Source organism: Glycine max, chromosome 19 (assembly GCF_000004515.6).
Source record: "Glycine max cultivar Williams 82 chromosome 19, Glycine_max_v4.0, whole genome shotgun sequence".
NCBI classification, from domain to species: Eukaryota; Viridiplantae; Streptophyta; class Magnoliopsida; order Fabales; family Fabaceae; genus Glycine; species Glycine max.
In genome coordinates this window covers 39,217,142-39,281,054 of record NC_038255.2, presented here as the reverse complement: position 1 = coordinate 39,281,054, position 63,913 = coordinate 39,217,142, and the positions used below count along the sequence as shown (strand labels likewise).

At 30.8% G+C, this 63,913-nt stretch overlaps 3 protein-coding genes across 3 annotated transcripts; 1 reads left to right on the top strand and 2 right to left on the bottom strand.

The window, feature by feature from the left end:
* The first annotated feature begins 3,870 nt into the window (after window positions 1-3,870).
* LOC100803090 (general transcription factor IIH subunit 2) lies at window positions 3,871-7,980 on the top strand. The gene is made up of 5 exons (XM_003554068.5): window positions 3,871-4,070; window positions 4,498-4,781; window positions 5,261-5,722; window positions 5,927-6,302; window positions 7,428-7,980. The coding sequence occupies exons 2-5, from the start codon at window positions 4,503-4,505 to the stop codon at window positions 7,571-7,573; spliced, it is 1,263 nt and encodes a 420-aa protein (XP_003554116.1). The 5' UTR covers window positions 3,871-4,070; window positions 4,498-4,502; the 3' UTR covers window positions 7,574-7,980.
* A 13,265-nt stretch (window positions 7,981-21,245) lies between these two features.
* Window positions 21,246-23,427, bottom strand: LOC100802566 (transcription factor bHLH106). Its single transcript, XM_003554067.5, has 2 exons — window positions 22,947-23,427; window positions 21,246-22,328 (listed from the first exon to the last, which is right to left on the bottom strand). The coding sequence occupies exons 1-2, from the start codon at window positions 23,259-23,261 to the stop codon at window positions 21,888-21,890; spliced, it is 756 nt and encodes a 251-aa protein (XP_003554115.1). The 5' UTR covers window positions 23,262-23,427; the 3' UTR covers window positions 21,246-21,887.
* Window positions 23,428-35,360: 11,933 nt separating this feature from the next.
* On the bottom strand, window positions 35,361-38,287 carry LOC100802041 (auxin efflux transporter family protein). The gene is made up of 6 exons (NM_001398401.1): window positions 37,063-38,287; window positions 36,160-36,430; window positions 35,992-36,077; window positions 35,738-35,895; window positions 35,548-35,624; window positions 35,361-35,427 (listed from the first exon to the last, which is right to left on the bottom strand). The coding sequence occupies exons 1-6, from the start codon at window positions 38,183-38,185 to the stop codon at window positions 35,361-35,363; spliced, it is 1,782 nt and encodes a 593-aa protein (NP_001385330.1). The 5' UTR covers window positions 38,186-38,287.
* Window positions 38,288-63,913: the final 25,626 nt, after the last annotated feature.

Genomic DNA, 63,913 nt, shown 5'->3' with positions numbered 1-63,913 from the left:
ATCTCGTCCGCTACGTGGTAGAGATTATTTATAAAAAAAAATAAAATTAATCCTTAATTTTTTTTATTTTTTTTTAGTTTGGCACACAAACTCCTCCACTTTGATGCTCAGATTCTTTAAATATTTTCTTCTATCCTTTTCTTGTTTGTCTTGTTCTACATAAATTACTACTACAAAATAGCGTGGACCCAGGAACCCAATGTGGAGGCCCAATATAATACCAATAATTGGGCCCATATACGATTCTTAGCTTTGCGTAGCTTCCGTGTTTTAGTTTCGGTTATTCGTTTCTTTGTCTGCACAAAAGTGGGGGTTTGACTTTTGCAAAACACAATAGAACAATAAAGCCAAAGTGAAGGTTAAAATTGCTTTGTTGCTTAATATGAACATCTATGATGCAAATATTTATGGGAACAAAGAAAATTTAAGTCCTAAACAATTTCATAGGTGTGTGAAAACAGGTGGCACAAGTTTGTGTATCTTGATGAAATTATGCGTAAATTGGAAGAGGGAAAAAACTTAAATGAAGTTTATTTTGATTTCCTACAAATTTTCTCTTTCGGAGTCAATCATGTTATTAAACCTTAAATGTGGATATCTCTCTAAGTGAGAATTCAAATCTTAATTCCCTATGTTATGAGAAACTAGTCCTTTCGGCTAAACTCAACCCTCATTGTTAGTTTGAATAAAGATATTATAAATATTAGATGATTTGTCTCTCTTTTGGGTGGATTACATTTCATTGAGATTATAATTGTAACATTTCTATACACATTTTCTTTCCCTCCCACACTAAACACTTTCTCCATCTTCTCAGATAAGAAAATTGTCAAAATTGAATGATTCAATCTTGTATCAAATGGATTTGAAAGCACAACTTCATCTAAGCATTAAATCATTAATACTCTAAACCAAAATTATGGTCGAAATGCTATCGTTAGACCGCGATGAATCCACAAGTTCTGCAACAATCTCGTAAGTCCATTTTTTTATATTAAGATTGGTCCATGGTGCACAACTTAATAAGATATTCCGTTCTAGACTTTGTATTTCTGAATATTTTCATGAGTGAAGATTTTATTTGCTCTCCTCATCGTGAATATTTTGTGAGATTCTATTAGTTCTGGCTGTTATCCTTACTTTCGACTTAAATTATTTGATTGTAAGCTTTAATGGACATGTGTAGGTCAAATTTATCATACATCCAACTCCTAATAATGATGGAAAATTCATTGACTATGAAGATGAGTTTCATCATACAACTCAAATAAGCATTTTCTTTACGCGCAAAACCTTTTTAACTATCTATAGCTAAAATACAAGCGTAATGAAAAGTACTATAATAATAATAAATAAATAAAAGACCAAAAGATATTTATCCATGTTAAAATGAAATGTTGCTTTTTTTTTTTTATCAGCAAAAGAAAAATATATATTAATAGAGAAAAAAGATACAAGGGTACACAATATGTGTGTTTTACCTCTAATTTAATTCCTCTACCCCTCCTCAAAAGAGGTCCCATACCAATAAAAGCTGAAAAATCTTTCCTACACCCCTAGTATACCTCTATATGTACTCCCTTTCTAGCTACAAACCTGTGCCAAAACACAAAAAGAACCCTTAATGGGAACCAAAATCCAATCCATCCCCACGACCACAATGCATATGATAAAATGGGAACGCATGCAGAGAATTATTTTTTCAATCTTTTGGGAAGGGAAGGTTAATAGAATTTGATAGTTCTACCTTCATGGTGTTAGCCTTGCACATTTATAATCTCTGTTATTTCGCATTTATACTGATAGGAAGAAGTAGATATAGCATAAGCCCACGAAGGAAGGCCCAAGAGGAGCACCACTGCAAGCACCAGACCACTAAGGGACAGCAGAAGGCCCTCCTACCTGATTTAATTGATGGTATGGTCCTAACCAGTCAATCCAATTCAATACAAAGCATTAAATTGATACATTTTAAAAGAAAATCAAATTAAATCTTTTTGAGAATTTACGGATTAAATTGAATATTTTAAAATAATATAAGAATCAAATTAATAATTAAGTTATAAATATAATTTAACCCGAAGATATAGGTAGCAGCATTTTCATATCCTTTCTTTGTACGGGCCTTTCTGGTATCCCTTGTCTCCTTTACTATATACTAATGTAAAAAAAACATTACGAATTTAAAATAGAATGTTACAGTGATTTGTAATAATTGAGGATAAAAATGTATAAAAGAAAGATGACACCAAATAAGACTATTATCTTTATAATAATTATAGATTCTTAGTCTTATCTTTGTGGATAAAGAGAAAGATATTGCTATTGGTGAAATCATCTTTGTATGTTTTAATTGTATAAGTGTATAATAAATTTGTATTTTTGTTAGGTATTTGTTTTTTTTTCATTCCCCAATTATATAATAAAAATATAATTTTGTTGTATAATTTTTATCACTCCAAATAAAACAATAAAATTATTATTTCAATTTGTAACTTTATTTTTATTCTTATTATATAACAGAATCATACTTTTATTATAATATTTTCCAAAACAAAAAAATCACAAAAATATAATTTTGTTGTGATTTTCAACTCTAAACACCACATAATCAATCTTCCGTTGTGTATAAAAAAAGGGGAAAAGGCTGGGGAAAGAAAAAAGAGTGGTGAGAAGAATGGGGAAAGAGAAAAGGAGAAAAGGATGAGAAAAATGAGACAATTTTGTTTATTTTCATTAGTTTTCAAAAAAGTGATAGAAATAATAAAAAAAAAAATAGTGAGAATGTCAACTTCCTAAAAGAAAACAATGACTGACAATGTATATTCCTTCCCCTCCACAAGGCAGATACGACAGCGTATAATATATCGACATGTTCGACTAGTGTACTCTAACACGACAATATTAATTTGGGTTTAATATTTTAATGTTATTTTTAATAAATAATTATTGGTAATTTACTTTAAGAAATATTGAAATTTAATTTAGAATTAAAAGTATTAAAAATGGTAGATCGACCAGATACTGTAACATATTAAGGGTTAAGGTTTAATTTGTTTAAATTTAAAAATAATAATTAACATGGACCATATGTAAAATAGGCCCAGCAACAAGACAGCAATGAACTGCACACCAGTAGTGATAATCTACTCAACGCTTATTTCATTTTAGGAGGAATGCTAAGAAGAGTGTTTGCACTGCGATTTGATCAATTTTGGTTTTAAATTAATATGAACCAAGTAAAAAAAAAAGAAGATATAATCTGATTTAAATTATTTACGAAATTTCAATCAAATTAAATTAATTTTTTACTATTTGATTTGATTCGATTTTATGATTTGAAAATTCTGTTAATAAATATTAAAAAAATTGTTATTAATTAAATAAAATTTAAATAATAATTAATTCAATAATCAATCGTATAAATAAACAAAAAAATTTCCAACAATTAAATTTAAAGTAAAACAATAATTATTTTCAAATTAAATAATATTAGAACAATAACAATTCAACTTAAAGTAACCGTTCAACTTAACAAAATGGATTCAATTTGGTTTTGTTGGATTTTTACCTGGGAAACTATGAACTCAATCGAACCTCAAAAGTCTGAAAAATAAAAAACTAAATCAATAATTATTATGTTCAATTTGGTTTGATTCTACACATTTTACTAACCACACATTCTTTAATACACATAATTTACTATTTATTGAAAATTATTTATTAAAAATTATGAAATTAGGGAAAAAGTCATTAAATAAATTATAAAACCCATCAAAATTTATGGTTTTTGATAAAATTCGGTCATTAATAATAATAAAAAAAAAACACGTGAAATAGTGCATTGTCAACTTTTCTCTTCATTATGGTTATACAGAGTAAGTAGCCCTATTTAAATGGTACAAAAAAAAAAAAAAAAAAAACTAAAATCCACTCATCAAAGAGAAGCCCAGGCGGCGGTGCCACAATCGCTAACAGCGGCGACCCTGGGCGACTGTGAGGGTGCGAACAAGAAGAGCTCTTAGGTTTTCAAAACCATTAATCGTTGCTGCTTATTTGATTTGTTTGAGGTAATTTCTTACACTACGCATCCCCTTCGATCACTTTTATTCTTTAGATTCATTTCCTTTTCAATGCCCTTGCTAGTTTCCCACTTCAACAATAGCATCTTCAATGCCATCTATATCGTATAAATCTCCTTGCTTCTCTTACCATCAACAACATCACGCTGCTTCTATCTTCAATTTTAGTTATTTTTACATAATTTTTTAATTCCTCATATTTTTTCTATACAAGTTGGATATGTCGGTCTTATTCGGATTGTAACCTAATAATTCAGTTATCTTGTTTTTTTGCTAGCCTCTTTATTGTGTAATTGTGTCTGAATGATTCGTTTCTGCATGCGTGTTTTTTGTGTTCTAAGATTGAAGTGTATTCTTGATTTTCCTGCTACTAGTGCTGCCCCTGGTTTGTTAACTGTTGCTTCTTTTGGTTTAGCAATTATGAACAATGTTGCTGAAAGACCGCTTAACGGAGACGTAGAGGATGATGATGAGGATGATGGTGGAGGCCTTGAAGCCTGGGAGAGAACTTATGCTGAGGATAGATCATGGGAGGCTTTGCAAGAGGATGAATCTGGACTTCTTCGCCCCATAGATACTACTGCCATTTACCATGCCCAATATCGCAGGCGCCTTCGTACCCTTGCTGCCACAGCAGCTACTGCACGGATTCAGAAGGGGCTTATACGATACCTGTACATTGTTGTTGACCTGTCCAAGGTATAATTTCATTATAGGTTTCTGAGTTTCATGGCATGGAGCAATGCTTTGATTACTGAAAATTGGATTTCAATTTGAAGATGTGTGTGGTGCTCATGATAGAAACACTTTGTGAATAAAATTGTAAAAGTTGAATTTACTCAGTTTTCATGGGTGACGTTTCTTCCAATATCTATAGTGCCTGCCTTGGACATAAGCTTGAAATACCTTTATTTTTTGAATTAGTAGCCTTTTCCTTTATATACAAGCATTGAATAAAACTTAACTAGATTGTTCATAAGTGTATCACAGTCACACCAGTGTTTCCATGTTGAGTTGTTTTTATGCCTGAAAAGACATTAGGAAACTGTTTATGGCCCCATAAGTAGCTTATTCAAATTTTAGTTGAGGTATTGTAGAACGTTGCAGTTACATGACACATGTATATCCTTTTAATCTCTTGTCCTTGTATATAACTCAGTTTCTGTTATCATGTGAAGGCAGCTTCAGAGAGAGACTTTCGACCTAGTAGGATGGCCGTGATGGGGAAACAGGTTGAGGCATTTATCAGGGAATTCTTTGATCAGAATCCACTTAGTCATGTTGGTCTGGTGACTATAAAAGATGGGATTGCTCATTGCATAACAGAACTTGGTGGCAGTCCTGAGTCTCACATTAAAGCTTTGATGGGTAAACTGGAATGCTCAGGTGATGCCTCCTTACAAAACGCACTGGAGCTTGTTCTTGGATATCTAAATCAAATCCCATCATATGGTCATCGAGAAGTTCTGATCTTATATTCAGCTCTCAGTACATGTGATCCTGGTGATCTCATGGAAACCATCCAGAAATGCAAAAAGAGTAAAATAAGGTGCTCAGTCATTGGTCTTGCAGCTGAAATGTTTGTTTGCAAACATCTCTGCCAGGAAACTGGAGGGACTTATTCTGTTGCACTAGATGAGGTTTGTTTGTTGATTTTGATGGAACCCATGTAGATGTAGACAACAAATACAAATAATCCTCTATAAAAGTGATTTGAGTTTTTATAGTCAAGCAGCCTTAATTTAAGCAAGTACTTAAAATATTGTTGATCACCTTAGATTTTGTTTGCATTTTTCAAATGTTTGTATTTTGTATATTCATATATTTATATACATCTCATGCAGTCCCACTTTAAAGAGTTGATCCTAGAGCATGCACCTCCACCTCCAGCAATAGCAGAGTATGCTACTGCTAATTTAATTAAGATGGGTTTCCCACAACGATCAGCTGAGGGTTCTGTCGCAATATGCACATGTCATGAAGAGGCCAAGACCGGAGGGGGATACACTTGTCCAAGATGCAAAGTTCGTGTCTGTGAGCTTCCCACTGAATGTCGTGTGTGTGGATTGACCCTTATTTCTTCACCCCATTTGGCAAGGTCATATCATCATCTATTTCCTATAGTGATGTTTGATGAGGTCACTCCATCATCTCAAAATGATTCAAACCACAGTTTTCCCAATACTTGTTTTGGTTGTCAACAAAGTCTTCTTAGTCAGGGTAAGTTTCTTTCTACATTTCCAACTTGTTCAATTTTATCATGTTGGCCAACATATATATGTCAAATATAGAAATAATCGTAAAGATAAAGAAATCTGTAATTTCACGAGTTATTCACTGAGATTTTATCTTCCATATTTTATAGAAGTTAATAAATTGTTAATGGAAGTTGTTTTAGGTCTCGTTCTGTCCAACCTGGTTTGTTTATGTATTATTATCTCTTAAATAAAAAGGGTCTCACCATATTAAAAGAAAGTAGCAATAGACTTTTTGAGAGTAGGAATTGGCTTTCAATTCAATCTATATTACATATCCAAGCTTGAAAATTCAATACTACTTCCATTGTGCAGCCTAAGAAGACAGAGAAAATATCTTATCTGTCATAAACATCCCTGTTCTGACTGTGGTTGCTTCAATTTTGTAAATGGCAGTCCAACTATTTATTCTGCAATATGCTCCTGATACAGTGTGTCTTTATACTAGTATAATTCTATCAACTATGGTATCATGTTCATGATAAAAAAAAAAAAAACTTCGTACTCCATTGCCCAGAGGTTCTTCGCTATGCGAAGGTATGGAGGAGGGATGTTGTACGCAGCCTTACCCTTGCATATGCAAAGAGGCTGTTTCCGGATTCATGATAATAGGCAAAAATTTCAACCAGACATAAAGGCCTTAGATTTCTTGTCATCATGATGATGCATCTATGGTTTCAAGCTAGAGTTGATTAAGTTATGCAATAGACCCCTATTTTTAAAAAAAGCGCCTATCGCTGCTTAAGGAAAGTGTGGACAATGTTGGGTTCTAATAACAATGTGTATGCTTAGAGCATGCTAATTACAACTACCAAAGAATTTGAATTTTTTTAAGGAAGATGGTTTTAAGTGGTTGTGGTCATATTTCTTGAATATGACAAAAACTGATGACTTCTTTTGGTTAAGGGTATTTATACTCTCTGTGATATTGATTAGTTTACTTACATAAGCCCACTGCTAAAAATCTTCAGTTGTACAGTTAATGCTGTAAATTCCTTGGCATTTCTCTTTTCTTCTAAAATAGTATTGCATATAGAATATGTTGTTGCTCAAAATTTTCCTAAACCCCCTCCATTAACTTGGGACACAGGAAACAAGCCTGGACTTTCTGTTATTTGCCCAAAATGCAAGCAACAATTCTGCCTCGATTGTGACATCTACGTTCATGAGAGCTTACATAACTGCCCAGGCTGTGAGAGTTCCAGGCACTCTAAGTCTGTAACTGCTTCCCAATGATTGCCAATCTTCTGCCTGTGACTTAAAATTTCCATAAAAATGGCGTTCTACATTGTCTCCTTCATATTGCTATACTGCATCCACCCACTGGACCCATGAATAAGTTCCGGTGCCAAGTGACTGACTAACATTATCATCTGCTCATTGATCACAATATTTTGGTGCTTGATCAGTAAATGCTTTGCAGGACAGACAACAGAAGTGATATTACTTATACAAGGGTGAGATTAAACCAACAACTTCTGATCATTTTCCTTCTTTTGTTTTTTTGCTGGAAATTAAGGCACATGTAAAATGTCTCCATTGTGTTTTTTTCAATCAGTGGGCTGACACCATTCTTGCTGGCGATAAATATTGATCATTAAATTATTTGTATGAGATATTTACGCGTGTTTTGCTTTTAACAATCGCAGTTGTGAACTTCTGACTTCAGCTAACATATTTCATTACTGTGGCAGGATCGTAGATAATGTGTGTAAAAATACTTTCATACACTTGTGGTAGGAACTAGGAAGTAGAGTTGAGCTGAATATTTGATTTTAAAAGAAAGTTATACTTTCTCATTTGGGGGTGGGGGGTAGCACTCATGACTTCTTTAAGCTTTATTTCGTTTATTTTAACGAGTATTATAGTAAAAAAAAAAAAAGGATATAAACTCAATAGGCACTTATAACACGTTTTCCAAATCCCCCCCAAATGTTAAAGTGGCTTCTAAAATAACACTAAATAAGAGGCTTCTGTAATATTGTATAATGCATGCACCACGGGTGATGAAAACCCCAAATTGATCATAAATTCAGCAGCATCTCACCCTTGATTTTTTTTAGGTATTTTTTTGAAAGAAAATGTAGAAATCAAAAGAAAAATATGGATTGAGAAAATAAATGGTAGAACGTCACAATCCTAAGATTGATAAGTTGAGATGAAGTTATTACTTTGAATTGGGATTCAAAGATAAGAACCAAGAGCATTCATAAGAACCTGTTGAGAGTTTTCTCTTACAGTTATTTCAAAATGAATTGATAATTGTAAAATTTGAGTTAAATTGATAGTCATTTTTTGTTAATAATGATAATAATTTTTTTACTTTATTATTGTTTTTAATGAAATAATAAAGAAATTAACATATGTGTAATTTTTATTAGCAGAAGTCAAAAGAAGAAGAATTGAAGTGCTTTAGAGAAAAATTGATGAAAAATGAGGAAGAAAAAACATTGAAGAAGAGTTGGAAGAATTGGACAGCTCGCTCAACATGTAACTCTCGCTTAGCAGGCAAAATTAGACTCAGCGTGAAGTCTCACTTAGCACGCAATCTAACTCAACGTGCTGGTCAGGCTTAGCGCGAGAAGGCCCACAAGGAAAGCCCAAGGCGTGCTTAGCGCGTAGATGCGCACTTAACGCGAAGTTAGCGTGAAAAGTAAGCTACCTCATGCTTATAAGGAGTAGGAAACAGAAGAAAAAAACACACCGAATCTCATAACTCTTTAGTGAAAAAATTCAAAGTCTGAGCCTCTCCCTTAGGGGAAACCCTTTTTCCTTAACCATTTTTCATTTTCTTGCTATTAGTCATTGAGTCCCTTCTTCCATTCTTATTAGCTCTTGAAGTGTAAAGTCTCTCATGACTATGAGAGGCTAAACTCTTTTTTGTGTTGAGAGCCTCGAGGTCAAACTCTTAATATAATTCTTCTCTATTATCTATTTAATGTAATTCTGTTTCTATTATTCTTCTATGCTATTATGGTCTGATCACCCATATAATAATTAAAGGGTAATGCATTAAAAATGATTATTTTCTAAAGAATTAGGGAAGGATATATGAATAAATTCATTGCTAAAAATAGATTGACATTTATTTTGCCCAAGAATTTTTGCATCTCTTATCTTAATGCGATCTTTTATTTTATCTCTGCAAAAAAATTTGGGAGAAAATGATAAATAAACTAGGCCCTTCGTGCGGGAAACCAAAGATAGGATAATTCATTAGATGCGGATGGAAACAAAGATTTCATTAATTAGAGAAAATCTATTACATTATATTATAAGTAGTTTTGACATACTAAACCTCCAACATAATTGCATTTTGTCTTCATCTTGTCTTCATCTTTTTGCATTTAAACTATTATTTATTTTTCTTGTTATATTTCTTCTTTTCTTTTACTTCCAATTTTCACACTTACAATTCATTTTCTCTTCTACTTCTCTTGTTGCTTAATAATTGGATTTGCATCACTTAGATACAACCAAAATCCTTGTGAATTTGACACTTTGACTTTCACTTTAATCTTTATTATTTGTGATAAAATTGATACACTTACAAGTTAACATGAATTAAGAATAACTATAACGTAAACATTTACCCTACTATACTATAAAGTTAAAGACTACCAAGATCCATTACTAAAGATCCAATAATAAAATAAAAATATTGAAAGTCAAATAAATAAAAAGCCTTAAGTCCAATATAAATGATAAGTTCCAACAAAAGTCAAAATACAAAATGTCTAATATATTTGACTTTTGGTATTTTCATTTCCCTTTATTACTAATATACTTTCCTTTTAAAAAGATTTCCAAAATTGCCCAGAAAATGCACTCCCCTTTGCACTCAATCTCCTCATGTGGGAATTGTTTTTAAGTCAATCACATATATTCTAGAAATTTATCAAGAGATCATAACAATCTTTCTTTGCACAACCACAAGAATCTCTCAACCCAACAGCATCCCAATATTTCTTTTTTTAATTAACGTGCTGTTACAATTTTAAAGTGTTCTAATTTTCATATGCATTAAAATCAAGAAAACCATTGAACCCAAACACCCAGGTGCGTTTGCTTTCGGAAATATATTCAAATACCGAATTGGTTTCTTTTTTATTCATCTCAGCACTAGCATCCAAGACCGTGCGCATATTCACCATGCATAAACAATTTCTCTTTCTCACAAAGATGTGAATTTTTTTACTCTAACCCGGACTCTTTTTTCATATCACAGCGAAAGGCACGTACAATCACATAGGGAAGGGAAAAAGAAAACTATTCTACAAATTCCACATCACAATTCAAATTTAAAGCACAATGGGAAAGGAGATGCAACCCAAATATCAATTGTCACTGCATCAAGGAACACGGCATAGTAGGAAACCATTTTCAAGCAAGGAAGATTTCTTTTTCACAACAAGTGCAAATACAGAATTACATATAAATCAAAGTTAACACTTGAAATCTCAGAGTTAGAAGTTAGAACTTCCTCCCCCACCTCCATTTTCAAGAAATTTTGTTGATAGTAGAACAACAAAGTTAGAAAAGCATTCTTTCACTGAGAAAGATCCATGGAGAGAGAAACGAAAGGGAGTGTATTTTTGGGTATTTTAGGAAGAAAAATTAAAAAGGGAAGTGTATTAGTAATAAAGGAGAGTGGAAATAGCACTAGCCATATATTATTAAATGTGAGATGCTGAATTTATGATTCGATTTGGGGTTTTCATCAAGGGGAAAGACCAAGTAAGGCTGTATGAATCCATTTGATTTAAATGGCATCATAACCTAATCTGCTTAAATTTAAGAATTGATATATCTTTATTTGCTCACTTTAGAAACTCATTTTAGAGAATCTTTTTCCTTGGATGTAATATGCCAACTGGTTATATTTCATTTTAAAGTTAATTTTATGCACATAGTATCTTATGTTTGGGATTCAATTAGAAAGAATTTGGTGAGAAGAGAAAATTGCAGTGATGATTATCTTGTGGAATAAGGAGAATGTGGAGGGAATAGGATTATCAAAAGAGTGACCTTGTTTCCTGTTTTCTCTGGTTGGTTTGGGCATTGGAGATAGCAGTGAAAAGGCCCATATATAGGCAACAAAATTGGACTGTAGTTGAGTCTACTACTCAGTTACTCTTGACTCAAGTTTTAGGCAACACAATTAAAATAGTTTTTTATTTTGTTAAATACCTTCACAGCTCTGATGAGATAAAAAAAAACTATGATGAGATAAAAAAAAACTCCTTTCCTTCATAATTGGGTCATGGATTATTTAAATTGTGTTCGAATTGATTTGATTTTTATTTCTCACTGTTCACTATTTTTAAAGTTTTATAAATAAATGGTGAAAATGAGTTTTTTTCACTTTTAATTAATAGTTAAATTCGAGTAAAAAGTAAGGGGAGTTTGGTTTGACAATTTTCTGTTTTTATTTTTACAAATAGAAAATGGTGATGGGCGTTTGGTTGAATTTTTGAAAGTGAAAATATTTTCTCAAACTAACCAAAGACTGGAAACAATAAAATCTCATTTTCAGTTGAAACTAAGAATCTCATTTTGGGTAAAATGAAAACGTGATGGTAAGGAATGTAATTTTAAACAAATATAAAAAAAAACTCCTTTCCGTCATAATTGGGTCATGGATTATTTAAATTGTATTCGAATTAATTTGATTTTTATTTCTCACTGTTCACTATTTTTAAAGTTTTATAAATAAATGGTGAAAATGAGTTTTTTTCACTTTTAATTAATAGTTAAATTCAAGTAAAAAGTAAGGGGGGTTTGGTTTGACAATTTTCTGTTTTTATTTTCACAAATAGAAAATGGTGATGGGCGTTTGGTTGAATTTTTGAAAGTGAAAATATTTTCTCAAACTAACAAAAAACTGGAAATAATAAAATCTCATTTTCAGTTGAAACTAAGAATCTCATTTTGGATAAAATGAAAACGTGATGGTAAGGAATGTAATTTTAAACAAATATAAAAATATATTTTCTTTTGAAAATGAATTTTCAATATTTTTATTTCTTGAGAACAGAAAACAAGAAATCAAACCAAACATATTTTCATAATTCTAATTTTTTAAAAATAAAAATAATTTTCAAAAAATAAAAATAAAAAATGAAAATGCAAACCAAACACATCTTAGAATTGTGAATGACTAATGTACTATTTTTTAAAAAGTATTATTTCAGTCTGTTTGGTTCTGCGCCTACCCTCACAAACTTCTGGCAGTTTTTTACGTGACTTTTGGAAGCTACAAGAAGTAACTTTTGTGATAAACGTGACTTCACTGACTTGACTTAAATTTTAACCAAACAAGCACTTTGTCTAGCCTAAAATAGTGTTTAAACATGGCAAGATTATGCATCTCTTGGTGAATTAATTTTTGGACAACTTGCAGTTATACAACCTTGTAAACCTAAAACCCTATATAAGTTTAATGGTTGTACTATCACTGTCAAAAAAATTGTACACTAACCATCAATAAGAAATCATTGCTGATATATTGTAAAAGTAAAAAATTTATCATACATCATAATTTGTAATTAAAATTGTTTATAAATTTTTATAAATAAATGGTGAAAATGAGTGTTTTTTTTTTTACAATTTTGCACCAATGTAACTCAAATAATACTCATTGAAATAAGACTCACATGATTTAATCTTGACACTAGAATCTAAATAAACTTATGCGCATTAAAATTAGAGTAAATTGAGTTATACGTTTTTTTCGTTACAAAATTGGCGTTTAAGAATTAAATTTACATTTTATAACATTAAAAACCAAATTAACAAATGGCACTAAATTTTAGAGACTAATTAAATGTTTTCCTTAAATAGCAGAGTTGATCAAGGACCCTAATATTCATTGTTAGAGAAATTGTATAGAGGCATAAGAGGATTCAAGTATGAGTTCTAAATTACAGCCAAATGAACTAAGGAAACAATGGAAAGACTTCACATGCTAACTTAGGATGGTGAGACTTTTATATACAATTCTGCATATTGAATTTTATATAGAAGGGTGGAAGAGTTAAAATATAGTGGCAGGAATGATTGCATTACCATAGGAGGAGCAAGCATACATATGTGCTTTTGTGTGAGAGATAAAAAGATAGGTATGCATATGTTAGTGCAGAGACATGTTATATGTATACATGTGAGATAGTGGTGGTGGAGAATGAGAATAGAGGCAATTTATTAAAAACGGATAATCACAGTCTGCATCAAACGAGAAAGTATATGCAAATTATGCATGTCCCCGACAAATCACCCGATGCTCAATGCATTTTGTCTACACTTTGGGTGAAACTTGTTCATGTTATTTAAAGTTTAAACCACTGTAGTAGTATATTATTATTATTATGATGATGATGAGAAGTGATTAAAATTCTCTTCTCATGACCCCACTTGAATACATAAACTAAATTAAAGTCTTGCTAATCATTGTTCGGTAAAGAAGTAAAGTTTTATTGAAAATTATATAAGAATGTATTAAAAATTATGAAAAATGTATTTTTTATGCATCTTAACAAAAATCACATAACACTGATTAATATTTGTCATTAAGGATTAGGACACTCGTAAGGGTTTGACATTAAATTAAGCTTCATTACTTCAAACTCCTCATACATACTACTACAACTAGCAAAACATATATTTTTCTTTATCTTTCTATGATTTTTGCTATGTTCCAGTCCCCACTAGTGCTGCCTTTTGTCAGCCACCTTTATGCACGCTTCTAGCTACCTCGCGTGTTCTTTCTGTGTTTATGTATAAATATATCAGAGAGAGAGAGAGGGATTCTAGGGTACTATAAGAGCAGGAGAAAGTAAATGTATGTCACATAGGTTATAGTATACTATTAAATATAAAAGTGAGACACAACACAATAATGATTTACAAAGCCGATATGGCACACGCTTGACCTGAAAAATCTATATCTCTATGACTCTGTGCGTACACATGTGGACGATGGAGAAGGCTAGCTATTGATCTTTTCTGTTTAGTGATTGCTTTGCTTTGCATTCATTTCCCACCAGCCAAAGTTCATTCACTTGCTAGCTGCTGCTAAGTTTATGACAGTATAAAAGTCTTCATTCTTTATAATGAGACACAGGCTTTTCTTTCTGTCTTTGTTTAGCTTTTAGTGTCGAGTCACTGAGTCAGTTCTAACTAGAATTTGTAAGCTAAGTTTACCACACGGGAAAAAATTATAACCTAAATGGATATCAATGAAAGAAAATAGACTATTCACTTGTCATTCAAATATATACAAAATAATGATGATAAGTTTATTGAATTTTATAATAATTAATATAAAAAACATATATAAATAGCATAATCATTAAATTTTATCAATAAAGTTATGTCAATTCAATAAGTATTACTATGGTGATAAGTCTAAAGTTAAAATAGAAGGTATGATGAATTGATTTTGAATTTTAATTTGTCAATGCATGAATTGCATCATATATAACATAAAAACTATGTGATTTACTAACTTTGTGGAGTAGTCTTATATTATTAATTAGGGTTACTTAAGTTTTTATTTCTTAAATTTTTTAAAACCCATTTTTTAGTAATTAAACAAAAGTTTGAAGGGTTGAGGTCTCTCAACTTTTTTGAAATTTGATTTGGAGTTCTAAATAAAAGTTTGACTGGTCAAATTTTTTAAACTTTTTTCTCATTAAGGTTTTTAGTCCTAAATTTTTTTAAAATTTAATTTTTCAGTTCCTAAAACCTCATTAAATAAATAAAAATAATGATTTTAAATTTCTCTTTAGAGATTGAAAATTGAAATTTTTAAAAAATTAAGGATCTTAACAAATCAAATAAAAATTTAGAAATTAAAAATCATAATGAAAAAAAGTTAAAGATTCTTGACCAATCAAACTTTTATTTAGAACTAAAAATCAAATTTAAAAAAAAAAATAAAACTAAAAATTTAATTAATCCTGTTATTTAATAGTTGAAACGTAACATATACGTATATATAATAAAATATGAACCTATTTTTTTAGTGCAAAGACGGAGCTATTTAAATACATTTCTTTTAAAATTTTAATAGACGGATATGACCTTTTTTTAAACCCTTAATTGATATATCTTATTTTAACTATGTACTATCATTACTTGTTTTTGTTCAATTGAGATTAAGGCATTGATTTTTGCAGTCTTATAGTACTTTATGTATCATCTTTGTTACGTGGTTAGGGAACATCGACTTTAATGTTACTGTCTAGTTAATCATATGTAGTGTTTAACAAGTCATTTCATTTTGATTATTAGATTAGCTTATAAAATTATGAATCAAATCTGAATAAAAAATTATTAACCAAATTAATTAGAAATATTTGATAAACAAATTTATACTATTTAATTCTTTTTAACTATCAATTTCATGATAAAATTTTTCATTGTCTCCTATAATTAATATTATACTATTTTTAAAAATTATTACACTATTTATTTTATTTATATTTTTTAATTTTTAATCAAATATTTTATATTTGAGCAAAAAGTGATAAGAGCTCAAAATTAACTAAAATTCTTAAAATTATAATTTTTAAAGATATTTTTTCTTCAAAATAAAACCTATATGAAAGTCATATAAACATATTCTTTTAGATGTTTTTACATTTATCAACCAATTCAATAACTATTTAATTTTATCAAACTAACACTAAATTCAATATACTATTCTAATAATCAATTTATTAAGAAATATGTTCTCAGTTTTGCTAAAACAATTATATATGTATAACCTAATTAATAAACTATAGGTAATTTTTCCTTTTGTTTAAATAAAATTTTATTTTGGCTTTTTCCGTGACGTTGTGATCGAGAAAGATGAGGATATGGATTATAATGATTATAAATTCATTCCATTCAACTGGTAAATGAGAAAGTACCCTTTAACCATGGCTTTCATTTGCTGGTCATGACCTGGCATTCACACCATTCGTACAAATTTTCATATTGATAACATCATAAAAATAAAACATGTTAGATCCCAAGATTAAGTTTGAAAACTCCATCAAGTAAACAAATTAAAATAACATTTTAAATTTACATATATACAAATTAACATGGTTGGTAATTAAACAATTGTTTCAAAGAAATATTTTTTAATAATTTCACACGTGTAAAAAATGATACAATTTCCTTCTCCCTCATCACAAGTCCTTTTCTCCCTTTCTTCTTTGGTCTTCAAAGTTAGGGCACTATACCTCTCATCTGTCGTTGCAAGACGAGGAAAGTTACAACCTGTGTTTTACCTTTTGTCTCACTATCTCTCTTTTTGCTTGCCATTAATTAATAAACGTAGTGAAAAAGAAGGGGGGAAACCATTTGGTTCTGCATGCACTTTAATTTACAGGCACAACGCATAATTTTTCCCAGCCCAAAATCATGAAAACCCCATTTACCATTGGTGGGGACATGGCTTGTAAGTTGGAACTTTTTCTTTTGTTGGTGGATAATATTGTGTACTTTAATAGGGGTTTCTTGATTTGCAATTTTCTATGATAATCTTCCTCTTTCGTCAACCTTGTCTTCAATTTCAATATTTTTTTTTAAAAAAAAATGCACTATTAAAGTACATCTAGTTTAACTCAGTGTGGTTTAGAAGTTTATTACATCTAGTTTAACTCTAATAAGGTGTTCTGTTTGAAATTAGCAACGCAGCAATCTTGCAATGAGGTATGTCCTTGATGCTTCTTCTGTTTTTCTGTTCTTAGCTGTAGAAAATAATCTAGCATTTAGCAACTAATTAATTACGTATGGTGAAACATTAAATATCGACACTTTTCGCAACAAAGATTTTAATCTTAATTTATTATATTGTGAGGAATTAGTTCTTTCTATTAGATTCAAACCCTTGTTGGTTGCATTATGTTGTGTCATATTAGAAGCAACAAAATGTTACTTCTCTAATAATGTGATATCGGACACATACAATTAGAATATAAAAGGAATAGAATTTTGTTACTCATGATCTTATTTGATTCAAATAGGATCTTCTCTAATGATAATTATTTATGATTTTTATAAAATAAAAGAAAAAGAATTTGATTCAAAATTAAATCTAAAGTGTTTTAAGAAGTTATAACATTAACCGAATAGTTAAGAGAAAAAAACAGAAGATGTGAATTTAAATTTTTCTCACTAACAAAAATTAATAAACTAACAATTAATATTCATCTTTAAAAAAAATCTAAAGTGATTTGAAGAATCTAAGAGGTGTAGAATGATAAACAAGTAAATATAAATAGAAAAATGAAAACTTGGGCAAATGACTTATACTATTCAATAAATTCCCAAGCAATTCAAATAATTGATTTTTAAAAAAAATTCCCAAGTCAAAACTTTATATAGTATCTACCAGTACTTTTGTTTCTTCCAGTTAATGTTAATACCAAATCTCCTATCTCACTATAGCCTTTATTTACCTCTATAGTAATAATAGGAAGGCCCTCAAATAATGAAGCTCACATCCTTTTCTCAAAAAAAAAAAAAAAAAAATAGAAAAAGAGATTTAGGTAGCACTCATGAATGAAAGCTACAATTGATTTCAATTACCCTTTTTTTAGTAGATAAAATTTAGAAGAAGAAGAAGAAAAATTGGGAGATGCTAGAAACGTTGGGTGTGGATTTTAGGGTGCTATAAAAACCAAGTTTAGGACCCAAAAAAGGCAACACCCATTCTTTAAGAAAAAAGTAATATCACACTTGATTCATTTAAGATTTAGACCTTGGGAGAGGATCCTTAAAGTTTCAATGTAGCCATATCATCATCCATCTTTATCTTCTTCTCTATTTCAGTTTTTCATCGTGTTTTGTTCGGTTCCCTCAGGTCAAGGATAGATAAACTTTATGGAAACCTTTTGCAATTAAGCTCTCTTTTATTCAATATAAGTTGTATTCATGAGATTGATCAGTGATCTTCTCTTTTCTTAATGCTTTCTACTAAGTGGCAATTGGTGAAATGATTCAGATTTGTGTTTATAATGAAGAATCTTGTAAATGTGACTGTTACTTATTTTAATTGCCTAGTATTAAGACGGTCAATAAATAGAACTTCTTGATCCATATGGTTCTTTTAGATTTCTAAACTTAATGCTTTGGTCAATCTTGGTGGAGCTAAGAAATCAAAACACTAGGATTATTTTAAAGGTACGAGTTATACACCAAGGCATGGGACATAACTTAAGAAATTAACTTAGTTAATTTGAACTTATTTATTGAATAAATAAAAAATAAAAACAGAAGAAAATTTGGATAAAAGCATGCAGGACATTTTGCTTAATAGCTAATCGTGAGATTTAGCAACAACAACAAAAAAATAAAATCATTTTATGTTGATCCTTAATCAATGTAAATCCCAAATCATTCCTCTACTTGTCTATTTATAAACCCATTGTGCCCCGAGAAAAAGAAAAGAAAAGAAAAGAAACAGATAATGCAATGGTCAAGCTAGCTTTACGTATATTTGCAGATTTCTAAGTACATGCCGCGAACATTGCAATGCAGCACACTGCTAGTGAACTTTTTCACCGCCACAAGACATTGATTTGATATATTGCTAAAGATTTAATGGCCGTGCAAGACAGCAAGAGAATGTAAGTTTTCCAAAAGGGATCGAATCATTTTTAATAAGTTTTCTTCTCTTTACTTGTTTTAAAAAATTGATTCATATCAAAAATTGTATTTTTTTTGTTACTTAATAATGCATAAATAACTTCATTCATTTTTAAAATAAGCATATTATTCATCCAACACGTTTTTATAATGTTTTTTTTATTTCTTTTTATCATATTTTATTTCACATCTTTCTTTCTTTCCCTCTTAATTATCTCTCTTTATTATAAAATTTCTGCATAGATATAGTTTTTCTTTTAAAAATATAAAAAAAAGTAAGTAGTAGAATTGTAAAATCTTTTCAATGAGTCAGATTCATATCTACATCAATTTATAATTATTGGAAAATATTCAAGTCTCACATCGGTTCTAGAGTGCAGTTTATATATATGTTGGACAACTTCACTTAATACCAATTGATTTTGAAATGAAATCTAATATGATATCAGAGTTTGTTCTGATCCTGGACCTCGTCTTCGCTTCCGTTGCGACCACCTATCATTTGTTGTTCACGCACCAAGTCCAAGAAGTATTGTGCGTGAGAGAGTGTATTGAAAAATCTAACAATAATATTGTTGTATTGATAATGGTGTCCAACTAAAGTCGTCTCTCAATAATTTAAATTGTAACATTTGTTATGAATTTGAGAAATATTATTAATAATTTTATAATATATTTCTTTTAATACACTTTTTTATCCGTCAAAATTTATTTAAAACTATAAAATTATGAGTAAAATTTATTAAAAAAAATGAGATCTGAACGCATTTTTTTTATTTGCAACAATTTTTAAAAGTTAATAGTAAAAAAATATTAGAAAGAAGTTGTCATGCATGTGTTACTAGCTAGCATTTGGTTGTCAATTAAATACTACTATAGATTGACCCACAAGTGGTCAAGTAATTTTTTCTTTAAATAAGGTGTTGAGCTGAAAGAGCTTTCTGCTCTTCATAAATGGACCCATCCCTTTAGATTTAGATATGTCGACTGAAATTTTAGATATGGAGAATCTCGAACAAAAGAAAAAAAAAAAAACCTTCAGAATAGTTAATTTCACCCATTCATTATTCAAAAAATGGATGAAATTTCCTAACCATGTATGTGTAGGAGCTTGGCACAAGGAATGAAGTATATACATGTACACCTATGGCTTAATTAAGGATATATAGATTAATAGATTATCGGTAAAGTAGTATCACAACTCAGACCTTTTACTAAGTTTCTTTTTGACATTCTCAACTTCTCAAATCTTGACCAAACCAACTATTATTAGATAAATTACCAGATAGTTAATAAGCTGCACTTGCAAGCGATAAAATATAACATATTAATTAGATATTTATCTATATATAGAATCATTTGTATGAGCTGAGTTAATAAACAAAATTGACAACAAACTTCAAAACACAGTACAATCTCTGCACTGACATATCTGAAGCCCCGGGCAAGACTCAATTCTTCGTCAGTTTTTTGTTTTCTTTTGGTGCGAACAAATATATTCCCTCCCTTTAAATGACCAGAGAAATTATGCACTCAAATTAATTAAAAAGCCTATTTACCAGAACTACCTTCTGAGTTCTGATTCTTTGTAATAAGCTTGCTCTCTTTCTCCGACCGGTCACAACACCTTTTTTCCTTTTTCTCCCCCCAAAAGCAAGATTTGGGAACCCAACACAACACATTATTCTTCCAGTTCCGGGGACCGAAAGCCCAGTCCAATATTTACAACCCCTTGTCATTTCACTGTCACACACATAAGCAACTATTGTTGTAATTATTTTCATGGTTTAATATAGTTGATAGATAATTTTATTTTCTAATAAGCCTGTTTGAATATAAAACTAAAAAAGTGTTTTTGACTACCGAATAAAATTTTATATTTTCAATGGAGAATTCTCAAAAGTACTTCGATCCAAATAGGCTTAAGAGTTTGATTCCTATGATTTATTTATATTGAAAAAAATCTATTAAAAAAAGTTAATCTTTGAAATGAATCTTATTATCTAATTAAAGAATTAATTAGTCCTTGACATTTGAGTGAGAAATATCTTGTTCACCCAAAAAGCTAGTACTGTCTGTAACTAATACCTCAACATCCATTACAGCAACAAACCCGAGCAAGAGTCCAACCCAAAACACACTTCCCAACAACCATTCCATCTTTTCCCACCCAGTTCCTTCTTTAGAATCAGTGTAAGCTCAGTAAAAGGAAAAACAAACCACATACAATCACAAATACAACACACACATCAGAGAAAGAAAGTGCATGAAAGAGAAAACGAATATGCCATTTTCTACAGCTTGGAAACTCACAGAAGCATTGCTTTTACAGAACAGACAGAGACTCCTTTCCCCCGCTGTCAAAAGCCACAACTTGCACAGCACGTAATTAAACAAAACTCCATTCCCTTCCCCATTACCCTCCAGCAAGATTCTCACCCCTCCTGTTTCTCCTACTTACATGCAACTCCAAGTTCACATGCAAAGATTCCAAACATCACACAAACCCTAGCTACCTAACTAACGCACTCACTCACTACCATAAGAACAATCTAAACAAATGTAAGAGAAAATAAGCTATGCAATAATCATGTAAAACAGTTTTACACTCTCATTCAATCACAAATAATTACGTCTAATAAGTTTGTTTAACTTTAAAATAATACTCATAATAATTTTTGATTGATTGAGAGAGTAAAAATTGATTTATGATTAGTTGAGAGTGCAAAAATGTTTATATTTGAACTGATAATGCATAGTCCTTAAACTCATGATCTGTCTTAATTTCTTTTTACATTACAAAAAACCTGCAAACACATAAACCATTTCGAATTAACCAACAATATTAGGAGTGATACTAGTAAGGCATGCATTTGCATGTGTAGCTATGGAAACAGTATCCGGTTCAAGACATCAGTCTTCGGTCTAAGCCACGGCGTCGTTTCGACCTGTCGCCGGAACTGGATCGGTCCAGAATGGACCTGAGCGAGTTCTGAAGGAAATGGATGGATTCAATGCTGTGTTCTTTGTCAGCAGCGACCACGAGAACGTTGCGTGTTCTTCCTCCGAGAGTGGCCATTTCTGCTTTGAGGGTTTTGAGGTGAAGCGAATTGAGGATTTCTATGAGGTCGGGGATGAGGTCGGAGCGGTCCTCGCAGCACAGCGAGGCCTTGAAGATGAGCCTTCCGTCGCCGCCACCGGAGGCGTAGTCGCCTCCGGTGGTGGAGAGCACCGTGATCTCGTCGGTCTCCGACGGAACGGTTTCAAGCTCGGTAATCTCCGAGGTTTGCTGCTTCAACTCCTTCACCCGCTGGACAACCTTCGCCAGAAGCGAAGCCTTGTCTGTCTGAAACCAAAAATAAAACAACAACCATGTGAAATTAATACTACTATATATTGTAATATAATGTATGGTATTATTAATATAACTTATCTTTGTAAAAGCAAACTCACTTTCCCAAATTCAATTATGCGTGAATGTCTTTACCAATCAAGCTGGGGGTTTCTTTATGGAAACATGAAATGAATACGAATCCGAATCTCGTTTAAAACTTTGGATTTTATGAGTTATTCCTAGAAATTAATCTAGCTAGCTCATTCTGCTGTATGTACATATTCCATGACAATTAAAGTCTATAGTCAACTAGAAGACACACATTTAACTTTGTTGGTCAAAAAGTATGCAACCTTTGAGATCAAAAGAAGGAATCACTCTTTTTCATTCAAAAACAACTGGCTAGTAAGAAAAGGAGACAATTGCTCAAAACCAAAGTAAGAATTAATTAATAATGAAACAAATATTGCACACATACATATGCATGAGTGTGCAACTTTGTACTTTTTTATTTCAATCTAGGATACTTAAATTCCTAACTTAGAATTACATATGTTACAATTAAATTCTTAACTATAATAATTATAAGAGATAAAGTTATCTAACAATTAGGTCCTCATGTGTGTATACCTTGGAATTACAAGGGAGAAGAGTGCGAAGGTGGTCGAGGTGGGAGTTGATTCTCTCCCTCCTTCTCTTCTCAGCCTCCTTGTGGTTCTTCATGGCAGCAAGGGCTCTATCATGGTGGGAGGGTGTTTCGGTAATTTGGGAGAGGTGGAAGGGGTAGTAATTAGTATTATTGGAGGAATTAGTAGAGAGGGGGTGGTGCATGGTGTGAGTGTGAGGTGCAGCATGGAAGAAGGGGGTGTTGGTGGTGGTGGTGGTGGTGGTGGTGTTGGGAAGGAATTGGAGGAGGTGAGAGTTGTCCATGGCAAAGTGGTGCATGATGATAGGGTAGGTGTGAGGGGGGGAGGCTAATAAGAAGGAAACCTAAGGGGGACTGAAAGAGTGTGGTACAGTTTCAGTTTTTGTGGTCATGAACGTGAAGTGATGCTTATGATTGTGCTTTTTGACTGACCCAAAAACCATTCCACTGTGCATACTCAAATCAAATCCTTCTCCTTCCTACTTCCTATTACTGCCTTTCGGTGCCCATTTCCTTTTTTTTGCAATTAAACTATTGTTTTCGAAAATTAGAATACAGTTATTTATTGTATAACTAGTTGTATGTATGTGATTATTGGCTGGGTTCTCCCTCTCTCCCTTTTCTTAATGAAAAACTTAGGGAGAGGAAATAGTGCCTTAATGATATGTACTTATTTAACCTTTCAATTTGCAAGCATTAAAAAGAAAAAAAAAACTTTTTAATTTACAAGAAAAAATTAATAATATTTGATTTATACGTCATGAAATGAATAATGTTTAGTTAGGGACATATTATCCTAATTCATCTACTAATTAATCATTATATGTCACTTAGTGAGTCATGATTTCTCATAAGATACTTACAAAAGAAGTTTGATTTTTTTTTTAATTATTATTAGTAAGTATTGAATTTAAGTATAAAAAATTTATAACAACTCATTGTTGGACTAAAAGGTGTTTGAAAGATATTGTTTGGTGGAGCTCGTCTAGTTGCAAGAGGAACATCTAGTCCTCTTAATTAGTTGTTAGATGATTTAGATAACAAATTATGTTTTGCAATCTTTTTTTTTTTTTTGTAACGTTAGTTTTTACTCTACATATGGGAGTTAAAATGATTCCTTGAAAGTTTTTCTGACCCATTCATTGTATCATGTTTTCGTGAGTAATAACATACACGTATGTTACTCTCTTCTTTTCCTTTCATAATTTTCTTCCTTATATTCTCGGTTTTAATCACAACACATATGCATTACTCAATTAATTGCGCTTTATAGAAAAATATATATTAAAAAAGTTAATTTCTTAAACAAAATTTAGCAACCGAATAAATTAGTCTTTGATCCAGTCGAAAATACCTACCCACCCACAAAAAAAACCTGGAAAACATTTTAATATCAATTGTCTTGTACATAAATGATAAAATCTGTCTTTGATTATATTGATATGGTAATCACTTTACTTCTCTGACTCCCGTCCCACCCTCTTCTCCAGTTTACACGTGTCTGTGACTCTGTAGGGTCCACTTTAAACGATCCATACATTTTGTATTCACACACGAAAATAAATATTCTTGTATTCAAGTTTAAAATAACATTTGAATTTTGTATTTATTTCAGTCTCATTTATATTAAATAAGTAAAAGTTATTTGATGTTTATATTCATATTTATGTAAAAATTAAAATTTATTTAAAAGTAATGAAAACTTCACTAGTTAATGACGCAACTTTAATGTTCACATAAGGCCTGAAAGGTAAAATATACAATTGTAAATTAAGATCTAAGATTATTTCTGTAAAAAAAAAATCTAAGGTTATTTTTACTTAATTTAATATTAATAATTTATATATTATATATTACAAATATTTATTTTTTATAAATTTTAGTTACACTAAAAACATATTTATCTTGTATATAACACACGTTAAGTACTAGATATGAAGAAAAAAAATAGTTAAGGGAAGTTTTGTCGTCGTTCATTATCTTACTCAACTCTAACTCAAATAAAGTGAGTTAAAAACAAATATTTCTATGATTCAGGTTTGCACAACTTTCTGGTACTCACCATTGAAGGTTAAACACAAATATATTTAATATATGATTTAATTAAAAATATATAAAAATAATTTATTACTTATAAAAAAAATAAAAGGTAAAGTGGGTTCGCTGCCGTAGGTTTTCACTGTCCCCAACAAGAATAATATTTGGATTGAATTTTCCATCTTTATCTCTCCTAAATATGACTTGACCTTGGTGAGGGTGTGAAGCAGGAGAACCAAACTCGTTCTCGACCCATCTTATTGTCATTTCTAAAAGCATGGAGTAATAGTCTCTTTTAACACACTTTTTATTATCAATTAAAATTTATTATTAAAAAACACAAAAATATAGAAACTGGAAAAAGCTCATTAGGTATTGAGATCCATAATTCATCATGAATCCTAATAAATATAAGTTAATAAATGAAGAATATGTTTGAAAGGATATGTTAAGAAATAAAAATCTGATAGTTTCGAATTGTGTATATTCCAATCTCATCTCGTCTATATCAAGGATGGTCAACTTTTATCTCTATATAGACCATTTTTCTACCAAAGAATGGCAATGACATAGAAGCATCAAAGATTTCTCAATATCATAATGAAATATCGCAGGAACAATTAATTATCCACATATATCCGTACAGCTCCACAACCCTAGCTTCTTACTGTTATTGGATGCCATTAGCTTACATTGTTGTCCCTTAATCTCTATTTAACCCCCAGGCTTAATGGGTTTCATTTCCCTAAAATAAATTGAAGCTTTGGAAGAAAAAAAAAAGAGAGTTTAAAATCAGTTTTGGTTAAAAAAAAATATTTTCAAAACTGCTTAAATAAAAAAACAGTTTTGAAAATGATTTTGAACAGTTTAGAATTAAAATTGGACATCTAAAAATGCTGGATTTAAATTCTGTTCTCGTTTAAGAATTAGTTTTAAAATTGATTGTTAATTAAAACTATTTTTTATAAAATCAATATACTTTAAACTTGGTTTGATTAAAATCAATTTACTTTTGAAAAAATAACGTGATTTGACTTTAAAGTTCAATTCAAATAATTAGCTCTAAAAATATATTTCATTCGCTTTTTCATAAATTCAAATTAAATCCCATCCACTTCATGCTACCAGTTGCCAAAATCAGAAGTTTGTCTTCTAGGACAGTTCTTCTGCATTGACTATTATATTTAAATAGGAAAAAATATTTAGACACCTAAATACTTTTTACAGATAGAGATAGAGAAAGAAAGAAAAAAGATAGAAAAATATAAGTATGGTAAGTAATATGATATGATAGGAAAAAAAGATAATAAAAAGAAATGAAATATATTAGTGGAATGTTTAATTCAAAACAAAAGTGTTCAAATATTATTATCTTTTCTAATATTTATACTTGGACATCCAAAATTTTATTCAACACCTTGAAATAAAGAGAAAAAATAAATAAAAGTATAAGTATGATAAATGATATTATAATAAGTTATAAGAAAAAAGAAATATAAAAATAAAAATTAATGATCAACTTTCCAAATATCATTCCTATGCATTACATGCCATGCAACAAGGAGATGTATCTCAGAGTCTGATGATAGAGCGTTTTCCACTCTGGGGTCTGATTTTTCAAAAACAATGTAACATTCAAAATTTTCATTTGCTTATTATATGACAAGCATAAGTGTTACATATTTGGCCTCCTTATTTTTTAACTCTAAATTAACAGCAAATACTTTCTAATTTTTCACTTTACATGTTTTTTTACTTCAGAGAAATTTAATCCTTCTACCATTAAATTAACTTTTTACAGTCAATTTCAAACGCTGCATTCTCTCATTATTATAGGATATTTTCAAAGCCTTAATCCTTTTTTTTTCTAGAGTTAATCGTCATCTATTTGCTTGAATACACTCATAAGTCATGATATGTCACTATACCGCTTATGTTGAGGAGTGAAGGGAAAAACAATATAACATTTATATAAAAAAAAAATTCAAACCAAATAATAATGTTTTTAGTCATTGATGCTTTTTAATTTATTGATATGTATACACGCAGTATGGAGCATGTTCAAATAAGAAGAAGAAAAACCCTTAAAATATAATGGATTTTTTTATTTTTCTCGTAATTGATTAGGGGTATTTATTTATTTTGAATTGCATGTACAAATTATTAAAAGCAAAATCCCTAGTGAATCAAGATATTTTTGGAGACCCTCCACGTTTTTTCTTTTTGGTAGAAAGAGACCCTCCACTGACAATGGATGATTGTAATGCCATTTTAGCCTTTTAGGGTCCATATTCCCATATTGGCTGGTGGGCTTGTAATCCATTGACGACCCTGTTCTTGTGCCTCATATTTGGGAAAGAGCCATATTAAAGACCTTAAAATACAGTGAAAAAACATTATCATTAGCATTAGAAGTTTATATTACAAATTTACAAATTGCACCTATAATCTAATTTATTAAGTCAATTTTTTTAATTACATTAACCGTTCTTTTAGTTCAAGTTAATCACTTAATTTTCGTTACATAGATCAAACGAAGGGGAGAGGGGGAGAGGAGCTGCACAGGTAGTTTAGGCTTTTTAATTCGAGCAATCTATATACCATATAGATAAGTGATTACAAATGAAACACTTATATCTAATTTTTTTAAAGGCCACTTATTGAACATCACATTTTGATTAAAATCTTAGGGGGTGTTTGGTTTGGTTATTTTATGTTTTCATTTTTACTGAAAACAGAAAATGGTGATGAAAATGTATTTGATTGGATTTCTGAAAACATTTTCAGTGAAAATGAAAATAGGAAACAACCAGAAAATAAAAAAAATAAATTATCATTTTTAGTGTTTTCAGTTGAGAACAGAAACCTCATTTCGGATAAAATGAAATTATAGTGATGTAATTTTAAACAAATTTAAAAATGCAAAAAGATAAGAAGTTAATATATCATAAATTTTCAGTATTTTTATTTCATGAAAACAGAAAACAAGAAGTCAAATCAAACATGTTTTTAGAATTCTAATCTTTTAAAAATGAAAACAGTTTTCAGAAAATAAAATAGAAAATAAAAATGTAAATCAAACACATCCTTAAAGATTTAATTTTTGGGATTTTCTTCTTATTTGTATGATGCACAATTTTTTTAATTTTATTCCATGTGAAGCTTTTTTAACCAAAATTTGATATAACCATAAATGGAGCAAACAAATTAGTTAAACAAATATGGGTTATAAAATTAGCTTTGTCTTTCTAAGAGTGAAGCTCTTTTTTCAAACAAAGATAAACTTTGAGCATTCTTTTTGTAGAGAGAGAAGACACGAACAAACAAAGGGCAAGTTTTCAAACTCGCCATCCCAAAATCCCATTGCATCCATCCCCTTACCCTTTGACCAAATTGAAAAAGAAAAAAAAAAGTCCATAAACACGACCCTTTATGTCCACAAGTGAGAGGGGATCCAACTCACTAGACGAACATTTTGAAAAATTGAATTCATAAGATATTTATATAAAATAAGTCATACATATAGTTTTCTTTTAAAACAAAATATTTTCTTAATTATTCCATGATTCGAAAAGTGAATTCTCTAAAATACAATCATATGCTAAAATAGAGATCTTTTGTGACATTTTATTCAAACACGTGAATCTTGAAATCAACCCAGAATTCAAACCCTAACCCACCTCCATAAAAATGTGTAGGTTTAATACTTAAATTACTTTCTGGAACTACATCATAAATTTTTAAAATAACAAACCAAAATTAAAAAATATTTATAATACATGCTATCTGAACAAATTATATTAATCCAACTGTAATTATTCAAATGAAAATTCTCATAGTTTACTAGTATTATTTTAAAAATTATATTATATTTTTTATCAATAAATATTTGTTGTTAATGAGAGATTAGAACCCATGAATTGATGCCCTCTGTTTCTTCTCCCTTCCACATCAAATCAATTTTATAATATCTAAAATATATTAGTATATTATATTAAACGTAGTAAAGTATAAATTATTTTTTCTCCTCCAAATTAGATGTTTGTTTTTGTCTAAATTATAAGTGTTTTTTTATTAGAAACAATTCTGCAAAACTTCAAATTAAAGTGGAACAACTCTAATAACTGATTGATGCATGATAGTTCTCCAAAAAGTTGAGTTAATTCAAAATGTGCCATGGTGGTGCAAGTCTAATTAATTTCGTGCCACATAGAATCCTGAGTACCGATAGACTTAGGTACATTAGTCGGTCAAATCCACGAGATTCGACGGTGCCTCTGTGTGTGTTTTTTAAGCTTTTTCCACTCGTTGCAGAGAAATTATTTCACACAGTAACCAAATTGTGTTCCTTTATAAACTGTTCGTACGTTCAAATTAAAGTTACTCTTGAATTTTCAAGAACCTAAAACTTTTCGGTTCTGTCCAATCATCAATGCATTTCATTATTGTTCATAAATCATAATCCATCTCTCTTTTGTCAACATTGTGAACTTGAGATGATCTACTCCACTTAAGCTCTAAACCAATTATTTACACTTTGATAGCAACATTTTCATTAGTGTCTGCCTCATTATCGTTTACTTTCATTCTTGATTATTTTAATACCAAAACATGCGTCTTCTTTTCACCGGTATATATGTATGCACGTACTGTATAATTTATTTTATAAAAACTTATATTATCTTTTTATAACTCAATTTTTTTTTTATATTTCTCTCTATACGTCATTTATTTATTGTATATTTTTTCTTTCTTCTCTTCATCATTGTGTTTTTTTAACAAAAAATTAAGTAAATTGGATTCACCCAGGTCATAGGCGTGAAAGCTTAATAAGTACTTATATAAATATTTATAAATTTAAATTAAACTTATATTCTTATGAGATATGAGTGTATGGATCTATTTTTTATTAATTGGATCAATATTTATCGTATTAAAAAGTTATATATGCATATGAATTTTGTGCAATAAATAAAGAGATAACATCCAAGAAGAGATTATATGAAGTAAAATGATTGATATGATGAAAAAGTTATTATAAAACAATGTTATATGAATTTATTTCATAAATTTTCTCTTTGGAACCTTATTTCTTATATGTTTCTTCATGGTCTTTACATTATACTAGTTTCCCCTTTGACTTTACAGCTCCTTCCAAGCATTTTCTAATCACTAGAATAGCATTGGCTGGTTGTGCTTCATCCAACATGCCAATCAATCAGTTCCACCTATCATTCAACAAAGTAACTTCATTACAAACAAAACATTAATTATGAATAGGAGGAAAAAAAGGGCCTAATATAAATCTGAGTATTGATTTTAAGTGGCACACGCATGTGCTGCACATTCTCTGAAACATCACTAAAATATGAGGAAAATAAAACTGGTTTCATCATTATATTCACAGGCTTGTAATAGTTTATTGAGTTTTTCTCACTTGAGCTAATCAAAAGAGAGGGCAAAAAAGTTAATGGCCCTTTTATATAACCTGCACGACAGACAATACCTGCTTTGATTGAGATTGGTGTCATACACACATAAAAGCACTTTTTAGTTAATCACTTTCAGCTATCATTGACTAAATTTAGGGGCGTGGAGAGGAATTACACAATTGAATATTGCTGTTCTCACACCATCTCATTCACATATATATGTTATGATCCTTGTGACTTGGTTCATGAATTCAGATTTCTTTAACAGAAAATGCGGCCTTTCAGAAGGACTGAAATGATTCAACATCATGAAAGTGGCTTTAGTGAGATGTAGGTATTATTACTGAAGAGCAAAGTTGAGGCAGTAGCAGAAGACCATAAAGAATTTTGGGGCATGTAGGTTCATGAAATTAAACGGCACGGATATTATTATATAGAAAAAGTTGAGCACAAATTTAAAGACTTTTCAGCATAAACTTTTTTAAATTATGGGATGTTAAACTGCAAGTACATATTTAACTAGACTATGATTATTGTTGCAGAAATATAATATTGATTTGATGGTTGGAAAGGAAAATTTAAGGGTGAAAAGACATGGAGTAACACTGTAACAGATAGAAGTTACATATTTGAATTCTTCTAATTAAATTTGTAATAAAATTAATATTTATTGATAAAAAAATTTTGAAGTAATGTATGGATTCTTCTAACGTGGCTTTTTTTTTTTTAATAAATTCAATTTGATGATATATGTTTGATTTCCCTTGAAATATATTAGCACATTTATATTTGGTCTAAAACTAAATTTTAGTTTAAAGAAACATCAAGTTTGCTTTCGAAAGTTCGATTAAACTTATGTTTATAATCTTTAATCCAAATCCAAACATTTATGTGTTCAAATATGATTTAGGTGTCAATCAAGAAGCTATTCGTTGTTACTTATACGATAATAACCATTTTGGTGTGATTTTTCCATCCATACAATATTTACGAAACACACTATAAGATATTTTAATATATAGTTTAACTAATTTAACATACTCAATAATTTAACAGTGATCAATCACAACTCAATTTGCATCCACTTCATAAATCAGCTAGTAGGAATAGTTCTATTTTAACTTGTAATCTTAATTCAGATGATATTAAACTGAACATAAAAAAAGTTTATGTCTCTTAATAATTCAATCTAACTCTCGAGTTTGAACGGGATGAGTCAAGCCAAAATTTTAGGACTTTTAATAATTCAATCTAATTCAAGTTTGAACATCAAGTATAACTATTTCTTTTTTTCTTTTAATTTTACTCTTTTTGACATGAACCATAGTATAGATATTAGGCCTCATCACTTTCATGAGGTTTGTTAATGTGTGTTTATGGATAACAATATTATGAAATATTAAATATATACGGTATGAGTATCCGATTAGATTGAATATTTAGTAGTATCATTTATTATGTCTTTAAAATATTGAAGCATAAAACATGATTCTTATATGTATTTGGTACTTGGTCTAGTCGAATGCCTAAGTAATTTTGTCACCTTGACACTATAGGTGATCCTTATAGAAGTACTTAAGTACTTGACTTGTTCAAATACTTGAATACTTCCTTCACCTTGACACCAAAGCTAATTCCTATAAAAGTACTTGGGTATTTGGTCTGGCTGAATACCTAAATATTTCATTCACCTTAACTCCAAAGGTAATCCTTATAGAAGTACTTAGGTACTCGATCTAACCGAATACCTTAATACTTTCCTCACCTTAACATCGAAGGTAATCCCTATAAAAACACTCGGGTACTCGGCCTAGTCAGATACTTGAGCACTCTCGCATTATCACCAAAGAATGTCTTAATAACCACCATTAGAGGTTTGTCTTAGCCTTTAATAGCTACAAGAATATAAGGTAAGACACTTTATTTTCATTTAATACTCTCATTTATTATTTTTGATTGAGACCTTATGTGAGCGTTAAAGTGTCTTTTGCAAATATCACATCTCCCCAGTCGGATACTATATTATAAAAAGAGATCCTCAAGAAGAAGACATAAGGAAGAAAGTTATTTATCTACTCTCGTGTAGGTACAAAATATATGTAAGTGACTTCATTTTCAAAAAATGGGTGTGTGTATTTTTTTTTCCTTGTGTCAAAGACAAATGGATGTTCTTCAACCCACTGTGTAGATTAATTTTGCTCATAATACATGATTGTCGCTCACTCAAGAAAATTTTAATTTTGCTCGTAGTACATGATTGTCACTGACTCAAAAAAATTTTGCATTGAACATGATGGAGTCTTACACCATTGTATCAATCTTTTATGTTAAAGTGGGTGTGTATATCGATATACTGAAAAAAAAATGTAAAATATAAATTAACAATCACGTTAATTCAAAAAAAAAAATTAAAAAATTGTGGCTTAAGTTATAATATAAACATATATTTTATGGACCAAAATGATACTAAGAACTAGGGATTTATTTGACATTTCAATAACTTGTTTCCCATTGTTTTTAGTTTCATGGACTAATGTGATGGTACCTTTCAGTTGTTGAGAGTAAAGTAAATATTTACTTAAATGTCTTCAATTCTTCACTTTTCAATTGCGCTTACGAAGGTGGGCCTTTTCCCCCTTAGAAACTACTGTCCTAAATTGAGGTTATATATTACAAAAATAACTCATAAAACCGTCAAATATAAGAAAACCACAATATGTTATATTTGTATGATTTTGTTATATTTGACAAATTCATGATGTTGTTTCAATTATGCAGAATCATTTGGTTAAAAATATTTTCTGCTGACTGTTTTTTTTTTTTTTGCTGGCGTCGTATATGGGTTGGTACCCCTTGTTCCTTCGTCTATGAAAACCCTTTTCTGGCTGATTAAATTTTAAACAAGTTGCATTAAAAAGTAAAACCGAAATTTACCTTCTAAATGAAGGCCTACATAAAATTTACTTCTAATAAAATACGCTAAATTAATTTTTCTACATTTTTTGAGAATTTTTAAATATTATAATTAAATTCCTAAACTTTTAAATCATTTATAATTCAATCCTTTAACATTTTCATTAAAATTTCGTAAATCTAATCAAGTTTTTAACAATAGTTTAAAGATTAGATTGCTAGTCTTTTTTAAAACAAATTATTTGATTGTTTGTTTGATTATTCAGTTAGTTTTTAAATCGTTTTAAATTTTTTAATTAGGTTTGTTTGATTTTTTTAAAAGCTAATTTGTAATAACACTAACATATTTTGATTTTATTTTGAAAACTTAGAAATACTAATTTTTAAAATAGTTTTTTTCAAAGCATAAAATAGTTTTAAAAAATAAATCAAATATGTCGCAAGTCCTTGCATTTAACAGAACTTTAATAGAAATGTGATTATAGACCCGATTAAACATAATTTATAATCATGGGGCTTAATTACAAACTTTTAAGTATAGGAAACTTTTCAAAAATCTCTAAAATATATGCTAAAAATCCGTTGAACATATATTATGTAAACTTACAGCTGTTTACAGGTTACGATAGTGTTATTTGTGTATTTATTATTTTAGTTAATAAACTTATAAACATTAAATCAACCGTAGCAAATAATGTACAATTCAGTCTAGCTCTAACTATTATATCAGGATGTATCCATTTGTAGCAAATAAATAAAGACGCACTTAAAATGGTAAAATCCTTAAAGAGAGGAAAGGTGTATATCGCATTAATCATTAGCACAGCTTTGGACCCTTTTTGGAAATAATTCCACAACGTTTCCAGAAAGGCAAAAATAATCCATCTTTCAGTACTCCCTCCCCTCTTGTTATAAATGTCCTCTATAAACACTTATGATCCATAACACATGATTTTGCAAAATTTAAGAAACATTTTTCATATCACCCACCGAAGATTATTGAACTTTTTCTAATTTCCTTATAACAAGTTTTTTATAAAATGAATGCATCAAACTATGATTGGATTAAAAGGAGCCCGTAAGACACACAAACAAGAATCCAGTAAGAGTATTTATGAAGGGATCACTAAACCATATTGCAATAAGTGCAAAAAGTTGATAAAGGTATCCATTTTTTTTCAAGTAAAGATGACCCTATCAGGGTGCAGAAGCATGTGATGTGCTATGCCTATGCATACCAATCTTTAGCAAGCTTGTGATTTGCAGCTAGGCTTTAAGTAGTATAGTAGCAATTGCAAACAACAGGACCATAATAGCAACCTTAGCCATAGCCCTGCACTAGCTTCAATTTCCAACATTACTCAATAAATTAAAACTAAATATATGTCGATGACAACTTGTGTCATTCAAAAAGATGTTAAATGCTTTAAAAAAAAAAAAAAAAAACAGCACCAAAGAGACAAGCCAGCAAAAGTTCCTGTTTGGTTTGCCACTTTTTTTGCCCTAGAAAAACCACTTGTGTTTGTTGATATATATTCTTATACTTTGCATAGGATAGAGATTGAGATTCCCGATCGGCCTCATGCTCTTTTTGGCCTATAAAAAGTAGAAGTACTTGTGAAAAGAAAGAGAAAGGTGTCGACAACTACAAACAAGCTTCACTTTCTCTTCTTTTTTTCCATTAAACGAAGCAAAATATAAGAGAGTGGGGTTCACAGTAAAAAAAGGCTAAAACCACCAAAATAAAAGTTTCCTAGTAGCTAGCTATAGCCCTAAAATATACTACTATCTCCTTGCTTCCATTTCAACTCTCACCATTGTTTTTGTGTTTGGAGATTAATTACAAGGTCACACTCCCCCCCTCTCACTAACTTCATTTCGAAATTCTACCATTGTTAGAAGATGCCAAAAAAATTAACCTATAAATATAACAAAAGGGTAGTTTGATCCACACTGCAATTAGTCTTTTTTTTTAATCTTCATGACTTGATTCCTTTTTCGCTTCCTCAACATGCTTCAAAGCCCAAGCAAAATGTAGTAAACTAGCGTAATAGGAAGAGCAATTAGCATCCCAAATATAACCCTGCCACAAAATAAACACGTTAGAAGGAACATGATAATTCACTATATGGAAATTTCCTATAACCAGTCCATTTTCTATGATAAAATAGCAAAAGCAAATGAAGAATAGAGGAATACAAACCCGGTGCTTAGTATGTCAGGATGAACGTTGTATTCCTTAGCAAACACAAAAGGGACAATCCCTTGAGGCAGAGCAGCCTAAAAATACATACAATAAATATACATCAAAATAACTATCAAGTGATAAAACTACAAAAATAACTAGAGGTAAAATTACATAAAAGGAAAAAATGTTTTGAGACCCTTTTTACCTGTACAATAGCAATGTGCAATAGAACTCCCCTGAGCCCTACAACGATTGAAGCAACAGCCATGACTGCAGGACCAGTAAGAAAACGAACTGCCATAGCAAAGGAAGCAACCGAGTTTCCACATGCAATAATCTTTGGCTGCAATGCCATGAATAACCCTACAAAAGCCACCAAGGAATCCAAAATCTTAAGACCTTAACATAACCAAACAAGACAATAAAGCCAAACTACTCAATCTATTTTATTAAATATACCAAGGCTAAACATTGCCATCCCAAGACCAGCATCAGATAAAATTGATATCGATTTAGCAACAATTGCTGGCATAACAACATTCCACCTGCAACACAACACAAAAACATTAACACCTTGTACATACCTAAAACCATTGAACTAACAAATAGGAAACATTGATTGCATACTTGAATGAGATCAAAGACCAAGTGAGACCAAAGAGGCTGGAGTATGTGTTGGGGTTCCTAATCAGCTTCCTCCAAACCATGATCAAAATGAGCCTTGTCATAACACTTGTGGGTGGCATGGAAGTAGGTTTGGATTCACCTTGTGCTTTGGGGTGAAGCTCAGCCGTGGAACTCGAACCAAGCTTTGAAAGCACTGGCCCTTCCTTGTCAACCCCATTAGCAATGGTTCTGTTCCCGAAGCTAAACTCATCGTGACCAAACTCATCATAATCTGACCAACAACGTGGAAAACAAAACACTCCCAATCAAAACAAGAGAAAATGATAAGTTACCAACAAAACATCACCATTATTGGATCCAGAAAAGACCATATAGTAGCAACAAAACTATTGTAATCGAGAAAAGACAACACGAGGAAATTCCAAGTCAGTCCAAACAAACCCCACTCCTACTTTAACACATACAACAATCTTTAAAGAGACAAAAAAAAACACTCGCAACAAAACTAGGAAAGTCACATTTGAACAAGATTACAGGCCAGTTTAGTACAGTCAAAAGAAAACAAATATCACGTTCATCAAAATTATAAACTTCCCCATAACTTTCACATCGCAAACGTGTGATTTTTTTAGTTTCTTTAACAGGTTTTTAAAGCACACCCAAATAGAAAAAAATTAAAAATTGAATTGAAAATAAATGAAAGTTTTATACTTTATAATTTTAAAAGGTCAAATTTTCTCTTGTCCCAATCAAACAGAGAAACACATCATTATTTGTATTTTCTTACCCTTTTAACTAAACATCAAACAAGTCCACACACTTTGAATAAACATAAACATCAAACAAATAAACAACTTGTGTTTGAAAAAAAAAAAAAGTCAAAAAGGGATGAAAAGGCAAAACCTTTCTGGTGAGCCACCCCACAAACGGGAAGCTGGTCACTCCCGTAATCCCCACCACCTCTAAAGGCATGGATACCACCCTCCGACACCGGCGAAGCACTGGAACTCCACACGAACATGTGCAGATCCTTCCCTCCTCCACCACCACCACCACCACTCTCACCACCCTTCTTCTTCGCCACCGGAGAAAAAATCCCCGCATTCGCAGGCCCAGGGTACCCACCATTCACCCTCATACCCCCACCACTCTCCTCATCAAACCCCCCGAAATTACTCTGCCTCGGACTCACACTCACGTTGTTGTTCCTCCCACCACCACCATTCACAATGGAGTAAAAATCCGTGTGGTTAAAACTCGAGCCTCTGGGCGTGGGGTTCCTGGAGCTCTGCAGCGAGTAAATCTCCGCATTGGTCAAGTTGGAAGGCCTCGGAGTCAACGACACCGAGTTCAGGCCACCGTGCGAGCGCCTAGAAAAAATCTCCGACCGCGAACTCGCCGACTTTCTCACCGTGACGTGAAGCTTCCCATCATCACCAACCTCCGCCTCCGTCTGAAGCGGCTCCTTCCCATCCAACGAAATAATATCCGAATCAACCTTGAAGGAGATAATCGAACCCGCTGTATCAGGAAACTGCTCCACTATTAAAAGCCTCGCACCCCTATACTCGAAAAGAAACAACATAAGGGTATACCAGATGATACACTGAAGCACCACAATCTGAACCATTAGTGTTCCCGAGTCATCACCGTACATGCCCTTCAGCAACGGGATACCCATCACCAAGGTGTTGGGGAGAGTTGAGAGAGAGAAGAGTGTTATGGACCATTCAAGTGAGCCTCTTGAGCTTGTTCTGGACCACACCAAGAGCACTGCGAGGACTATGGCTTTTTGGAGTGTGTCCGCGGCGATGAACTTGTAGTTCATGGCGTAGGGGTTGTTGGTGGAGATGAAGTGGAAGGAGAGGAGGGGCACTGCGAAGAGTGCCACGAACCGGTTTATTCCCGAGCATTGGTCCGGGGTGAAGATCTTCCACCACTTCACGGAGCCGTAGGCGAGGATCATCGCCACGTAGAGCGGCACCACCGCTGTCAGAACGTGGTACAAGTCCAACAACGTTATCATTGTCGTGTCTCTTTCCGAATAATATAATAAGGTTTGAGGTTATTGAGAAAAGATAAACGGTGGCCGGAGATAGAAGAGAAGGGTTTAGTTTAAGGCATTATGAAGGGCGTAGACAAAGGAGTAAAAGCTGGGGGCTTTTCTCAAGCTTTTATAACTCTTTTCTGCTGCTGCAAAGACAGAATAAACCTTCTCGTGCTTTTACTTACCAATACTATTAGCACTACTTTCTATTTTCTTTTTATAATGGGGTAAATAGTAGCTTCTTAAAAATAAAAAATTTAAATTGAATATGTATAAAAATATGATACATTTTTTCTTTAAAATATATAATGTAATGTTAAAGATTAAGTTTATATTTTTTATTTTTGGGATTAATGTACACTGTACTTCACTCTTGAGAATGAATTTGATTATTGATTTTTTTTTATTTTTTTTTAGAGGTTTGTGTTGGGCGAATGAAAAAGGGGATTAATGAGAGGGAAAGGACCAGGGGGGAATCCCAGAAAAAGGAGGGGAAAAGGGAAGAACCAGAAGGGCTTCTAAAGATTCTCTTAGCTTTTTGCAGTTTATATGCTGTCTTCTTATGGCACATGAGATGAGATGCAAAATAGAGAAAAGAAAATCAGACAGGGGAGAGAAAACGAAAAAAGAAAATTCTGCTGTCCTTTCATGGATTCATTTTTATTTTTCTGTCCGGAGAGGGAAACAAAAGCTTCACTGGGAAATGGGCTTGGAGTTTCGAACACCTTTTTTTTTTTTTATTTCTTTCTGAAAAGATAAAGTTTAGGTACAGTAATTTAAATATCTTCTATTAATACAAATTTTCACTTAGATAAATGATGTTTGTGTTAACTTTTTATTATATGAATTTTTTAGATAAAATTATTAATTAAAAAATATTTAAGATATGATGCCTTACTTTTATCATTTTCAGTTACACAAGTTTCATGTTAGACATATATGACAGACAGCTTATATCAGCTAATAAGGATAACTTGATCACAAATTTTAAGTTTTAAAACCCAGTTCTAGACTGCGAGAGAAAGCTCTATCCTTTAGTGATCTTAAGCCCAAATAAAAGAGTCAAACTCAAAAAAAATGAAAACACATCAAGTAAAGGATGTGTGTGGTCTTGTTGGGAGAAATAAAAGGAGGAATTGAATCTATAAAATTATGTATGTATAGTTATAAAATATAATTAATCGAGAAATTTAAATTATAAAAATTTATAGTGAAACATTATATTTTATATTATCAATGCACTTTTAATAAAAAAAACTTAATTTATTATTTCCTTAATTAGTGTTTTTTAAAACACCGGCCCATTAACAAAACCTAATAGAATCATTGTTTAATATTTGAATAGTTTTAATCATAAAAGATGAGTCAAATTGTTAGGATTTTCTAAAAGAAGTATCCAATACTCAATTTTTGTGTGTGTGAAAATATTTTTTGTCTAAGCGTTAACCTCCATCCGCTTTAAAAGTCCATCTTTACAAGTATAACACTGGAGTGTTATATTTAAGTTTAGTTATAAGTTGAATTTTTATTCTAATTTTTATTGTAAAGAATTTTATATTATTAATCAATCAAAAAATATCTTAAATATAATTTTTAAAGTATTTATAATAAAAATTAACTTATGATACACGGAAATTTATTATTGAATAATAATGTAATATATAAATTCAAAATAATTATTTTATCTATATTTTTAAGTGAATGGTTAAAATGATTTGTCCCCGTTTTAGAGGACCATTTCGTTTGACTTCCATTAAATTTGTCTTTTGAATTGACAATAACTTCTTTTAATTTCCACCTATAATTTCGAAGAGGGAAATTCGCATTTATCACTTTTGCATGCTAGTCAAAATTTAGGTGGTACTTTTAGACTTAAACTCGTGCGCACCAACCAATCAAAGCAAAAAAGCATGACTTCAACATGGGAGTACATACAACTAACAACTTGTTTTCTTTTTTAATAGGATGAAAGAAATCATTAAAAGTATGTTTGGATAGAAAAATTTAATAGGCTAATTTAATTTTTTTATAGGATTTTAATTACTTTTCAATTAAATAAGATGTTTGGATAAAAATTTGAAAAGAAATTGAAATTTGAGTATTTGGATCAGAGATTTTAATTAACTTAAATATTAGCATTTCAAATTCTTTGATTTTATGAAAGAATTTAAAATTCTTGTGCTGTGCTTCTCGAGAAAACTTTCTTCATTCTCTCAGTATTCTCTCTCTTATAACAGCTTCATCGACGCGATGAACTCCTTCGTCTTTGGCTTCTCAGCGAACTCCGCCACAAAGTCCTCCACCACGACGGCACTGGCGACGGCGCTGGCAATAGCGGTGGAGATGGCGAGGCGCTTCTCCTTGCGATTGATCTTAATGGACCAGTCGCGGGGCTTCGGGCCGAAGATGACGCCTCCGCCGGGGCGGAGGAAGTGCGGTTGGAGCCGCGGCAGGCGCGACCGGTTTTTTTTTGCGGGAAGGGCTTCCGGTCGCCGCCTCGGACCTCGCTGCGGGTGAGGGTGGAGGCGGTGCCGCGGTGCTTGTTCTGGAGGTCGATGTCGCGACGCTTGTTTGAGGACATTTTCTTGTTATGCCGGGGAGAATTATTGTGTGTGTGGAATTGGTGTGAAGAGAAGAAGATGCAGGATGATGTGAAGGAAAGAGAGGTTGCTGTTGTTGGTGTGGAGAGAGAGAGGGAAAGTGAAGCCATTGTTGTTTCAAGTTCTCTCATACTCAGAATTTTGCTCTTTTTTTTAGGTCTTTTCTTTTCTTTTCCTGTAAATTAAATAAAAAATAATAATATGATTACTGTGTAGGAAAAAATTATTCATTAAAAATAGCAACATCCAAAGGGTTTGATGGAAGCCAAGTAGCCTTCGTCCTTTTTTTGAATTACATCCGAGTGAAGTCATTAATAAAATGAAGGAATTTAAAAAATGAGAAATCTAATTTTTTATCCAAACATAAAATTTTAGAAATGAAGGAATTTAAATTGAAGCATTTAAAATTCTCAAAATTTTAAATTCTTTAAAATTTTAAATTTCCTCATCCAAACACACTCTAAGGAAATATGTTTTCTTAAGAGCAACAGCTTATACGAAATCACTTACTAATAATTTCAAATATATCTATTTATAAAGCAGTTTATGTTGTCTTAACGATGTTTTGAAGTTTCATTCTTTAAAATTTCATATAAAGGTTTAGAAATTATTCATTTAATTTTTTAAGTATAACTATTTGACTAATTAATCATGTCACAATATTAATATCTAATTCTTTATTTTACTTAATATATATATATTAAGGGACATGCTAACTGCTCGGTGAATCAACCGAGCAACACACTATTCCCACAAGATCATAGTAGATGACAGCTCAATAAAAATAATTACCAAGTTGGTAACTGCTATCCCTATAAGTAGAGGAACATTGGAAGATAAAACATAAGTAATCATTCATACACCACAAAAACACTCATCACTTTCACCTCAAATATAAAAAAAAATATCAATTCACGTTAATTAAAAAAAATAGTTAATCACAATTACATCAATTTTAATTAAAAATTAAATTTTTTTACAAGTTACCTTTTATTGAAACTTATATTAGAAATAAAAAGATTAAATTATTCATTCTGTTCCTATCATTTCATGATTTGTACCTTTTAGTCCATATAGTTTGAAAGTGATTTTTCTAGTCTCTATAATTTACATTTTAATTCTCTTTTAGTCCCTATAGTTTAAAAGTGATATTTTTAGTCCTTATAGTTTATATTTTAATTCTCTTTTAGTCCTTATAATTTAAAAATAATATTTTTAGTCCTTATAATTTGTATTTTAATTACCTTTTAGTCCTTAGTACAAAAAATATATATAAAAATAATTAGCTACAAATTAATTATAAATTATCAACTATTTTTTATTACAAATTATCTTACGATAAATTAGTTGTGAATTATTTGTTAATATTTTTGTAGTTAGTTGTAATCGATAATATTACTCATATTTTGATGGTAAGGACTAAAAGATAATTAAAATATAAAATATAGAGACTAAAAAGATCACTTTCAAACTATAGGGACTGAAAGAGAATTAAAATACAAATTATAAGGACTAAAAAAATCACTTTCAAACTACAGAGAGAGAATTAAAATGTAAACTATAGGGACTTTAAAAATTAAAGTCCCACCTTGCCACCAACTCGCCAAAAACAAGTCAACCCTAAGAAGAAATATTGACTTAAGCATTGAAGTCCATATTTGCAAGGATCTTACAACTAATTGGACTTTAGAGATTGATACATGAAATGGGGATAAGTGTTGATGGATTGACAAATGCACCAATTCGTTCCAAGTGGTAAAATTAAAACAGAAACCCGAGTATCGTATCTTTTTGTACTTAGATGGATGAAAACTCAACTTACAAGTAATGGATAAAGAATTTAAAATAGAAGATAAAGAAATATAAAAATAAGATAAATATTTAAATTAAAAGATGATAAAGAAAGATAAGATAAAGATTTAAATTAAAAGATGATAAAGATAAAAAAAAATAGAAGATAAAATAGATAAGAAACTTTAATGTAAAAGATAAGAAAAATAAAAGATAAAGATGATGATAAAAAGATGAATTCAGAAGATAATAATGTTGGAAACTTAGTCTACCATAGTTATTCTTTGAACTCTTTGATGTAATGTTAATGATTTTTCTCTATTTATAATTATTTCAATTTACATATGCATCTACTAGTATACTTTAACTTTTGTCCCCCGCATGAAAGAGCCTAATTTATTTATTTTCTCCCCCAAATCCCTTTGCAGATCTAAAATAGTAAATTGCATCAATCTATAGTGATGACTTTATTTAGATATTCTTTCCCAATTCTATTAGAAAATAACTTCCCAACCCTACTCCTAAAACTTACCATGCAAATGGATGATCAAGTCGCAAGTAATAATATTAAGCACAACAAATGATAATGCAAATGTAATGTTATAAATAAATAAGAACAGAAATTACATAAAAAAAATAGTTGGCTACCAAGTTTCCAACAAAGGGGATTTAGTCTCTCATTATTATGGAGATTTTACAATTTCAAGAGGGGAATATTTAATAAAAGGGGAAAAATAAGAAAGGAAATGGAGGGAAGAAATGATTTTCATTGTTTGCTTCTCCTTCTTCTTGCATTTGTCTTCTATAAGGAATTGTATATTGTTGGAATTTATATGTGTCTTCTCCTTCTTCTCTTTTATTCTTTTATAGGTGCGGATTAGTGAACTTTTAAATTAGTCTAATTTCCTTAATTATTATGTTTTTTGCTTTCTTCAATTAGTCTTCTTTGCTTAATTAGTCTTTTTTTTCTCAATTAGTCTTCTTTCCCTTATTAGTCTTTTTTCCCCTCTATTAGTCTTCTTTCCTTAATTAACCCTTCTTTCCTCAATTAGCTTGCTTTTCTTAATTAGCGTTCTTTCTTGAATTAGTCATTCTTTTCTCAATTAGATTGTTTTCCTTAATTATTCTTGCATTTCTGGGCTTTATTATACTCATCAGGCTTTATAAATTCATCACTTTTAATATTCTCTGCAGAAAACCTTAAATGATGTTAATTTAACAATTATTTTCTCAAAAAATAAAAATTAGAAGAAAAAAATTACAAATTCCTCTATAATTTAACCCCAAAATATATTCATAATTAGCAATTATCAATAAGAAGCTTAGGCATATCAGAAATTGGATAAGAATAATATATATAACTAAGTAACTAAGCTTTTCTTCATTACATGAATAATTTTAAATTTAAATAAATTATATATATAAGAAAAATATTATTATTTCAATTAAATTGATAAAAATAATTAAAATGAACCAAAAAAATGATAATAAATCATTTGAATTAAAACATTATCAGTAGTCGTGCATACATTAGTAAGGACCAAAAGAAAATCTTCATGAACATTTTTTATAATGATTTCTAATAACAATAATGATTCATTTTTAGAGATCAATTTTTGACTAATTTGGGTGCTAATATTACATTAATTTATTTGATGAGTATAACTTCATCCATATCTTCATATTGTCACCCTTCTCTCTTCACTCCTCCAATTCTCCTCCTTTTTCTTTTTCTATTTTTTTTTTTTATCTTTCTCACCCTTTTTCTCTTTTATTTATCTCTCTTTCTCTCTCATATGGAACCCTCACATAGTTACCATTATATAGAAGAGCAAGAAATCCTCCTACATTCAACATCATCACATATGATCTTTCTAGATGTTATGCTCTAACAACAAGGACACATTTTCCTCTCCCACCGCCTTTACTTGAGAGACCATTAATGTCAAGTACATGGTCACCTGTTGTTGTTGCTACGTTTGCCAAGTCTAGTGCCAACTTTCTGCTCTCCTATTTACACCTTTAGTGACAAACTTAGTGGTGAGATTGATGGTCATACGAGTACATGAAACAATTAGTGTATATTTCCCGTTGAAATCACGTTTAATGAAATTTTTTCACTTTTCAATACAAGAAAGTAAAACCAAGTGTCTTTGTTACTTTAAAATGAAAGTTAACTACATTCAACTTAACTGTTATTCAATCACGTTATTAATTGTCATAACTAAATGGTGTTATAAGGAGTGGTCTTATTCTTATGTGACTTCCATGCAAACTATGCATTGGGGGCATGTCAGTCTAAGGTTCATGTGTTGGGGGCAAAATTGCTCAAGCTAAGACTATGTTTGCCACTGATGACAGACTCAGTGGACAAAATTACTGTCACAACTTACAAGGCAAATTAATCTAGATATTAACAAGTTTTTCACATTTAATTTTAAATAAATTTTAATAAAAATATGATGACAATACAAAGATTTTTTAATATCATCTAATAATACATTATCAAGTATGATAAAATTATTGATTTTTATAATTATTACTTTAAAATTCATATCAAAATATTTTCTAATTGATTATAGTATAAATTAAAATTATTTACACTAATAATGTATGAACATTAATCTCAATAAAAAATCCACAAGGCATTTCTAAATATAAATTAAACTTATTAGTATTTTTGTCCCTTTTCCATAGCTTAAACTTGACCATTTTTAGTTAAATAACTCTTAAAAAACTATTTAACAGATAAATAAGTACGAATCACATGTTTAATGTTTTTTTTGTTGTGAATATAATGTTTAATGTTTGTATACATTAGTGAAAAATACTTTTTAATTACATCAGAAATTTACATTAATTAGTCCTGAAAAATTGATTTGGTAGATGTTCATAATTTATTGAATAAAAGTTAATTAAAAAATGCAAAGATGTCACATGGATTTGTTAGAAATTAGATGTGCCTTTAATACAGTTTTCTTCAGTGCCATTTGGACAACAACTTTCCTAGGATGAAGCATTTTCCTTCGATTATGGGCAATAATGATTAACTAATTAAAATAATTTGTGTTAGTATTTATCAATGACCAATATTAATTAATGTCCATAGAATATTGGTTATTTTTTTAAAAAAATTATATTAAAATACATAAAATTGTGTTCTTCATAACTTTTTTTTATATTTTTATATGATGTTATAATAAATACTTTCTTCTTAGTTATTTACCAATACCTTAAGAATAATGGGTAGAAAAACCGTTAATCAATACTATATCCATACAAATATTGACGTAGGATTAATTTTTCACACACTCTGTTGTCATTTAGGGAAACGTGATTCAAAAGTGAGAAAAATCAAATCAAAAGTAGAAGACATATAAACGCAAGACAAGCTACTTTTCAAGCAAGACAAATGTGGGGCATGAAGTGGTAGAAAACGAACACTCTCTGGTTGGCTCTGTTCAGTCGGGAATTTCTACAAATAAATAAATAAGAGAAGAGTAAAATCCCATGCAGTAACATCTAATGTTTAGATTATTTATTGAAAAATAAAATAAAATAATCATACACTGTCCAAAATATAATAGATAACCGGGATCAGGAGCAAGGTTGAGGTTGGTAACATATAGAGACAAGTGCATGAAAATAATAAACAAATATTAGTAAAATGTGTTATAGGAATATGAGAAGAGCTGAAGAGGGATATAGAAAGAAACAAAGAAGAAGAATATTAGTAACATAGGAGACAATGGAACAAGTGAGTGGGGGAAGAATCCAATGATAAAGACAATTCTATGTGTCTCTGCGCTAGCTATATATATAGATAAGTAGCTATATTTCATTAATTCACATCAAGTGGAAGGAACTAGGAAGGACCATTACATAGCACAAATCGCTTGCAAACAACATAATGCCAAATAGCTAGTACTACAACAAAAACAACAGCATGTCTATGGCAGGTAGCACCAAGCCCTCAAATTGTGGAATGGATTATGAAATGCATGGGGCATTCCCTAAGAATCTCAGTCATTCCTCCCTCTCTTCTCATTTGGTACTCTTCATCAATATCTATGTTGAATGGATATGGTAAGAGTTTATGTATCGGTATTCATATATATATGGGGCATGCATGTGAATGAGAATTTTAAAATCTGAGTATAGTTGGAATTAAAACTTGTAATATAAGTCTTTTATAGTATTTGCTTTTAAACTTTGGTTTAGTTTTTTTTTTCTTTTTCAATTGACTCTTTCAATTTAATTTTAATTTCAACGTTTTTTTTCTGCTGGTTTCATATTACCATTTAACAAAAGTGAATTACGTGACATTGAAACTATTAATTAAGGGTTTTATTAATTAGTTTTTTCGGACATTGGTTAAAAAAGTAAAACAAGAAATTATTTATTACGTAAAAAATTAAATCAGGAGAAACTATTCAGATCTCCTCTCATTTTTTTAAAGTTTCATTCTAAAAATTATTATTAATTATCTATTGAATCACGTACGTATACCCAATATATAAGTACTATTATTTGATACATATACCCACTAGGGCAATGAGTATAATATTTTCTTTGGTTCAGTAAGGAAATAAGAAATGGTAGATAAAAAAAAATTGAGTGAAAAGTATGTTTAAATGGATAAAAATGAAAAGAAAATAAATGAAAAAACTTTTCACTTGTTATGATAAATGGAAAAGAATCAATAGAAAGAAATGGGAAAACAATAAAAACATTTTTTTTCTCAATTGAAACTCGGGTATTATATTAATCAATGTTAAAAAGATAATTGATTATCAATAATTTGTTGGTTCGCAATGATAAATTTTCTTAACAAGTCAATCGATTATGACCTGAATATTGAAACAAATTAATCATGATTAATTAAATCCGATCATAATAAATTGATTAGCTTGAGTTACAATAGATATTAAACTTACACCGAATAAAGTACTCGGTCAGGTCGAAAGAACACTTGACGCATTCAAATCGAGTACCCCTTCAACCACGTGTGAGCGAGCATGGTATGTTTCAGCTTTCAACATTTGTGGACGATGAATATCATTTGGTCATGATTATCACCAATAAATCCACTTAAGGGTAATTACTTAATTAAAAGTATTTAAGCATGATTAGGAGATGTATTACATAACTGCCCAATAAAATCAGTATAAAAAGGGGTAAACTCCCCAAGTAAGAGGACTGATTTCCACTCTAAAATATTCACTAAGATATCACTAACAACTCTAAGCCCAACCTTAACTTTGGCAAATATCATCCCCCTTCTCTTTCAGATTTATACACACCAAGATTCAGTAATGAACCACTAAAAAAGATCCTTTGACACAACGAAAGACCTTTCGACACATTAGAAGACCCTTCGACATAATAGTAAGAGTCCGGTCCAAGTAACAAAACTATATGTATTTTTCATGTTACAACCAAAGCATATATAATGGATTAACTTTTCATCATAATCGATCTAATCACATGAAGCTATCCTTGCATACAGCATACCAGATTCTATTAATGCAAATTAATGACTAATGAGGTCCCGTGTCATGGCCATTATATGCGCCATGCTGGACCACTCCCATACAGCACTCATACAAATAAGTGTTACATAAAATCGAGAGAAAAAAACAGAAAGAAAGCGAGAACTCTTCTATTTACTGATTCAGCCGCTGGGTGCATCGGTTATTATAAACTTTATAGTAAATGTCTTTGATTCTTATTAATAAATAAAAAAATCATTGATTATTATTTAAAACATATATTGTATTTATATGGTTTATTGTTAACTACTCTTCATATATATGGCAAGCTAACCAATAGCATGAGGCGGGTCAAAAACGGGTTAGAATGTCCTAAACTCCTCCCCTTCTAACCATATAGAACCGTGAGCTGGTACTACACCAATATAGATATTTTTCATGATTGTAGTATGAGACTTGTAAGAAAAAGGAAACCTCTTTGTACTATGACAAATAGTGTGAGATCAAAAACGACCAAGTTGAGTTTATTTTATGAAACTCTAGGTGTGTGTATAAGAAAATATCCTAAATCCTTGATTAAACGTATTCTTGAAGAGCAAGAAAATAAAAAACTCTTTCCTGGTACCCATGTCCTGTTTTAATTAGAAAGAATAATCTCATCAACCTCTTTGTTGTCATGCATGTATTGTAAAAAGAATGACTGTAAATCATGAAGATTTTGATGATATCAAGAAGAATTTGCTTGAGAAATAAGGAGATGTAAATCATTCAAGCTTTGATGGTGTCGAGAAGAAATCACATGTTTGTCATCATCAAAAAGGGGGAGAATGTGAATGTATGTATACATGATTTTGATGATGTCAAAGAAGAATCTAACAAGGCTGCTTCAAATGATAAGCATTTGCTTCAAGAATAATTCAAGATTGCTTCAACAAACAAAGCCTTGTTTCAAGATTCACTAAAGACCAAGCCTTGCCTTAAAACAAAGTGCTTTCAAGACATGCAAGGCTCTGGTAATCGATTACCAGGAAGTGTAATCGATTACCAGAAGACAGGGTTGAGAAATAGCTGTTGAAAAATGTTTTGAATTTGAATTTTCAACATGTAATCGATTACCATATGTCTGTAATCGATTACCAGCAACGAAACTTTGGAAATTCAAATTCAAAAGTCATAACCTTTCAGATTATAACTGTGTAATCGATTACACAAACATTGTAATCGATTACCAGTGGAAAGTTTTCAGAAAATCTGCCAACAGTCACATCTTTTCATTAGATTTGTGAATGGTCATCAAAGGCCTATAAATAGGTGACTTGGGCATGAATTTTAGATAGAGAGTTTTGCTTGGCAAAAATGTCTTATCCTCTCAAAAGACAATGAGAGAGATTCCAAAAGAACTTCATTGTCAAATGCTCTCTCAAAAGAAATCCTTGGCCAAACACTTGCAAAATCTATAAGGATTCCTACATGATCTTTATTGTAATATTCTTCTCTTGAAGAGAGAATTCTTCTTCCATTCTTCTTATTCAATGAGATTGGTTAAGAGACTGTGAGTCTCTTGTTGTAAAGGATTCCTGAACACAAGGGATGGGTTGTCCCTGTGTGGTTCAGACTTTGTAATGGATTTTACAAAGATAGTGGAAATCTCAAGTGGGTTGCTTGAGTACTGGATGTAGGCACGGGAAGTGGCCGAACCAGTATAAAATTGTGTTTGCATTTTCTCTTCCCTTATCTTATTTATTTTGTTGCAATCAATTGTGTCTTGCATGTTTAAAGAACATTGTTAAATTGATTGTTGTTGCTTCTTCTGTATTCTAAGCCTATCCCTCGTAAGATTATTGAGGCCACAAGGTCTAACAATGACATGCCTGTACTTATTTGTTAACACAAGGTCAATTCGTTTTCTAAATACTTGAGTAGGGAATCATTTTTTTCGTTGTCAATACAACAAGATCAATTTGTTTCCTTTCTTTAATTTTCCATGTTATTGCTAACTAGTTTTAATGAGTGTGGGATCAATTATGGTATAGGCCTTCTCCATCCATTTTCATTTGTTAGTGCGGTAAGTGAACTTATGATTTTAGCTTTGAATTTTCCTTTGATGTTGTTGCATGCGTGCTCCATACTAGACACTTAGTGGGATAGGTGCTTGTAATCCTAGCTAGGCAAATTCTGTTACTCATACATTAATTCCAAAACACAATAAAACAAGTAATTGGTGCTTAGCATTCAATTACTTTTAAAAAAGCAGTCTTGATAGTAAATCCTTTTTTATTACCTAAATTCAAATTGAGGATTAAGATAGTATAATGATAGAGGTGGCAACTATTTTATCATCAAAAGTCATCGTTACTAATATTATCATAGTTAAATTATTTCTCCTTATTTGGCTGATGATTTAAACCTTTTTTGTATATTCTGGTTTTTACATAATTCCCATGGTTTTTCTTTCATTTATTTGATTTTTTTGTTGCTGATATGGAAAAAAGCACAAAAAGAAGCTCAATTTTATTTGAACTATTGAGAAGTGAGTTGTCTTTTGAATATTTGGTTCCTCTCCGTTATCCAAATATAGCTACTTTCTTTTGTTGGCCTTTTCAGATGTCCTAATCCTTGGCCTTCTTGTTATGCAATTGCAGGTCCACTAAAAACCATCTCAATTGTTCCTCTTTGAATGACTATTCGCCAAGTCTTATCTGCCAAGTCTTCTTTGCTTTTGGAGCACGAGACTACCATTTTGTGTGGTAGTTTTTTAAATAGTTACTTACTACTTTTTTAAATGTTTTGATAGTTAGTTTGGATGATTTTTTATATTTCTTTTGATAAATTCTATAAAATAAACTTGTTATGCATCATATTATTTATGTATTGTTTGGATGAGTCATGATATTTGTTTTGATAAATTTTATAAAACAAACTTGTCCACTGGTAAGTGGACTTGTATTGATATATACTTTATAGTTTTATCAAGTAAATTTTTTGTTAAAAGGGATTTAAAAAAATAAGAAACAAAAATCAGTGACTGATTTCGCGACTGAGCTATTGAATCAGTCGCTGAACCATTTTACTAAATTAATGCAAATTGGTCAATGAAATCAGTCTCTAAAACAAGTCACTGAATGAGTCTCTCACTGGCAAATTTTTCATAAATCTCCGTATACGGTCACTGAATTAGTCGCTGATTATTAGTCACTGAATCAGTCGCTATCAAACAATGACCAAGTTATAGCGATTAAGTAAAATTGTCACCGAATCGGTCACTGATTCAAATAGCGACTGATTTGCAGTCACTATTATCTTATTTTCACGTATTGGGAGGTTCAAGTTGGATTTATAAAAAAAAAAAAGAAATTCAACCTCATTTTTGTTGGATTTTATCAATTTAGAAAAAACTCAGAAACATCTGACCAGTTTTTTTAATTTTAAACTATTTATATATTTCTAATAAATCATATATAAAATTATTAATTATACATTTAAGTAATGAAGTAATATAATATATAAATTAACAAATGATAAATAACTTAAAAAATATATAAGAATTAAATTATATGTTTAGTTAAATGTATAGTTTTAAATATTATTTAATTGTTATTATAATTTTAATTATTTAAATATTACAATAATTTTAAAAAGTACAAAATAATTATAATTAATAATTATATATCATATCTAGATAATTATAGAGTCATATATAAAATGTAAAATTATGTCATTAATAATTACATATACATCGCGAGTGGATTTAGGAACATGACGATGCAAGAAAAACTCAAATCAAACCTTGATCAAGATGTTTTCCTTACACATAGACTCATGTTTAATTGACATGCCTAATAACAAACAAGTGGTTGTGAAAATTATAATTCATAACTACTTCTTTAATCACGATTATATTCAAGAGAATGTTTTAATTTAGATTTTCACATGAAACAAATCCCAATATCTCTCTAAGCAACATAAACCTATCACCTTTTTAAGGTTTGGTTAGGACATTAATAACTTGTTACTTTATCATATAGTAGACCAACTAAATCATTTTTTTTAGTGAATGAAAGTACAAAAGCAAAGCTAGAAACTACTATAAAAAAAACTAGTACAAACTAATACAAGTAGTATAAACTCTTAAGGCGTTCAATATATAATCAAATGCTACATCAAAAATGCATCTTTAGGTTGTATTTAGTATAGGGAAGAAAAATAGGATAGGTGGAAATAAAAAGACAGTGAAAATAAATGAAAAATAAAATGATAAGTAAATGTTTTTGGTTAAAAAAATAAGTAGAAATAGATACGAAATAATATAGTGGGTCCATCATATTTTAAGTTTATTTCTCTTTTACCTTCAAATGTATTAAACTTCTCTTAATTCTTAATTCTTAATTTTATTTTCATCATGTGTAAATACAAAATTACTTTTGAAAAGTAAAATTATGCTTGACAAAATATTTTAGTTAATTTTTATTTTTTTTATTACCTGGAAAAATTATTTGATTGTTTATTAAATAAGTTATTTTGGTATCTTTTAGTATTTTTTGAAACGTTAATTTCTAACTTTTTATATTTTTTTACATTTTTATCATTAATATATTTGTTTAATTTCCTAGTTACCATTTTTAAATAAATTATAATTTTATTATTTTTCTATCATTTTATATTATTTAGTTATTTTAATAATTAATTTTATTAAATGCTTATAATTTAATAAGTTAATTTTTTAACTTTAAATTACCAACTTTTAAGTAGCTTTTCAGCTTCTAATTAATTTTTTGCTAATTTTATTTAACATAATTTAAAACACAAATTTGACGAATGCATGGACAACTTACCTCTGGATAAACATAAGTCCAAATTAACAAGTTATCCTTTTATCTATGAGTGTTGTGTATGGATTTCACCAAATTCTGACAAGGATGAAGTTGGTAGCATCCTTTGATCAACAAATTAATAGTGGTCATAAAATCAAAATAAATGTGATCTTGCCAAAATCCTCTACTCCAAGCTAATTGGAAATCCATGCATAATGCCCCATAATTCAATTGCTAGGATGGAAACACGAGCCTAATTTCACAGCAAAACCAAACAGGAATGCACCCCTCTCATCCTTAAGCACCCCACACGATGAACTTATTCTGGCATTAATCAAAAGATGCAGTGATCGCTAGCACCAAATTAAAACCTTAAAAACCACATTCGATGTTGTCCAAACAATTGTATTAAATATAACTTCATAACAACGTTAGCAAATATCGTACATGAGAGAACCAAAAAGCATTCTCCACTCTACACCATGAATCACTCACTCACTGACTATGCAGATAATTAAATATTCTGGTTCCTAAATTATTTTTAAAAAAAATAGCCTCTAAAGAATTTGCTATTATTACAAATATTTTCAACCGTTAATGTCTCCTATTAAGTGATGAAATGTTATGAAATAAGATTAAATGTCACGTAAATTTATTATATTTAGGTAAATAATTAAAATATTATATTATTAGAATACGGAAGGCAAAAGAAATAATCATTATTAAATCGTAATGCTCCAAATACTACAACCAACACCCATGAAAATGTATAATGCCAAACAATAATCCATCCTCCTCATCTATAATCTATGATGATATTTATAATCACTTAAGTAGACAGCTTAATATTTAATAAAAAATATTAACGGTATGAACTATTTATAATAATGAAAAAAATTTCAGGGACCAAATTTTTAAAAAATAATTAAAGGATTAAAAGTTTAAAATCCCAATAATTTGAGGATTAAAAACTTAATTAATCCATTAAATAATCATTTCGTAAAATGTTGTGAAGAGAAAAATAAAATCTAATAAAATCATATACCGAAGAACCCCAAACTATCTGCAACAATTTGATTGCGCTAAACCCAAACTAAACCTATAGTTTTTTTTAAAGTATTTTTAATATTATTATTCAACAAGAATTAAAATTTTACCTATGTCCACCTCCATATATCATTGGTATTCAGTTAATTGAATATAATACAAATTATTATAAATTTTTAAATATTTATTTTTTGTGTTTATGAATTAAAAATAATAAAACTCCAATTCTAAGAAAAGACAATATTAAAAATATCCAAAAAAATAATTTAAATTTTGTGGTTTTGAAAAAGGAAAAAAAATTCTTTTGACACCAAAAACTAATATATACCCTGAAAGAAATAAAGAAATTTTTTTTTAATATGATGAACAAATTACAGTCGCCCTTACAAAACCTTGGTCTACCCTTACAAAACCTCCACTAATTTTAACAACTTTGTTATAATTGCATCCCCTAGTTCTTCACGGTGTTAGTTCTGTTAAACTAAACACATAATTGCACAATGCAATTGTAGGACACTTATGCCCTCTTCTTCCTCACAGAATCATTATAAGGTGAAGTTTTGTTAGTTCTGTTAATGACAACAACAACAACAAAAAAAATAGTATAATAGTGCAAAGAGAAAATAAATAGAGGAAAAAAGGGAAAAAATCATTAATTGTCAGTAACCTCCGTGAAGCGGCGCTGCCGCGATTGTTATAAAATTTCTTCCTCTGAAGGTTGGTGGCGGTTTGGGTCGCTGTTGGTTGGTTGTGGGGCGTTGAGGTTGGTGACTGTGGTAATGGGGTTACGATGTCGGCGGCGCCGATCGGGTGGCCCGCCGATGGTTAGTTCCGGTTTAGGAGGCGGCGTTGGTGTTTGGTGGAACGGTGGTTATGGAGGTGAGGTAGATAGGTTTTGGTGGTTTACGGTGAAAGAGAAAGGTGATGGGCGTGCTTCAGGAGGAGACAAAGTTTTTTTTTTCCCTCTTTACTATCTGCACCTCAACTTTACTATCAGCACCCGACTTCTTCTTTTTTCTTTGAAGAAGCACACCCCTTTTAAGAAGGGTTATTTTGACAATTCAATAAAAGTTTAACACCATTAGTTAACGGAAACGGTGTAAAAGAAATGTATTTTAATAGAGGCTAAATGAGTGTAATAAGTCTTAAATTGAAGGGAATTGAGTGTAATCTGTTATAATATGATTGATAATATAATATGATACGAGAAAGATATAAAAAAAATTAAGGACATTGATGAGATATTTGATATTTATGATGTAAAAGAGTCAGCAATCTTAAGAAAATGATCCATGCTACCATGGATGATTTTGGTATTAAAAAAGAAAGCAATGAAAGAGGACAATGGTTAGGTAGTAGAAACTCAAACTATTTACTATAATGGTTTGGGGGTCCAAAACGACTGCGTTGCTGTCTCGTTTTGGTTCCAACACACGCAAAATCACACTCCAGACATGCTCTGGCTCCCTCACAATTCTTGCTCCTCACACGTTACAGCCTTTTCCCCCTTTGTTTTTTATACTCCCACTGCCAAATATTTCAAAGGGAATCGTAGAAAATTTTGCAAACAGAAGAGGATTCAAATATGCTCAGGAATAACAATAGAATAGGAATGATATATCAACATTTATGTTTTTTTTTATATGTCTAATAGATATTTTTTTATTTTATATTATCTATAAAATTTATATTTTTTATTTCTCTTTTTCTTACTAATTGTTCATTAGCATATTAGCATCTGATTGGTTGCCACTGAGTGTTCATCTATAATGTTTTATAACAATAATAAAATGAAAATAGGAAAAGGCTAAGAAAATGATTGGTTGCTTTTTGAAACGGAATAAATGTGGATTACGGCCCCAAGGACTTAATGGAATTGAATGGATGAATGTGAATATGAATATTAACAATGGATAAATACTCAAATACAGCTGATAAATTGATTCAATAAAGATAAAAAATTTAAATATAATTTTTAAATATGTAAATAACGTGTAAAATAATTTCATAAATTTAATTTATCATATATTTAAAAATTAAATATATATTTTTATCTTTAAAAATTAATTTATGATGGCATCATACATTCACAAACAAAATTAATGATTTAGATAATAGTAATATTATGAGCATGACGTATTAGTGTTATGGAGAGAAGCAATGAAGCATTGATTGATACTAGTAATGGATAATGGAGTCCCAGGTGAATAGATTTGTATATTGCGATTAAAGCCGAGATTTAAGGAATAGGGTTACCCCACTTTCTGAGTTCTGAAATTGCGGAATGTAAAAGCAAGATAGAGAAGCCGTTTTCTTGCAATTGGTCTTTGCCCAATCAACGAAGCCCCCGGAACTTTCTTTTTGCTGTTGGGTCTTTATCAAGCCCAATTCTACTATCATGAAAAAACTGACAAATGCACCATAGAGTGAGACACACACACAAAATTAACTGTTACTTTCTCATTTTAATAATGTTACATTGTTAATAATACATGTTTTTAAATTTATTAAAATATGTATGGGTTTTCTTAATATACTCCTACTTTCTGTTAGAAGAGTTATTGTAAGAAATTACAACATAAATTTGCTAAAATACTCTAAGAAATATAACTTACTGATATGCTTGTTTTTTTTTTAAAACTAGGCATGTATATAAATTCAAGTTCTTATGAATCATATGAATAGTTTTAAATTTAAGTATTTTTTTTAAAAATATATTATTAAATTTAAACAACAACAACAATAATAATAAACCACATGTTTTTAAAGAAAATATATCAGGACTTGTCTTCCTTTTTAATAACGAAAATCCTTTTTAAAGAAAATATATGTCTAACAAAAAAATGTAACGGTGCAAGGATGAGGACAAATACAATGCTAATAGTTATATACCTCTCTTTGTTCCGTTCCCGTTTTTTAAATAAGTAATATCCATATCTGTAAATCATTCTATAAAAAATCCCAAAAGATTCTCATCACAAATTAACATAATTTTACAAGTTCTTTCTTCAATTTTAAAACCATATATTACCATAATTTTGAAGTAAGAGCAAACTATCCTTTTAAATTGTTGCAAAAACAATAATAAAAGAATTACATTTTATTCACCATCGTTCATCAAAATAAAATATGAACCAATAATTCATCAATTCAAATGAAACTACGCTCAGATCTCTTCAATTATAAGTCTTATAAATGAAAAAAACATAATTAAAAGACATCTTTCAGTAAAAATAGCTAGTTAAATTTTTCGATAAAAATTAGTCGTCGGTAAAGTGTAATTAATATTTTGTACTAAAAAACAAATCATGAACAAATTATCCTATTGGATACTATATATCTAGTATTTCGCTTTTAAGCCATTGTATCAGTTTTTTTGTTTCTAATATCGACAAGCCTATCAATCGGTAGCTCCTTCAATATTAGTGTTATTTAACCCAACTAAGCAACAAATAGAAGAGACAATTGTTATACCCAAGTGTTAGTAATTTTTAGTTAATAGTTAGTTGGGTATTTTCTTTTCTGTTGTTAGGGAACGAGCTATCTCACAAGGTTAGACACACTGATTACTTGATGCACCTAGAATCTGATATATGAGCACCCGTTGTATACATCCATCAATGAATTAAAGTGTTCCTTTTTGCAATATGATATTTCACTTGCAGTTTAGCTCTGTTTCTTTTTCTTATTAATAGAGATCTTAATATATAGTATTTGATCTCTTCTAGGAAGACCTTAGTTTGTTGTGTGCTCTCCCTGATCGTGGCAAGAAACTTACTTAGAGGTGGTGATCCTTCTTAGAACCCCTTCAATCAACTATTTCATCCATCCAAATGAAGGACCTTTCATAGTGTCCATTCCTCCAACTCTAAATGGAACAAATTATCATGCACGGGCAAGGTTAATGCAAAGAGTGTTGATGAATTTTCAAAAGTTTAGATTCATCGATGGAAGTTTTCAATTTCCATTGGAAGATGACCCAATCTATCAGGCATGCAAAAGGTGCAACATGCCGATTCATTCTTGGTTCATGAATTTAGTGTTAGCATCAATCAATGGCTGAAAACATTGTATTTCTTGAAAACATGGTTGATATACACAGAGATCTCAAAGAAAGATTTTCTAAAGGGGTCTTGATACGAATTTTAGAGCTTCAACAAGAAATTTATGGTTTGAAGCATGGAACACTCAATGTGACCGAATATTTTGAAAAATTAAAAATATATTTAATCCAAAAAAAATCTAACCAACAATAATTTATATTTTTTAAAATCTTGAAAAAATAAAACACTTGTGTCTATCTTTTACCCAAATTTCACTAAAATCATTTTTTTTTTACAGAAAATCATTTTTTTTATTTCAAAATTATAATTTTATCGTTTTCAAAATCTAAAAAATGAATTACAATAATTTTAATTTAAGTGGTTCATATAACACACTTTTAAATTTTTTGCATAACTCGTGTTTGAGACAACTACGAAAATTAGATTGTTATTTTAATCATCAATTATAATTAGAATTAATTTTAGTATATTTATTGAAAAGTGATTTAGAACAACTGAACAAATGTAAGGAGTTGCACCATTTCCTATGTATAGATTGACTTGTGAACTGATCTTATTTTGCACTTCAATATTTTTTTACATGTGAAAGAATTTTTAATATTTTACTAAATGAAATAAATTTTGATAACTACTTTTCCTTTAAACAATATATTTTTAAATCTAAGGACACAATAGTTCCTTACCTCCTATTTTTTACATATTACGATTGAAACTCATTAATATGATATCATGACTAGAGGTGTAAATTGGTCGAGACGAATTATAATATTTTTTTTATGGAAAGAAAATAAAGGCAACTACAATCTAATGTAAACAACCCCAACAACAACAACTAACAGTAAGGAGTGAAGTTGTTGAGGAGGAGTATCCCATTGAACAAAGTTGTCTTCATGAGATGATTCTATCCTAGCTAATACATCGACACACTTGTTACCTTCCCGCAAGACGTGGCAAAAGTGAAGTCTCCATGGTTTAGACCTGTAGTCCTTGATCTTGATAATAATAGCAACATGAGGATGATACCTGATATTTGCATCACAAATTAGAAAAAGGACTGTCTTGGAATCTAATTTGCAAACAACATCACGATGTCCCAATCTCCATATCAACTGTAATCCTTGACGAATGATCGTGAGCTCGACGAAGAGGTTCATAGCATATCCATAGAAACCTGTGATCCAATCTCCAACGTTATCACGATTAAGCAGTTGCAGTTAGTTACAAGAAGTTATTTGAGTAGTTAGTTGGTTATGACAGTTAGTTAGTTACTAGAAGTTATTTGAGTAGTTAGTTAGTTATGGCAGTTAGATAGTTACTAGAAGTTATTTGAGTAAGTTAGTTGGTTACTCAAGTTAGCTATTTTTTGTCTTTGTATAAATAAATCAACTTTGTAATACTTTGATGAATTAATCCTCAAACTGTTTTTCATCTATCTTTCATTTCTGATATGGTATCAGAAGTTTTTGCTTTCGTGCCTCTTGCTTCCTATTGAAGCTATTTGTTTTTTCTCTCATGACCATGGTTGCCATTGATGATTCTAACCCCTTTATTCTTCATTCTTCATTCTTCCGACAATCTTGACATTGCCTTAGTTTCTCATCCTCTTGTCGGTGAAAACTACAATTCTTGGAAGAAAGCAATGCACATGGCTCTTCATGGGAAGAACAAATATGGGTTTGTCAATGGTACAATTCATGAACCTGCTTTGGGTCACTCAACTCATGCTTTGTGGCATCGCAACGATAGTATCGTTTCTTCCTGTCTCGTTAATTCTTTATCCAAAAAAATACAAGTAAGTATCTTACATTGTTCTTCTGCCAAAGCAATCTGGGATGATATTCAAGAACGTTTCGAGCAACGAAATGGTCCTTTAATTTTTCAACTTAAGCATGACTTGATCACTCTCCTTGAGCACTTGAATCTAGTTGGTCGTGTACCAAGTCGTCCAAACATCTCCTTGAATAGCTCGTGCATTCCTAGCTTGCCAGGCGTACCAACATATGCACATGGACAACATGACATGGTTGCTTCTTAGCTAATAAATAATCCAGCTCTTGACGTAATTACACCAAAAGTTGACATTGGAGTCTAGGTGGAAATGCTTCCAGATAACCAAAGCCTGAGAACAGTCTCTGATCAAGTGAAGGAAGTCTTCTTCTGCGTAGCCACACCTGCAACAAGAACAAACAACAGATAAATGTCGCTTAAAGCGGAAAAGGTTAGTAGGAAGGTTGCCATGCATGGCAAGCCAAAGGAAAAATTTTATGTTTTCTGGTATGTTGGATTTCCAGATGAATGACCACTCTCCTAGAGAGGCACTATGAACGTTAGGTTTATGTGTAACCACTGAAAGACATATTTGGTAGAATATTCTCCAGAACTTGAGTGGCCCTAGATCAATTTATCCTTCGTATGATGTTCGAAAGTTTATGTTTTATAGCAGCATGCAACGGTGTTCGAACAAGCTCCCAATGCCATGTGTTATCCAACCACACATTGTTGATGCTAAGATGGATGTCCATTTCATGCACCTCCTCTAGATGTTGACAAAGTAGATCCCCATCAAACCACTGCTCGTAGAACAAAGACACCTTTCCTCGCCTCAGTTTAAACTTGAATCCATCTTCTAGTTGGTCATAAGCTTTCATCATTGAACGCCATATGTAGGAAGAACCTGGCTTAACATGGCCATTCATAATCATTAACCCATTCATATATTTATTCGTAAGCATTTTGACCCACAACTTCTCTGGATGGTGCATAAAAGACCAAACATGTTTCCCAAGAAAAGAGATATTGGCCTCCAGGATTTGAGTATGCTAAGTCCTCCTTTGCTTTTAGGCCGAGTGATTTCGTCCCACCCTACCTAATGTGTAGAAGGTTTATCCAAATAAAGTTCCTAACAACTGCATCAATGTGATTACATATGCCCTCAGGAATCCACAAGTAGGTAGGAATAAAAAATAAGACCAATTTGGCTAAAGTCATCTTGCCTGCCCTATTTAGTAATTTACTCTTCCACCCAGCTAGCCTGTTATTCACTCTATCTATAATATGAGAAAAATCCATATTCCAAACTCTTAATTTCAACATAGGAAACTCCAGGGATTTACCTAGATTGGTAGTGTGATAGAATTGAAGAATAGAGGCAAACTTGGTAATCTCTTGTCTCTTGAGATTGGAGAAGGCATAAAAGATGAATTTCTGGGCATTGACCTTTAAACCCGAGGCCTTGCAAAACAATCCCAAAACCTCCTTGACAAGTTTCACTTGAGCACAAGTTGCTTTGAAAAAAAGTAGGCAATCATCTGCAAAGAACAAGTGGGAAACCTCTGCCCCCCTCACTAATGTTTTCATCGGCTGCCAAGTACCCTTGCTAACCTTCGCCTGAATAAGCAAAACTAATTTCTCCATACATAACAGAAACATGTACGGTGAAAGTGGGTCTTCTTGATGCAATCCTCTATTAAGCTTGAAGCCGTCAATCATTTCATTGTAGCACTCCAAGGCCAAAGAAGTCGAGCAAGTACAATTCATAATGATGGAATCCAAAATCCATCATAGTAGCCCTCAAGAAATCCCAATTAATCCTATCATACGCTTTCTCAAAGTCAATTTTGAAAAGAAGATAACTTGACTTCCCTTTCTTCTTGTGCATGTGATGAACAATCTCCTAAGCTATAATTGCATAGTTCTGCCTCTAGTTGGTATAAAGCTACTCTGTAGTGGACCAATAATAAAATCCATGTGGGGGTGAAGTATTTGAACTAACACCTTAGATATAAATTTAAACAAGACATTGCAAAAACTTATAGGCCTAAACTCCTTCATGGTAGTAGGGTATCCACTTTAGGGATTGGAACAATCAAGGTCTCAGCCACTATTGAGGGAAAGTGGCAGTGGAGAAAGCTTGAGCAATCAAGTTACAAACTTCATCACCCACAACATCCCAATATGTTCTGTAGAAAAAAAGGTTGAAAAACATATAGCCTAGGGGCTTTATAAGGATTCATAGTAAACACCACTTGTTTGACTTTAGTCTTTGAGACAAGTTTAATGAGGTCTTCAAGCATGTCTATGCTAATAGGGGAAATATTATCTAGCTTCAAGCATGGGGGAAAACAAGGCTCATTCGTGTTGAACAAATTCTTAAAGAAGGACGGAGCTTCAATCTGTAAAAGCTGTGGGTCTGTGCACCAGGTGCCATCAATAAAGAGACCAATCACCTTATTCCCCCGTCGCCTAATAAGAGTTTGGTATGAAAAAACTTGGTATTTTTATTAGCTAGCTTCACCTAATTCTCTTTGAATTTCTGGAACCAGAGGATCTCTTCTTGAGCTAACACCTCATTATATTCTTGCTGAAGGGTCTTTTCAAGCTGTACCATATCAGAAGTTACATTTACATTAAGAATCTTGTGTACCCCTTTAATTCTGGCCTCTAACTCCTTCCTTCTGAAAATATTGCCAAAAGTCTCTCTGTTAAAGACGAGTGCTTTCTCTCTTATCCCTTCAGGCTTTTGAGGAGCATCCCCCAGTACCATGTTCCATGTTTGGGACACCAAGTCTCTAAATTCTGGGTGAGTAGTCCAAGCTTCCTGGAAGTGAAAGGATTTGTCTTTTCTGCTCGGGCACTTGAAACAATTAATCAGGAGAGGATTATGGTCTGATCCATGTTGTTGCAGTAGTTCTACAAGACCATGTGGGAATTATAAGAGCCATTTAGAGTTTGTCATACATCGATCTAGCTTCTTCCTCACATGCCTCCCATTGCCGATATTCTTCTGCCAAGTAAAGACTCCACCAACAACATGAAGATCGACATAGTAGCCAGATAAAAGGCTCTAGCTGGATGAAAGTTGCCACCAGATAAGAATACATGGGTCCCCACCCCCTCACGTGACCATAGCTTTGCCCCCACTAGTATTCTCAATTTGATCACTTGGCACTGATTCCACGTTCATGTCCATAGAGAGAGAAGACATACCATTAACTGCAGCAACTTTGTCTCAGTTATGTGGAACATTGGGTTCAGGGGGTTTCCTTCTTTATATACTCAATACGTGCCAGGTTCTGTTTGATCAAGTTCACCACTGGTTTCGATGTGGTTGGTTGTCTCCCTTGAATGATATCCCACCACCTCCACTGTTAGGAAGTTCATCACTCCAGCCATTACCCGTGAAACTGTGCACTGTAGCCATTGTAGTTAGACGAATTATACCTTTAAAATATAGACTTAATTTACATAAAAAAAATGTTGTATAAATTTGACTTGCTTATTTATACGAATGTAACGGAAAGCTTGAAATTCATTTGTTAGAAAAGATAAAGTGTGAGATTAACCTATTTAACTCAATTATTTTTTATTTTTAGATTTTTAAAATTATTTTTAACTTTATCAATTTAGTGTTTAATAAGAAATTTAATGCTAAATGACAATCTATTAATTGAAATATGTACTCAAGAATTTATAATTTTTTTTATTTATTAGATTATGAAAATGTAATATTGTAGAATATTTTAATAGATTATCTTAATTGAAATTTAACATGAGAGTGAAATTAAATTCATCTATCGATTCATGATTCTTTTAAAGAGTTCATCATTTACATTATTAGTATTTTTTTTTATAAAACGTATCAAATAATTTCAATGGTTAAGAAAGATAAAAAAAAAGAAGGAAAAATATAAATAAAATTATTAACATAATAAAAATGATAAATAATATATTCATAAAAATATTGTAAAAAAATACCATTACTTTTCAACAATAGTTATAAATACAGCTTAAACTCAATTGTTATAAATATAATAAAACAAATGAGTATTAGGAACACATTTTTTAGTATGTTTCTTCAAATATTTTTTTTTTCTAATGGATTAAAATTCATCGAAAATTACAA

Coding starts and splice junctions, on each gene's coding strand:
- LOC100803090 (XM_003554068.5), top strand. CDS start 4,503: ATGAACAATGTTGCTGAAAGACCGCTTAACGGAGACGTAGAGGATGAT. Junction 4,782..5,260: donor TTGTTGTTGACCTGTCCAAG/GTATAATTTCAT, acceptor TATCATGTGAAG/GCAGCTTCAGAGAGAGACTT. Junction 6,303..7,427: donor ACAAAGTCTTCTTAGTCAGG/GTAAGTTTCTTT, acceptor CTTGGGACACAG/GAAACAAGCCTGGACTTTCT.
- LOC100802566 (XM_003554067.5), bottom strand. CDS start 23,261: ATGCACCACTTTGCCATGGACAACTCTCACCTCCTCCAATTCCTTCCC. Junction 22,329..22,946: donor TTCTCCCTTGTAATTCCAAG/GTATACACACAT, acceptor TTTTGGTTTCAG/ACAGACAAGGCTTCGCTTCT.
- LOC100802041 (NM_001398401.1), bottom strand. CDS start 38,185: ATGATAACGTTGTTGGACTTGTACCACGTTCTGACAGCGGTGGTGCCG. Junction 36,431..37,062: donor TGGGGTGGCTCACCAGAAAG/GTTTTGCCTTTT, acceptor GTTGTTGGTCAG/ATTATGATGAGTTTGGTCAC. Junction 35,428..35,547: donor CCTGACATACTAAGCACCGG/GTTTGTATTCCT, acceptor ATTTTGTGGCAG/GGTTATATTTGGGATGCTAA.